Source organism: Triticum aestivum, chromosome 2B (assembly GCF_018294505.1).
Source record: "Triticum aestivum cultivar Chinese Spring chromosome 2B, IWGSC CS RefSeq v2.1, whole genome shotgun sequence".
Classification (NCBI taxonomy): Eukaryota; Viridiplantae; Streptophyta; class Magnoliopsida; order Poales; family Poaceae; genus Triticum; species Triticum aestivum.
Window position 1 is genome coordinate 309,766 of NC_057798.1, and position 68,064 is coordinate 377,829.

Here is a 68,064-nt window from a genome sequence, read left to right on the forward strand (position 1 = left end):
TATTTTATGTATTTTTTGGGAAAATGTCAATCACGCATTCTGAAAATGTTAAATGCATATAGGTTGATCATGTATACAAAAAATATCAAATGTGTGTGAAAATTGATCATGTATTTAGAAAAATGTTAATAAAGCTTTTAAAAAATGTTGACCATGTATTAGAGAAACTGTTAAAATTGTATTTGAAAAATGATAAATGTTGAACTAGTATTTTAAAAATGTTAAATATGTATAGAAAAAGTGTAGAACTTGTATTTGAAAAATATTAAATTTGTATATACTTTTTTTGAAATTGTATTCGAAAAATTTTAAACTTGTATTTGAAAAATGTTAAACTTGTATTTGGAAACTGTTAAATATGTATAGAAAAATGTTGACAGTGTATTAAGAAAATGGTTAAACTTGTATTTGAAAAATATATTAAAATGTATATGGAAAAAATGTTGAGCATGTATTAAAGAAATGTTAAACTTGTATTTGAAAAATGTTTAATATGAATAGTAAAAATGTTGACCATGTATTAATAAAATGTTAAACTTGTATTTGAAAAATGCTAATCAAGCATTTGGAAAAAAGCGAAACATGTATAGAAAAAGTGTTGACCATGTATTCAGAACATGTTCATTTGGTATTTGGAAAAAGTCTTAATAAAGCATTTATAAAATATTAAACATGTATTAGAAAATTATATTAGATATATACCATAAATTGTATAGGAATAAGGGAAACCCGAGAGAAAACAAAGGAAACCGATGATAAACAAGAAAATAACAAACAAACCCGAACAAAAAAGAAGAAAAGGAAACAAAAATCCAGTGAAAACGAGAAAGAAATAAAAAAACTAAAGAAAGAGAAAGAAAATAACAAATCTGTGAAAACTAAGGAAAGAAATGAAGAAAAACCGGTGAAAAATAAAACCAAAAAAACATGGAAAAACCTATGGAATGTTGGATTGTTTGTTGTCAAGTAGGTCGCACCATCAAATTTATCACCAACCGCACGCCAACTGAGAGTAATGTACATAGTAAAAGGAGAATTTTATCGCTACTTCTATCTAGCTTCATCTGGATTCTGCTTCTTTACGAGTGTACCATAATTCGTCGTATTGTAGCAGGCCCATGTGCATGAATCTCCAACATGTCGAACAATGGATCCATGCACGTTATTTATAACATGCATGATAGAAAATGTTTTGCATCATCTATGATAATGTAAAAAAGAGAAAAAAAATACACTCGAGGTCCTAATTCTCTTTTATTTGTGACAAGTTAGTCCTAAATCTTTCAAAACGATTATCTGGGTCCTAAAAGAAAGCAAATTGTCTCATCGTTGGTCCTAAACTCACTCGCGCCCCTCGGACCAGCATGTGTGGCACGTTGACCACCTCCTTGTCGAGCAAATGTACTTTTGTTGAAAAAGACCTGCTCTCGTGATCATTTCCATTTCCGCCCCTTTCTTTCCCTTTTCCCTCTCGAAATCTTCCCGAAGGTGGCTGCTAGGTGACGATGGCGACGGTTTCTTGGGGTTGTCTGAACGACGACGGAAATGGCAAGCGATGTGACTGGAAGCGAGCCTGTCCGCCCGATTAAGCCAGGAACAAGGTGAGCCCCCGACCATCTCCAACACTGGTGGAGAAGGTGGTGATCCAATCATGCAAATGTCATCTAGGTCTAGATCACTACAAAGATCAGAATGGTTCACATACAGTGTCAAGTTTTTAAAATCTGGCACCACTAAAGCCATAGCTAATGTGTCGACATTTCTGTCGATAATGCTCAACCCAGTATTTAGACTTTTGCCAGAAAGCAACCAATAAGCTTGAGCAGCAACTTATGACCAAGTTCTTTAATAGAGTCCTTAATCCAAAGGGGTGTCAAGAATCTACTTCATAGTAATCGAAATAGTCAATTAGGCCATCCACATATGTCTTGTACGAGCCATGGTCACAAACAAAACCATGATGATGAATCTCTACTGCAAAACGATCCTCAAGTGGTCCTGGTGAGAGAAAAAAGGGAAATTTCCGAGAAACCCTAGTTCCTAGATCCGACATAAGTGGTACATAAATGTGGTTAATGTCAATGCTTCATGTAATCTATGTCCTAAGAAACTCGAACATACAAATAATCATCCCAATGAAACCGAAAGAATGGGCAAATCGTTGGGAGGAAAAGCTAGGGTTCTTACCGCAACGTGGAGGGGGGGGGGGGGTGGTCCGGGGCTCGTCGTGTTCATGTCTTAATCGGATCGACGGGCTCGCTTCCAGCCACGGTAGTGACATTGTTTGCCATTCCCGCCGCCGTTTAGATGGCCCCAAGAAACCGCCCGCTGCCCAAAGCATTCGAGAGGGGAAAAGGGAAAGAAAGGTGCGGGAACGGAAATAATCACAACAACCGGATCTTTTTCACCAAATGTCAAGTGATCTGCTCGATGTGGAGATGGTCAACATGCCACGGGTGCTAGTCAGACGAACGCGGGCGAGTTTAGGATGAGTGATGACACAACTTGCTTTCTTTTAGTACCCAAAATAGTCGTTTTGTAAGATATAGGACTAACTTGACACAAATAAAAAAGAATTAGGACCTCCTATGTATTTTACTCTTTTTTATACTGGCATATATGATGCGAAGCGTTTTCTATCATGCATGCTATAAATAACGTGCCTGGATCCACTGTTTGACGTGTTGGAGATTCGTGCACGCGGGGCTCGCTGCAGTACGATGAATTATTACGATACACTTTTGAAGAAGTAGATTACAATACACTCTTGAAGAAGTAGAATTGAGGTGAAGCTAGATGGAAGTTTAGCGATACATTCTTCTTTTACCCCGTACATTACTTTGAAACACGAAGAAAATCCACCAAAACGTTATGTAAGACTCAGAAACAAGACAAAACTTCGACAAAAACGAAAAAAAAACACGTGGAACGAATCTCCAGGTGACCATAGACGATGGATCCATGTATGTTGGCATGGTAAAAGGATAATCTCCGTAAATTATGAGCTTTCTAGAAGCGAGGAGATTCATTCTGACTTGTTTTGGCTTGTTTCTTCACTCTCTTCATAGTGGATGCCTACTTCTCTCACCTAGTTGCTCACGACTGAAACAAACAGGTTGGTTGCGGCTCGTCGAAGCCACATCTCATACTAGATTGAGAGCATGCCAGACTTCTCGACCAAGGGAGGAGTATGGAAGTGGGGTGATGCAGGTGAGGGACTAGCGAAACAAGGTGGGCGCCATGGCCGATGTAGTGAGATTAGGGGCATTGCGATTTCTTTTTCACTTATTGACAGGGAAGTTAGGGATTCACGGGTTCACATGATGCTAGGGGCAGCGGCTGCCTTGCAGGATGGGCGGGGGCGTCCATCTCGTGCATATTGGTGGCTCCACGCAATGAAGGGAGGCGGTGCCAGAGAGAATAGTCGGGCAGCGCCATCTAGGTCAAAACATTCGCGCGAGGGGTGGCGGACCGTCGAGCGATGTCATAGCGAGGCGATCCCACTGGTGGGGGAAGACGCTGATTTAGCCATCACGACGACCGCAAACACCCCGCTTAATAGTGAGGATAACCCGCTTACATCATCTTGTTATGCTTGCTTTTGCTCTTCATGGACGATGGGCTCTTTCTGGAGGCATCTAGAAGTAAGGAGAATACTTCCGAAATCTGTTCGACTTGTTAGGACTATAGTATAAATTACCCCAACCACCAGGACAGATGGCAATTTGATCTCACAACTACCCAAATTTGCCTAAAGTAATTGCTCCAAATACTTGCCAAATTTTGAAAAATATTTAAACACATACTCTCAACTTTGTTTCCCCATCCACCCAAACCCTAGAGAGAAAAAAAAGGAAGGAAAAAAATCAACAAAAAAAGAGAGAGAAAATGCGCCGCCGTTGCTCGCCGTCGTGACCCCGCCGCCGGCGAGGCCTCCCCCGCGTCCATGGATCTTTCCGCCGCAAGCGCCCTCGCCGTCCTCAGCAAGCTGCAGCTCCTCGGCTTCTGCGTCGGCCTCCAGATCCCCGACGACGCCGCCGACCCCTCCGAGGTGTTCGACACCATCGTCGCCGCGTTCCTGCGCGAGGTCTACCCCGGCGAACGCGATGCGCGTCCGCTCCCGGCCGCCCTCGGCGACGGGCGCCGCGTGGACCTCCTCCGCCTCTTCACCGCCGTCCGCGCCGCTGGCGGCTACGCCGTGTCCTCGTCGCCCTCTGTCGGCGCCGGCGTCTGGGCCGCAGCCGCCGGATCTGCCGCCCTCGCCGCGCCCGTCAAGCTGATCTATGCCAAGTACCTCGGCGCGGTGGAGCGCTGGATCCAGAGGCTCCCGGAGGCGCAACCACCGCCGTCTGACGAGATGCGGCAGGAGATGCTCTGCGTCCGCGGTGCCAATGGAGTTGAGATGGAGAACTGCAATGGGAGGGATCAGCAGCACGGGGTGCTGAAGAGGAAGAGGGAAGACATTGCTGGGATGCTGGATTGGGTGAGGGGGCTCGCCGAGAGTGTCTCGGAGGAGGGCGCCATCGCCGCCGGCTTGGTGGATGGATACTTCCCGGTGGCATTGGCGGCGCGGGAGGCGGTGTCCAGGAAGAGGGCACGCCGCGCAAGCGTGACCAACGGCGCGCTCTTGCAGGTGATTCCGACACCTTTGATAAACTTGTTGCTGAAGATAATGTTTGACATATTGGTATTGCATCACTGCACTGCACATATATAGACAGACATACATACAGAATTGGCATTGGATTACTTCAGCAATACATACAGCAATAAACTTGTTAGTTGGCAACATCTGTATCCCTTTGATCTTCTACGTTTAGGCCCTGTTTCGATTGTCGTTTTCCTTTTAAATACCCTGGAAAAAAAATACACGTCTCTACCGAAAGATAAGATTGTCGTTTTGTTTCCAGCTGAAAATTGCTCGTGGTCGGTAATTTAAATACCTCCGTATCAAATTACACCGACGCCAAGCGCGGCCTTAGTGCCACTGGACTGTAATAGTGCAGATCCACCTATTAGATAATTTGTTCTATTTCCCCTAAACATATAAGTAAATAAATAAAATTCATGCTTCAGGTCTTACCAGTCTTTTCATTAGTGCTTTAATGCCTAAATACCCTTTGTAAATTTATTTTTTGGCTAGCTACCCTACAAATGGAGCATTGTCGTTCCTTTTCTTTCTAATTTCGATTGTGCAGATTGGATGCTGGTAAAGGAGCATTTAGTATTTTCTTTTTTTTAATGAAATTAACTGCATCAATCTTCATTTTGGTGACATGTTATATGGATCGGGCAAAATGTGTGAACTTCCCATTTGCGGATCCTATACCAGAGGGCAAAATCTGGCCTAGCCCTGCTTAAGCATTACACTGTGTACAATTGAAGCTACAGTATCTTTACTCCCTGATGTTCAGGGCATGTATCATTGGGATGACGAATACTATAAATAGAGCTATGAAATCTCCCTTATGCTTTGGCCCCGGATATTACCTGTCGTGTACTGTGGGTGGTTGAAAATATTTTGTTTGCTTTATTGCCTTGAAGATGATAGTCCCCTATAAATAGAGCTATGAAATCCTACCTTTTTGGGTAAGCCGATTACTCAGCAACTGGATACATTTCGTATTCATAGTCACTGAACCTTTTTCTTCTGATGGCGCAGGAAATTGGTTGCAGGTGCTGCAGGAGTACCACCTGTGCCAGAATTGGTGTTCAATGCAGCAAAATTGTTCAACAACCTGGTCCGGATACTAATAATCTAACAAGAGTTGTTGATGTGAATGGATCCTCAATGGTCATAGAACAGGCGAGCAGTGTGAACGGACAATTGAAGCATTCTAAAAGTCAGCAGAGGAACAAACTACTAGTGGGCCCCAATTATCAAGCAGTGGTGCCACAGTGGACCGGCGTTCCGCCTGAAAATTACGGCGATCCAGAAACCCTCAAATGGCTGGGCACAAAAATCTGGCCTCCAGAAAATGAGAAGAAAATAACCCCAACCTACCATGACCGTATTGGCAAAGGCAGAGAATTCGTTTGCAGCTGCAACATCCCGCGATCAGTAGAATGTGTCAGGTTTCACATTGCAGAAAGGCGGCTTCAGCTGAGACGTGAACTCGGCTCTGCTTTCTACCAGTGGGGATTTGACCGTATGGGCGAGGAGGTTGCCCTTTCTTGGACGGATGAAGAGGAGGCAAGTTTCAAGGCTGTAATGCAGACCTATGCGCCATCTCCAGGAAGGGATTTATGGAACCATCTCCAGTCATCCTTCCGCTGGAAGCGGAGGAAAGAACTTGTGAGCTATTATTTTAATTGTTTTCTGCTTAGGCGGAGGTGTTACCAGAATAGGACCGCACCAGAGAAGATAGATAGTGATGATGAGGAAGAGACAGAGTTTAGGTTTTTTGGAAACCGTATGGGACAAAGTGCAACCAAGTATGACAGCACCAAGCACACCGTTTGCGTTCAGAGTACTCACTGCATGGATCTGGATGATGAGTAGTTGCTGATTGATTACATTCTAGGAGGCTGGTTGAAGACTGTTAAGTAGTTTGAATTTATAAATGGTCCCCATTCATTGATTTGGTTATGCCCATGACATTGCACATCAGTTTTTGTGAGCAAAGAGTTAGACCATTTTGCTTACTGTTTTCAGAGCCGTGCCAGCAATCGAAGTTTTGATATGGACCTGTATCCCAGAAGTAAAAAAATGCACTGGTATTTGTTTTTGAAACAGAGAACTGCAGGGGAGGCCCCAACAGTAAACTTTGTTTGTACAAGTGAGAGATGAGGAGGATATATAGAGGCAGAGTTGCAATCTTTCGAGCTGAGAGGATTAACATGTTGTATACATTGTGGAATAGTAGTATGTTGTTATCAGAGAGAACCTGACTGAGTGTTATCATCATGTATACCTGTACCCTCTGTGGATTGACATGTACATTGACCAGTAGGTATAAGCATACCTGACATTAGCCCGTTCTGGTTGTATGTTGAGGTTAGTCTTGTGAAACTAGTGTTGGAGTTGTTCTTTGTTGCATGTCTGTTTTATTTATTTGGGTTTCGGCATCTCAATAAGAACATGTCTGTTTTAGTCTATGAGTTGTTTTTTCTTTTCTTTCTTGTGAGCTATAAATAAATGTCAAATATTATCAACCTAAGCACAACACTTGTTTACTCCTCTGTCACACATTAACCGACAGATAAATGGGAATCGGCAGTAGCATAGTCTGATCTGATGTACTAGAATCTAGTTCCAAATAAACTCTTTGAATTTTGGGCATTAGCTTTGGTGGTGCTGTACTGTGCTGTGCTGTGCTGTGTAGGTTTGGTGGTGCAAGATGACGGCGGCGTCTTGCTGCTGCTTTGCGACTGGCCATGTTTATGTTTGTAGTGTAATAACCAAATCTGAGAGCTGCAACTGTAAACTAGCTTGTGGCTTGTGGCTTTGAAATCTGCAGTCTTGTCAGTGTGGTTTCATTTTGTTGCTGCATTGTACGCATTATGCTGTTGCGGCATTGTACGCATCCCGTGGTTATTGACATTGCTGATGGCTCCTCTTTTGTTTGTCCAAAGGAGGAAAAGGGGGAAATAAATACAATATATATATGCTGCCTTTTGCCCCTTTCATTCAATTATTAAGCCTGAACTGAACATGTAAAGGGACTCAACTCTGAAGCCAGCCAGCTTCAGAGTTTGTGCACACACCACTTGAGATTATGACACTATCATCTCTTGCCTCGAGTTATTAATAATTAATAGAGAACAATTTTTTTTACATGTTCCTCTGCTTTTGTCGTTGATGCATGGTTCTTGGTTGCTAGAAGTGGAAGGAGTCAGGGTCGACGCCTGGCACCACGCTCCCGATTTCCAGAAGTAGAGAGAGCCGAGGGCAGCCTCTAGAAGGGGGAACCAACGGAGAAGAGGAAGAATCAGAGAGAGAGAGAGAGAGAGGACACGGTGGAGGAGAATGGGGGCAAACTATGGATAGATCGGGGTCGAGCAAATGAACCCTAGAAGCAAATGGAGTAAGTCCAATGGAACACCCGGATTGGAAAAGATAATTATACTTATAGGCATGGATGATAAAAAGCTTGGAAACAACAGATTGAGTCCCTTTACATGTTCAGGCTTAATAAGCCTGAACATTCAATTATAAGCTAGGATGATAAAGGCGCAACAGTGCATAGGGGCGCTTGCATGAGCCTAGACCTAGTAAAAGCGCTCACTCAGCATCACCGTTGTTTCTCGCTAGGTCGCTATTCTTGATTGTTGTTGTGGCTGCTACATGCGATTGTAGGCCCTGTCCTGTTTTTTCCTCGTATTTTGTTTGCTGGTCTGTTGTTTAAAAAAAACATCGGCTTTCTTTGGTTAATGTTTTTAAACTAGTATACTAAAAGATGTTCATGACTTTGAAAAGCCTCGAAAATTTGGAAAAAAAACTTATGAATTTTAAATAGGTTAGTAAATTCAAAAAATATTCATGGATTCTAAAAACTTCATTTTTTCAAAAAAGATCACAAATGTTGGAAAATAATCTTCAATTTAATTTTTCTTGGATTTGCAATTTTTTTTGTGAATTTGAATTTTTACGAATTCAAAGAAGTTCACAAAAAAATGTTTGTGGATTTAAAAAGAGTTCAAAAAAACAGAGAACCATTAAAAACTTCAGAAAACTATTCTCGAATTTAAAAGTGTTTGTTGATTTGATTTTTTTACAAGTTCAAAAAGTTTGTGAATTTGAAAAATATTTACTAGTTTGGAAAAAATTGAAGAAATTGAAAATAGTACATGGTTTTTAAAAAGTTTATGAACTTGAAGAAAAGTCTGATTTTTCAGATTTTGTGAATTTGAGTAAAGTTCATGAATTTGAAAAAAGATTTTGGATTTTAAAAATGTCACCAGTTAAAAAATGTAAAAAAGGAGAGAAAGCGAAAAACCAAAAATAAAATGAAATAATAACTAAAAGGAAAAACAAAAAATAAAAAGAAAAATAATCAAAAGAAGAGAGAAAGAAAAAATAAAAGCGAAAAAAGGAAAAAACTTAATAGAAAACATGGCTAGAAAATAAAGAAAGACTGCCAAAAAAAACCCTAGAGAATCTTGTTAAAGAATATTCTACAATGTTCCAAAAACCGTAAATAAACCACACTGTTACATGGATCGGGCCGTTGGCAGTAGCACTAATCCCACTTGAGCACTCGCTAAGAATAAGTCACCCTATGTACTTGTGCACGGGATTGTTGGTATCGACTATAAGTCCAAATGTATTATGTGTATCACAACAGATTTGTCTCTCGTTGCTTTCTTGTTTTTAGGCGGGATCCCAAAGATCGCCAAGAGGAGGTAAAGTTCAGGGATGAGTGGAAAGCTATGTCGAAAGCCGGTGATAGTAAAGATGAGTATGGTAACTGAAAGCAATTCCCCGGGAAACCTGGTGTACTCATTAAACACCCAATATGTTTTTATGGTTTTCAGAAAGTTGTTGATTTTTTTATTATTTTGGAAAATGACCATTTTTTTCCAAAAGGTGATTATTTTCCGAAAATGTAAGAATTTTTTAAAATTTTTGTAAAATTTCCGTAACATTTTTAAAAATCTAAAGATGTTTTAAATTCATGAATGCTTTATAAAACATGTGAACATTTTTTAAATATAGATTTTTTAAAATTCCGATATTTGCTGAAACTTCTTAACACTTTTTATATTATGAATGATTTTTGAAATGTGAACATTTTTAATATTTTATGAACATTTCGTAAAACGTATGAATATTTTTTGAACAACTAAAACAGAAAAATGACCAAAAAGCCAACAGAAAAAATAAAAATAAAACTAAAAAATGGGACTAGAACCTTCGAGAAGGTGGGCCGGCCCACTCGTGTACCACTCTGTGCGCTTGAACCGCTTCCCCGCCTGGGGCGCAACCACCGCTGTGTGAGAAGTGCTCTCTGGTGTGGCGCCAATGGAGAAGAGAGCCTTTCAAGAGGAAGAGGGAGGAGTATCCCACTGCCCGGACCGGAGTGGCGTTAGCGGCACCGGAGGAAGATGGCTCACTGTGCAACGCAAGCTTTGGTGAATGCAGGTGATGCCCATACATATTTTTTGTCGAAAATGTATGTTTGGCATCTTCACATTCAGTCAAGTCATTGCAGATGTAAACATAACAACAACTGGATTATTGGTTATCATGTAGGAGTAGGAGTAGTGTATAACTAGCGGGTAGTGCGCGGCGGCACGCTGCGCCACACGGATTGATAAGCTATTTGTTATTTTTGTAATTTTTGGTAATTCGTCGCAAAACTTGATCTGTTGCAAAGTAGTCTGCATGCCTCATCCATCCTCAAGAAAAATCTGCGTGGCCTACTTGGTGGATTTTTTTGGGTGCTTTTCATGTTAACACTGATCTGCAATACTACATAGATGAACAGTCAATTAGCCAGTCCAAAAGTAGCGAAAGAAACTATATATGGTTGGTTTGCCGCATAGTAAACATTGACCAGTTGCTTGGTATAAATAGTTTCATTAATTTGTATAAGTCCAACATTTTTGCACTGAAGTACACACAACACTATTTTACAACTCCATTTATTATTTATCTTCGAAAAGGCAGACCTATGTGAATCTGAAAAACAAACTGGGTATTGTTTACATTCTCGCTGCCAATTGCAATTGTCTTCTGGTACACAGCAAAAAAGAAGCCTCTTTCACTTCCAACTTATGGTATTGATGTCCTGCAGATTTTTTTATCTCTCACCAATCCACAAATGGTCACACACATCCACTACTGCCCATAGCTGCTGGGAAAACCAAACCTGGGAAATGTAATTTCCTGATGAAGAGACCAGAGTCAAGAGCACCTGAATGCATTACTTATGTAGTCAGGGTTTGGTTGATACAAATTATGAATACATTGGTTAGTACAGAAGTACAAATAATGGTTGAGTAATGTGGGGATAGGGCAAAAGACAATACCATCGCAATAATTTGGTTGATTAGTCTCCCATGAGCACATAAAGAAAATACCAAATCAATGATTTCGGTGGGCTGATCCTCTCCTTAGCACACCAACAGTAGTAGAAGAAGCAGATGACAAATGTTATGATACATTATTCAACTTAAAAAAGGCATACCAAGACCATTTATTCTTTCGTCCAATCTACCACAATCATCAGATTTTAGAGGACATCACACTTAATCTTCAGTTTGTTATTCCATTGTTAGTTCTCCTCTACGATTCTAGAGTATTTTCTGATCAATCAACAGTAATCCCCAATGTGCCATATCAAAGAATTCATGGTGATAAAATCCTCCATTTTCTTCACTTCTAACTTGAGTCGGTTCTGTGTTTTGACACAGAGAATAAGGAAACAAGAAGAAGAACATGTAAGCCTATAATGCAGATGCAAATTTCTAGGAAACAGTTGAAACACATAAGAGTTGTAGTAGATAACTACTACTAAGATGGCATTTGTAGGATTAGCAGGTAGAGTTGTAGATAACAAACAATTTTTAGCAACAAACTAAGATGACACTATTTTGGTATTTCATGAAGAAACAGATACAACACAACTGCCTTGAGCTACTCATCAAAAGATTTTTAAAGCAACGAAAAGGCAATAACTAATACATATGCAATCATGATAGGCAAAATAGCATTCCTGATTAATCGGCAATGTTGCACACATCAATGAAGTAACAGGATATGGAGTGCAACTAGTTCGTAACTCCTTACAAAGTTAGGATAGATTGTACTGACTTATATTCCTAGAGAACTAAGTCTAGAAATCAGGGATACATTGTTGAAACAGGAGAAGTACCTGATGGTAAAATATTCAGAAACCATGAATTATTGGTTCACACTTCACAGAAAGCCTTTGATCTCTCCATGCTAAATGTAAACTTCTCCCAAGAAGAAATGATTTGAGAGCACATCAAAAGATATACATATACGTTGTGCAGAACCAAATTTTGTTTCTAGAAAACTAAAACCATGAGTGACAAATTGGAAAACTCACTGTACCTAAGAAAATGACCAGGAACTTGATTTCCCCTTATAGGCATTAACACAAACACCTACCGCGCATGAAAAAAGATGGAAGTACAAACACAAACCAAAGAAGCACATCAGAAAAGGAGGGGAATCAGAGAGAAGAGGTAGACTTGCATCTCACGGGATGACGAGAAGAAGGCGGACTGCTGGAGCTTTGCCCGCTCAAACTGCATGACGTGCGCGCAGGCGCGGCAGCTCCAGGTTAACATAACCTCATAGTGGAGGCGCAGGGCGTGTCGATCCCATGGCCGGCGGCGACTACAGGGTAGCAGCTGGCCGCAGCACTCTGCGGCGTTGTCGTCCCTCCAATCGCGCCGTCCTGGTCTCGTCCTCATGGCCGAGCGTGCATCCTCGTCAGGTGTCGTGTTGTCGCTGCCCGCCGTGCCCATCGTAGAACACAAAGGAAATCACGAAGATTTATCAATTGGATAACACCATCCAGTATAAGATTATCACCTAGTTAGTACACACATCTAGCCCAGACACCACAGGCAACAACACATAAGACGTGCAAGAACGCGATGAAGAACAACCCGAGCAAGCAGGATGCAAGGGGTGCTGGAATTTTGTCCATTTTGGGCCTAGCCCAATAACTATTTCAGAAATTCCTAATAAATCCTAGAGGCCCACTTAGTCCATTTGTGCAAGGCAAGGGATGCTACTAAAGTTTAGTCCCACATTGCTAGTTGAGTGGGAGTTGGACCTCCTTATAAGGGAGGTTCTTTCCCCACTTGTATGAGCATGAGAACAAGAGGGACATCCACGCGCGCTCCTCCTCCGCCGCCTGCCTCGCCACACCACACCACACCACGCCTCGTCACGACGCGGCACGGCACGGCGCGCTGTCTTCCTCATCCCGGCTTGCGGCGTGCACCACGAGTCGGGACAGTAGGCCTCCGAAACCGCACTCTTTGAGTCCTGTACGGGAGAAGGGTGATAAGGTTTTTGGGGAGCGCTCTGCGCGACTACTGGCTGCTTCATCACGGACGATCCGGTCGCCGACGACTTCTTCCCCGACGTCCACGATCTCCTTCACGACATGGCAGGCGAGGACACCGACCCCAAGTCCAGCGCTTCTGCTGCTGCTGTGCCGTACGTGTTCTTCTCCTTCCTGTTAGAAGTCATGCTATAGTTCTTGGCTCTAGTTTCTGTCCTACGTATGTTAGGTTCTATGTCGTATAAGCAACTTCATCTAGTGTCTGTTCTAGATGTGTTTAGCTCAAACTCATATATGCAGACGATGTTTACCTTTTCTCTTATGCATCTTGATCTACTGTCTGCTCTAGAGACGGTCGGTTCAAGATTATATATGCTGATGTTATTTACCTTCTCTTTGTCAAATCGCATGACTTGTTTTATCACTGCTATACTAGTCATGCTTTATCTAGTATTTCTGGTAATAAAATCATTCGATAAATTGCTCATATTTCCAACAATCCAAAAACCTTATTATAGGTAATTTACCTCGAATGGTTTTGCTGCTTCCATGAGACCTCCTATGTTTGAGGGTATCCACTATAAGAGGTGGCGCGTGAGAGCAGTCTTATGGTTTCAAACCATGAGTTGCTATGACGCCACTCTTGGCAAACCTGAAGGAGAGCAAGATGCCCAACAGGCACAAGCTTTTCAGAAAATGGATACCTTGTTTAAGGCTGCTCTCTTGAGTGTTCTTGGTGAGAACATAGTTGATGCTTATGCGTCAATTGACAATGGAAAAGATATGTGGGACGCACTCGAGGCCAAGTTTGGGGTCTCGGATGCCGGCACTGAGCTGTACATCATGGAGCAATTCTATGATTACAGGATGACTGAAGAGCGCTCCGTGGTTGAGCAGGCTCACGAGATACAGTCATTTACTAGAGAACTTGAGCACTTCAATTGTATCCTACCGGACAAGTTTGTTGCCGGGGGTATCATCACTAAGCTTCCTCCTTCGTGGAGGAACTTTGCTACCTTACTGAAGCATAAGAGACAGGAGTTTTCCGTTCCGGATCTCATTGGCACTCTTGATGTGGAAGAAAAGGCGAGAGCAAAGGACACACGTGCTCGAGGTATTAAGGGAGGATCTAGTGCCAATCTGGTACAGAAGAAAAACTTCCAGTCCCACAAGTTCAAGAACAAGGGCAAGTTTGATGGTAAAGGAAAGTTTGATGGGAAGAATAAGGCTGTGCAGCACACGAACTTCAAGAAGAAGAATGACAAGAAGAAAGGTGCTTGTCATGTGTGTGGAGATCCTGATCATTGGGCTCCTAGTTGCCCCAATCGCTATGACAAGCGTCATCCTGGGAAAGGCGGCAAGACCGCTAATGTTGTCATCGGAGACATTGACATGAAGGATGCTGGGTATGGTATATTTCCCACTATTCTTTCAGTATGTCATTCTCCTGATTGGTTAATTGACACGGGTGCTAATGTGCATGTATGCGGTGATATTTCCATGTTTTTGTCTTATCAGACTGCAGGGACTTCAACCGTGCTGATGGGCAACGGTTCAAGTGCTTCTGTTCGTGGTGTTGGCACGGTCTATCTGAAGTTTACTTCGGGGAAGATCGTGCGGCTGAAGAATGTGCATTATGTCCCCTCCGTCAATAAAAATCTTGTTAGCGGATCTCTTCTGTGTAGAGATGGCTATAAGCTTGTCTTTGAGTCGAATAAATTTGTAATATCCAAGTAATGAAACCTTTGTTGGTAAAGGCTATGAGTCAGGAGGCCTGTTTCGTTTATCCTTATCAGACGTTTGCAATAAAGTTCTTAATCATATTTGCAACAATAGCGAATCAAATGTGTGGCATTCACGACTTTGTCATGTTAACTTTGGTTGCATGTCGCGACTAGCGAAGTTGAACTTAATCCCTACTTTCACCACCGTTAAGGGATCTAAGTGTCAAGTGTGTGTGCAAGCTAAGAAACCTCGTAAATCTCATGTGACTGCAGAGACGAGAAATCTTGCACCACTAGAACTTATACATTCAGATCTATGTGAAATGAATGGTGTTTTGACAAAAGGTGGAAAGAAATATTTCATGACGTTAATTGACGACTCCACTAGATACTGCTGTGTGTATCTTCTGAAATCTAAGGATGAGGCTTTGAACTTTTTCAAGATCTATAAAGCTGAAGTGGAAAACCAACTTGATCAAAAAATCAAGAGGCTTAGGTCCGACCGTGGTGGAGAGTATTTTTCCAATGAATTTGATGCTTTTTGTGCGGAACATGGTATAATCCATGAGAGGACGCCTCCCTACTCACCTCAGTCAAATGGGGTGGCCGAAAGAAAGAACCGTACTCTAACTGATTTGGTTAACACCATGTTAGACACATCGGGTCTCTCCAAGGCATGGTGGGGGGAGGCGATATTGACAGCATGTCATGTCCTAAATCGAGTCCCCACAAAGAACAAAGAGATAACTCCATTCGAGGAATGGGAGAAGAAAAGGTTAAAACTCTCTTATCTGCGAACATGGGGTTGTTTGGCGAAAGTCAATGTTCCAATTCCAAAGAAGCGGAAGCTTGGACCAAAGACTATGGATTGTGTTTTCCTGGGATATGCTTTTCATAGCATTGGCTATAGATTCTTGGTTGTAAAATCTGAGGTACCGGACATGCACGTTGGTACGATCATGGAGTCGAATGATGCGACTTTCTTTGAAGATATCTTTCCCACGAAGGATATGGCTACCTCATCTAATCAGGAGATGCCTAGTTCATCGAATCAGGAACCAGTTACAATTACTGAACCTGCCATTTCGATGGAACACCTTGAAAGTCCTGTGGAGGAGAACAATGAAGTTCCTACTAGGAGCAAGAGACAGAGGACTGCAAAGTCCTTTGGTGATGATTTTCTTGTGTATCTCATAGATGACACTCCCAGTTCTATTTCAGAGGCCTATGCATCTGAAGATGCTGACTACTGGAAGGAAGCAGTTCGTAGCGAGATGGATTCCATCTTGGCGAATGAAACTTGGGAGATAACTGATCGTCCTTATGGGTGCAAACCTATAGGATGCAAATGGGTATTCAAGAAGAAGCTTATGCCTGATGGTACTATTGAAAAGTACAAGGCTCAGCTTGTGGCTAAGGGTTATACCCAAAAGGAAGGTGAAGATTTCTTTGATACTTACTCACCTGTGGCTCGACTGAACACTATTCGAGTTCTACTTTCACTAGTGCCTCACATGGTCTTCTCGTTCATCAAATGGATGTTAAGACTGCTTTCCTGAATGGAGAGTTGGATGAGGAAATTTATATGGAACAACCAGATGGGTTTGTAATAGATGGTCAGGAAGGGAAAGTGTGCAAGTTGCTGAAGTCTTTGTACGGACTGAAGCAAGCACCCAAACAGTGGCATGAGAAGTTCGAAAGGACTTTAACAGCCGCAGGCTTTGTTGTAAACGAAGCTGACAAATGTGTGTACTATCGCCATGGTGGGGGCGAGGGAATTATGCTTTGCTTGTATATTGATGACATACTGATTTTCGGAACAAATCTGAATGTTATTAAGGAGGTAATGATTTCCTATCTCGTTGTTTTGAGATGAAGGATTTAGGAGTGGCTGATGTCATTCTGAACATCAAGTTGTTGAGAGACAATGATGGTGGGATTACATTGCTTCAATCTCACCATGTGGAAAAGATCTTGAGTCGCTTTGGCTACAGTGACTGCAAGCCCTCTCCAACACCATATGATGCTAGCGTGCTGCTTCGAAAGAATCGAAGAATTGCTAGAGATCAATTGAAGTATTCTCAAATTATTGGCTCACTTATGTACTTAGCCAGTGCTACAAGACCCGACATCTCTTTTGCTGTTAGCAAGCTGAGCCGGTTTGTCTCAAAACCGGGAGATGTGCATTGGAAAGCTCTAGAGAGAGTTTTGCGTTATTTGAAAGGCACTGTAAATTATGGAATTCACTACACTGGGCACCCAAAGGTGCTTGAAGGGTATAGTGACTCAAACTGGATCTCAGATGCTGATGAGATAAAGGCCACGAGCGGATATGTGTTCACTCATGGAGGTGGCGCTGTTTCTTGGCAGTCTTGCAAGCAGACCATCTTAACGAGGCCAACTATGGAAGCAGAACTCATAGCACTAGATACAGCTACGGTCGAAGCAGATTGGCTTCGCCGGCTCTTGAATGACTTACCGGTTGTTGAGAAACCTGTACCGGGTATCCTTATGAACTATGACAATCAAACCGTGATCACGAAAGTGAACAGCTCTAAGGATAACATGAAGTCATCAAGACACGTTCAGAGAAGGTTAAAGTCTGTCAGAAAAATGAGAAACTCCAGAGTTATTGCATTGGATTATATCCAAACGTCTAAAAATCTGGCAGATCCTTTCACTAAGGGTCTATCACGTAATGTGATAGATAATGCATCGAGGGAGATGGGTATGAGACCCACAATATGAGTTGTTCACAGTGGTAACCTATTCTTTGTGATCGGAGATCCCGTGAATTAGATGTGGAAGACAAGCTGTTGGTCAACTGGGAGGAGAGTATCCTTACTATTAAAAATACCACTTCATGAAGATGCAATACTCTCCTAAGCTGTATGGCAGGTTGATGTATATCTTAATGTGTTCTAAGTGGCTCTTTGAAGCAGAGATGTTGTCCTGCAGAACATCTTTTGAAGAACACACCTATATGAGTCTGATTGTCAAACGTCGCAATCTATGAGAGTAGGGTTCTCTCTAGTAAACTCATGAAAGGTCACGGAGTATGACGCATAAGCTCCACCCGCGAGGAAGACCCACGGTAGCCACGTATCGGTCAAGGCTTTATGTGAAGCTAGATTCGCAGAAAACTTGCAGTTCAAGGCCCAGTCCACTGTTCAAGTTGCTTACTAGTGTATCATAGAGTTCTAGGTGGAAGTTCAACTTAACAGTCTCCACTGCAGTACCGGTATATAAAACAGTGTTTTGGAACCAAAGGCAAATTTTTGTGTGCCTCTGGGATCTGGTGGGGGATTGCTGGAATTTTGTCCATTTTGGGCCTAGCCCAATAACTATTTCAGAAATTCCTAATAAATCCTAGAGGCCCACTTAGCCCATTTGTGCAAGGCAAGGGATGCTACTAAAGTTTAGTCCCACATTGCTAGTTGAGTGGGAGTTGCACCTCCTTATAAGGGAGGTTCTTTCCCCACTTGTATGAGCATGAGAACAAGAGGGACATCCACGCGCGCTCCTCCTCCGCCGCCCGCGGGAATGAGCCGAGCCGATGTCTAAATTTTTGCCACGCACGACGGGTATACGAACGGTCACACGGGAGCTGAAACGTTTTGCTGTAGTGGAGCATGAATACGAACGAACGGCGCGCACCTCTTCGCGTGCTGCCTGTTCGTTTCGTCTCCCTCCATTTGCTTCACCTCCCGCCGCAGCCTGTTCGCCTCCTTCTCTTGCGCCTATAAAAGGGAGGTCGCTCCTCTCAGAGAGACGCACCAGAACTTCTCCTTCCTCTCGCCACCGGTTCCATTTCCTGAGCTACCGCTGTCTTCCTCATCCAGGCTTGCGGCGTGCACCACGAGTCGGGACAGTAGGCCTCCGAAACCACACTCTTTGAGTCCTGTACGGGAGAAGGGTGATAAGGTTTTTGGGGAGTGCTCTGCACGACTACTGGCTGCTTCATCACGGACGATCCGGTCGCCGACGACTACTTCCCCGACGACGACTTCTTCCCCGACGTCCACGATCTCCTTCACGACATGGCAGGCGAGGACACCGATCCCAAGTCCAGCGCTTCTGTTGCTGTTGTGCCGTACGTGTTCTTCTCCTTCCTGTTAGAAATCATGCTACAGTTCTTGGCTCTAGTTTCTGTCCTACGTATGTTAGGTTCTATGTCGTATAAGCAACTTCATCTAGTGTCTGTTCTAGATGTGTTTAGCTCAAACTCATATATGCAGACGATGTTTACCTTTTCTCTTATGCATCTTGATCTACTGTCTGCTCTAGAGACGGTTGGTTCAAGATTATATATGCTGATGTTATTTACCTTCTCTTTGTCAAATCGCATGACTTGTTTTATCACTGCTATACTAGTCATGCTTTATCTAGTATTTCTGGTAATAAAATCATTCGATAAATTGCTCATATTTCCATCAAGGGGCAGGAGGACTCACGGCCAAAAAAGTGAGGAGAAGACACATCCGTGTTCGCTCACCGTCATGCAGTTCACGTTGATGAAAATCGACAGAAAGATTCGGCGACTCCTTGCGAGGGCTTCAGGCCTTCAGCGCTGATCGACCCAAGGTGACGGGACGTGGACGACGCGGCGGCTGCAACCTCGAGGCAAGGACGGGGCGGCATGCCGCTGCGGCCCGAGTTCCACATCCCACATAGGCACGCGACGGAAGGAGACAGCGGGGTGGAGCGTTGTTTGTTCCACAAAAAGGGATAGCATGGACTATATATAGGAAGAGGCAGTCAGATCTTTTTCCTTAGAGAGACAACCTGATCGATCTAGAAGATCCGGCATAAGCGGCAACCGCCTAACAAGAACTATCGTGGCTAGCATAAAAGGAACAGGAAGCGAACAAATGTAACCAGAAAGCCCGGTCAAAGCGGCAAGATGTCCAGAACGTGCAAAAACTATTCACCAGTAAAGAAGAGCCCACGTACAAGAATAGCCCCTCAGTCCACGCGTCAAATTGACAAGGGCGGTAAAAAAATTCCAAAAAAAACAGAAAAAAGGAACCCTTACGGGCCTAGTATTCTTAGTATGTAAGGAATTGGTTAAACAACATGGTAATTAATGCTTCTTTCTATGTGATAGTGTGAATGGTACACTTATAATGATGTACTTACTGTTAAACATGTCATGTAATGTGCCAATGTGCACCGCACCGCACCTCTTCTGTTGAGTTGTTTTGATATAGATTAGATTGGTAGTTGGGTAGTAGGATTCTCTCTTATCTCTACCTAGTTGTAACCAATTCTATCTCTTGTCTTCCAAGTCTCAATCTTTGTAACAACTCAATGTATGCGCTGTATCAGGGAGGTGCGTCCCTGCTTATTTAACACGAACCCGTCGCCTCCAACGAGGCAAGACGTTTCCGCCATCGCACATGATAATCAGAGCCCTTCCTCTCTCAATCTAGCTAGCTATCCCGATTGCATCTAGTGCATAGCCATGTCTTCATCCGGCGCCTCCCAACCTAGCCTCAACGGCCAGGTCACCGAGAAGCTCAACCGCACGAATTATGTGCTCTGGCGCACGCAGGTCACACCCCACCTGTGGGGCGCCGGTGTCTTCGGCTACGTCGACGGCACCTCGCCGGAACCGGCCAGACTCCACATCACCAAGGACAAAGACGGCAAGGAGACTTCTGCGCCTAACCCTCTCCACCCTCTTTGGGTCAGGGAGGACCAACAAGTGCCCAGCTACCTACTGAGTACTCTCTCCAAGGAGGTCCTGGTCGCGGTCACCGCGATCACCACGTCGCGTGAACTGTGGGTGGCATTGGCGGGCATGTTCTCGTCCCACTCCCTCAGCCGCGTCAACAACATCCGCACTGCGCTCATCAACGCGCAGAAGGGCAACCAGTCGGTCGCCGCCTACTTCGCCTCCCTGCGTGGCCTTGCTGATGAACTCGCCGCCGCCGGAAAACCCATCCAGGATGACGAGTTGATCTCGTACATCCTCCATGGGCTCGACATCGAGTACCAGCCGCTCGTCTCCGCCCTCGACACCCGCGTCACGCCCGTCACACTTGATGAGCTCTATGCCATGCTGAGTAACTTCGATAAGCGCATGGCCCAATTTCATGGCTCCGCCGGCGGCTTCAAGTCCTCGGCCAATGCTGCATCTCGCGGTTGTGGCGGTGGCCCTCGCTCTCGTGGATCTCCTCGCACCAAAGGGCGGCCCGGAGGCACCGGCAACGGTGGTGGCTCCTCCAACTCCTGCGGCAGTCGCTCCACCAACTCCAAACCTCGTCCCGGCGGCAGCTCCACCAGGTCTCGTCCGGATGCCCCTCGCTGTCAGATCTGTGGCAAGCTTGGGCACACGGCCAAAGACTGCTGGTACTGCTACGATGAAGACGACGATGACTCCCAAGATGAGGACAAAGTTGTTGCAGCTGTGGACGGCTCCTACGGCGTTGACACAAACTGGTATGTCGACAGTGATGCTACCAATCACATCACAAACGAGCTCGAGAAGGTCACTATGAAGGAGAAGTACCATGGAAAAGATCAAATCTACACTGCCAACGGTGAAGGTATGAGGATCAGTCATGTTGGTCACTCGTTTTTTAGTACCCCTCGCCGTAAAGTTCATCTAAAGAAAATTTGCATGTTCCTAGTGCCGATAAGAATCTACTTTCTGTCCATAGAATTGCCATTGACAATCATGTCTTCCTTGAATTTCATCCTTTCTTTTTCTTGATCAAGGACCAGGCCACGAAGAAAACACTCTATGGAGGTAGATGCGTTCGAGGCCTCTATCCATTGCTTCCGGAGCATCCAAGATTCAATAACCGAGCCTATGGTGTTGCCAAAATTTCGTCAACACGGTGGCACGATCGACTAGGACATGCTGCTTTCTCTTTAGTTGAAAAAATACTTAGGAAAAATAAGCTCTCGTATGTTGGTGAGCGTGATCTTGAAACCATTTGTGATTCTTGTCAACGAGCAAAAAGTCATCAGTTACCTTACCCTATATCTACTAGTGTTTCTACCAATCCTTTGCAATTAATCTTCTCTGATGTTTGGGGTCCTGCCCCTAGTTCTGTTGGTAGACACACTTATTATGTAAGCTTCATAGATGACTACAGCAAATTTTCATGGATCTATCTCCTCAAGAGAAGATCCGACGTCTTTCAAGTTTTCAAAAACTTCCAAGCTCTAGTTGAAAGAAAATTTGATCGTAAGATTATTGCAGTCCAATCGGACTTGGGGGGGGGGGGGGGGGGGGAGTACGAAAAACTAAACTCCTTCTTCCAAACCCTTGGCATATCACATCACGTGTCATGCCCGCATGCCCATCAACATAATGGCTCAGCTGAACGCAAGCACAGACATATAGGTGAGGTTGGCTTAGCCCTCCTCGCTGGTGCATCCATGCCCCTCAAGTTTTGGGATGAGGCTTTTCTCACTGTCGTTCATATCATCAACATGCTTCCTAGTCGTGTTATCAACAATGAAACTCCACTAGAACGTCTTCTTCACACAAAACCTGACTACAAATCTCTTCGTGTTTTGGATGTGCCTGTTGGCCCAATCTTCGCCCATACAACAAATGCAAGTTTATGTTTCGCTCAAAGCAATGCGTTTTCTTAGGATATAGCGCTCAACACAAAGGTGTCAAATGCCTAGATGTCTCCACCGGTCGCGTCTATATCTCCAGGGATGTCGTTTTTGATGAAACGAAGTTTCCTTTCGCTGACCTCCATCCAAATGCCGGCGCCCTTCTTCGTGAGGAAATTCTACTCCCCCCTCCTAACCTCTCCGGCATTGATCAAGGGGGACTAACTTATGATGATCAACTACTGACACATCCTCTTACTAATGGCACACTTGAGTCTTGTGATGAAACAGGAGAAACCAGGGAGAACAATGAAGAAAACAGTGAAGAAAACGGCGAAGAAATCGCCTCATCCGAACGACATCTCATGTGTCGCGAGACGGGAGGCAGATCCGTCTCGGGATCCGTTCGGCAGGTGCAGCAGATCGGATCCTCCTCGGGATCCGCGGGCGTAGACGCGCCAGTCGCGCCAGGACTCCGTTCCGTGCCGACCGCCTCTGGGCGCGCCACGCGGTCGCCTCCAATCGGTCGAGGCGCGCCTCCAACGCCGCTCCAATCCACGCCTGACACGCGACCCCCTGTGACGGGTCTGGGCGACGCGCGATTCGGCGCCCACCCGCGGTGCTACGCGCGCCGCGCCCTGGTTTGCCCGACCGGGGTGGGGCCAGGAGCAGATGCGGCCATGGCGCCCCACGCCGGTGCTGAATCCAGCGGATGAGACCGGCCGACACGCGCGCGCTCTGAGGCCGATACGCCATCATGCAGCAATGATGAGCTGCCTCCTTCACCGGGATCTTCTGCGGCTCCTGCTGAGAATTCAACGTCGTTTTCTGCCACAGAAGATCCAAGCCCTACAGATTCGGCTGCAGCGGTCAGTGAATCTCTCTCGGGATCGGCAACGGCAACTCCTGTTCAGCCCACAGGATCTTCTGCGGCTAATCTACAAACCACCTCATCACCACGTCACACACGGCTTCAAAAAGGGGTAATACAATCTGTTGATTACAAGCATATAACTAAATATGGCATGATCTGTTCCACAGGCGAACCAGGTGAACCAAACACACTTGAACAAGCTCTTGGTGATGAACGGTGGCAGAAGGCAATGAATGAAGAATTTATTGCACTAAAGAAAAATAATACATGGCATTTGGTTCCTCCACAGCAAGGTAAAAACTTGATTGATTGCAAGTGGGTATTTCGAATCAAAATAAAGTCTGATGGAACTATTGATCGGTACAAAGCTAGATTAGTTGCAAAAGGCTTCAAGCAACGGTATGGTATAGACTACGAAGATACGTTTAGTCCAGTTGTAAAAGCTGCAACTATTCGTCTTGTCCTGTCTATTGCTGTTTCCAGGGGCTGGAGTCTCAGACAACTTGACGTACAGAACACGTTCCTCCATGGTGTTCTGGAAGAGGAAGTGTACATGAAGCAACCTCCTGGGTTAGAAAGTAAAAGGAACCCCTCTCATGTGTGCAAACTTGATAAGGCACTATATGGTCTAAAGCAAGCTCCACGGGCTTGGTATTCTCGTCTTTGTCACAAAATGCAAACTCTTGGCTTTGTTCCTTCAAAGTCTGACACCTCACTGTTTATTTACAACAAATCCAACACATGCATATTTGTCCTCGTATATGTTGATGATATTATTGTGACAAGTTCATCTGATGAAGTAATCACAGGACTGTTGAAAGACTTGGGGGCAGACTTTGCTCTAAGGGATCTTGGAGACTTGCATTATTTCCTTGGAATTGAGGTGAAGAAACACAAGGATGGACTTCATCTCTCTTAGGAAAAGTATGCCACTGACCTAGTAAAGAAGGCTGGTATGCAAGGTTGTAAACCTACACCCACTCCATTATCCAGCTCAAAAAAACTATCTCTTACAGAAGGTACACCCTTGAGTCAAGAAGACAGCATAAAATACAGAAGCTTGGTAGGAGCACTTCAATATCTCACTCTAACCAGACCTGATATTTCTTTTGCTGTCAATAAAGTCTGTCAGTTCCTTCATGCACCCACTACTGTTCATTTGACTGCTGCAAAACGTATAGTAAGATATGTCAAGAATACTTTGAGTGTTGGTCTCAGTTTCAGCAGATCATCTTCTACCCTTGTCAGTGCCACAACAGTTTCTAGGTCAAGTACAGAGGCAGAATACAAGGCGCTAGCAAATGCCACAACTGAAATTATTTGGGTGCAGTCCATGCTTAAGGAACTTGGTGCGAAAAGTAAGCAAGCTCCCTGTTTATGGTGTGACAATCTTGGTGCTACCTATCTGTCTGCCAATCCTGTGTTTCATGCAAGAACAAAACATATTGAGATAGATTTTCATTTTGTCCGAGAAAGGGTTGCTCAAAAACAGCTTGATATTTGGTTTATACACTCCAGAGATCAGATTGCAGATGGATTCACAAAGCCATTGCCAACAAGGAGCTTTGAAGCTTTCAAATATAATCTCAATTTGATGAAGTTGTGATTAAGGGAGGGTGTTAAACATGTCATGTAATGTGCCAATGTGCACCGCACCGCACCTCTTCTGTTGAGTTGTTTTGATATAGATTAGATTGGTAGTTGGGTAGTGGGATTCTCTCTTATCTCTACCTAGTTGTAACCAATTCTATCTCTTGTCTTCCAAGTCTCAATCTTTGTAACAACTCAATGTATGCGCGGTATCAGGGAGGTGCGTCCCTGCTTATTTAACACGAACCCGTCGCCTCCAACGAGGCAAGACGTTTCCGCCATCGCACACTTACGTACTAGTCTATTCATTCAGTCATCATGACTTGAAGAATATAAACAGCCTTGTAAACTTGTTTGTTTGGCCAGAAACAGAAACCCTGCAAATGGACCGACAGTTGCTATTCTTTTCTTTCTAATCTATTTTATTTACAAATGTGTTTTTTAAATGAAATTAACTACTTCAATCTTCAGTTTGGTGACCTACTAGTATATACGTACGTACTAGTATATAGGTGGAGCGAAAATGCGTCAACTTGTCCCATTGCCATCTCAACGTGTTAAAACATCTTTGTTTTAGTCCATGAGTTCTTCCACGTGGCAACTTTTTCTTTTCTTGTGAGCTATAAATAGATGTCAAATATTATCAACCTGAGTTAAGCAACTTATTTACTCCTCTGTCACAAAATAACTGACAGACAAATGGGAACCATACTGTACAGATTTCAGTTTTAACCTATTGATTGATGTTATCATTGGCCTAAGTAAATTAGTTCTGTTTCATCAATCAATCGACTGACAGGGAATATTCATAGTACTGGTGCATTATATCAACATTTTATATATCCTGGTTTTTTTTGTGGCACTCCAATTGAGTAGGGTAGTCTGCCGTGCAGTTTCGCTGTTTCCAACCAATTGATGGTATTTCAAGTGAATTCCAGTCACACCTTTGTATTTGTGGCAGTAAGTATTATTTTTATATATGTTTTTCATGAAAAAGAGAAAAGGAAATCTGTAAGCCCCTCCGGCACACCTTTCGATACTGCTTGGAATCCAGTCCATGGTCTAGGCCCCACCCTGCTTTTCTTTATTCAAAGAAAAAGAAAAAAAAGGAAAGGAGGAAGAAGCAGACAACTCAATCTTTATTCTTTTAAGTAGCTCGAAGCCTCAAGCAAAGCACCATCATAGCTTTGTCCAAAACTAAAGCCAAAGAAAGAACCAACACAGGCAAGACCTGCTCGATCAAATCTTCAGTATCCCCATCCACTAATTCATCCATCATAGCTTCATCTGACATGCATAAGCAATAGATATATGAGCACACAGGATTGTGCCAACCAGCCAACTGATTAAGGTACTATCATCAAAACTATTAAGATTGTTGCTTGCAGTTTCTTTTCTTTCCAAAACCTCATCATTTTTATATTTTAGGGAATCATGCATCGACTAAAAATTACTCTCTTCTGGTAACTAGCAGGTCAGGTGGGAGCTGCAAATTGATTCATCTGGAGGGGAGGTGTGGATCCATCGATGGGTTAGATTTGTGGATCTTCTTGTCTCTGCAAGGCTTTCATTCATTCAAACACTACTAGTCATCATGCCTCGACAGGTATTAATTTGTCTGCGTACAGAACTACAAATGCATGCAATTCTTGCTAGTATTATTACTTTCTTCTACGTTATATATGCAGAGATGGTTGTCTTAATTAGTTGGCTCTTGAATAAAATTGTGATACATTCAAGATTTAGTTACAAGTTCATTAGCTCCAAGGATCAAGCAACGGTAGCTTAATATTAACACACACACACACACACACACACACACAAATAGAGGATGCAACTGTTGCTGAAATTATTTAATCCTGTAAATCTTCAGACTGAATGATGAGCAAAAAAACAAAACTTCAGGGTGAATAATATTACCTCCTAGGAGCCTAGTTAGAAGGGGACGGACCCTCCTCCATCCGCCGTCAGCTTAATTAATTAATTAATTAATTTCTCTTCTCTAGCTCCGTCTCAGAAACAGAAGAAATAGAAACCTACACAAGTCGTGGTCGTGATTTGGCCCCCAACCAAAACACACCATAACAGATTGGTTATGACAATAATAAAAGAAAGTTAGGTGCACCTTATGTATACATGTTGCTAGATGAAAACTGCTAATCGCACCAAAAAGAAAAAAAGAAAACTGCTAATGACAGCGACCTCGACTAATTGCCATCAACTAATGCAGTATATTTATCCGGACACCATCGAAGAAGCGGTGCAGAGAATAATCCCTTATCTAGAGGATACAAGCAGTACTGCACACAAGGCCATCTATTTTAATGGATGGCAAGGGCTGGGTGCTTCCGCGGTGCTTAGAGCCATAGCCAAAGACCCTCCGCCATCTCTGCTGAACAAATTCGACAAGATCGTCCACGTCGATTGCTCGAGGTGGAAAAGCCGACGAGCACTCCAGAGGACAATCGCACAAGAACTCAAGCTTCCTCAGCGGGTAATGGATATGTTTGATAGGCAAGATGAAGAAGATGATTTTAAAGGGGCAGATGAAAGTTCAAGAGCTGAGATACAAGATGTTGGGGCAGAGATCTATCAGGTTGTACAACAACAGAAAAAATTACTGGTCTTCCATAATGGGAGCGGCAACACAAATGACCTGAATGATTTTGGCATTCCTCTGTCAGTGTGGGGTACTCGAGTATTGTGGACATTTCGAGGAGGGCTTCGGCTAAACCCAGGAATTAATGAGAAGGTGGATGAGTCACATCTTTTTCTTTATCGTGAGAGGAGCCCTTTAGGGTGGAATTATTTGTTGCAAAAAGAGGCTAGAGAAATTGCAGGTTACACATATAAGCTTGATGAAGTAGCCGAAGAGTGTTGCTTGTATATGTTGTCACTAAATTCTCAAGGAGGCAATATCATGGACTACGACTGGGCTACCCATGCTTCGAGCTATTGGGTTTGTGATGGGATAATACAGGGAGGTCAGGGTGATGAAGCATGGGAGGTTGCTGCTGCTCTACATAATCAAATATGTATAGAGGATTATTCATCTAATGCACTACCCTCATTTGGTCAGGAACTAGTGACTCCTCGGAAACAGTGGATATTGGCCAGGGACGACTTTGTTGTGCATCCAGAGTCAACGTCCTTTTTCCTTACTGCAGTCGCAAGCCAGTCTGATCATTCATTAAGACACTTACCTTATGACATGTTTCATCAATCGGACAAACTTTGTGTGCTCAAGTTATGCCGCTGCACCTTCAAATTTTCCTCTCCTCCTTTTCATTGTTGCCACAAGTTAAGATTCCTTGGATTAGATAGTTGCCAGGATCTACAACCAGAAGAAGAAAAGAAGCAAGATGGACAAACAACGGATTTTTTTAAGAGCCTATGGGTGATAGACATATGCAATACGGACTGGGATATGCCTGCATCACCAGATATAATAGAAAAGATGGCCGCGAACATTAGGGAGGTACATATAAAGAAAGGAAGGATTTGGTGCCACAATTTTGCATGGCGACAACTGCAGAGCCTTCACAAGCTTCGAGTGATTGATCCTACTTCCCCTTGGCAGACGTGCAAAATGGATGAATTCACAGACATGATGAAGTTGGAGTTCCTCGACCTTTCTGGGAATAGTACAATACAAGTTTTGCCCAGTATGTCAGGTGCAACTAGCCTCAAGACCCTGGTTCTAGATGGTTGTGTTGGTTTGGAGCATGTTGAAGGACTCCCTCCATCACTTGTATCATTCAGCTTTGATGCAGGACCAAGAAAGGATGATTACAAGGAAGCCAAAATAAGCCACATCTCCATGGCTGGTTGTGCAAGATTGTCTGACTTCACATTGTGTGGATCACTTCCAAACCTTGCGGAGCTGGACCTATCTGGCACAAGAGTCAAGACACTTGATCTCACAACTCAGGTGGTGCAGGTCCCACGTCTCCAACACATTATTCTATTGGGATGTATGCAACTTCATGCCATTTTATGGCCAAAAGAGGGTCTGCCAACACTGACAGTGCTGCAGATTGGTTCCTCGGTCTATCCTGTTCAAACAAAACTATATGAAGTGTATGTTACTATAATGGACATAAGGTTTATTCAGTCCTTGGTATTACGAAGCAATGCCCGATTCTGTTGGAAGAGCAATAGGTTCCATCTAAATCTTTGTGTCCCTTGTACCACCAATGTTAAGGGAGAAAGCTATATGAAGGAGAAGATGGGCCCTGGTAATAGTGGGAAAATAATGGGTCCACCTCAACCAAAGTCATTAAACCCCAATACTTGCAGCACCTACATTGATGTCCCTATTGGCAACATAATTATTGATCACGACTACAACAATGGAATGCAGTTTCAGCCATCGGGTTGTCATGTGGAGATTGGTATGGGAGTTAGCAACGCTAGCGTGGAGAGTGTAGAAGCAATCAAGGCTATCATCTTTGCAATGAACCAATCCGAGTCGTTACATGTTCATGACAATTCTTCCATCACCACCACTGCCATCACTGAACACATGGTGTCTAGTTTTGGGAGGAATCTTGACTGGAGACATCTAAAACACTGTCATGTGGTGAGATGCCCCAAGATGCGCACAACCTTCACGACTAACTATGGTGTCTTCCCTTTTACAGAAATAGAGACCTTCTGGGCCGCTGATCTACCGATGGCACACTGCGTTTGGAGCAAAGGAACGACCTGGAGTGGCACAAACACTGTTTGCTTTGCCAAACTGCGGAGCATACACCTATACTCTTGCCCAAGGCTCGAATTTGTGCTTCCGTTATTGTGGGGTATTCAAGGATCATACTTGCACAATTTAGAAAGTCTCCACATTGTCAACTGTGGTGATCTAAAGACGGTGTTCCCTGTTCATCCTGTGCTCAAAGAAAATGTACTTGAGTTCCCAAGGCTGAAGCACATCCATCTGTATGAGCTCTATAAGCTGCAGCATATATGTGAGGTGAAGATGCATGCGCCCAAGCTTGAGAGGGTATGGCTGAGGGGCTGCTGGGGCCTCAGGCGCCTCCCCGCCGTCAACCAAGGTAGCCGTCGCCCCGTCGTGGACTGCGAGCAGGACTGGTGGGAGAAGCTGGAGTGGGACGGGCTGGAGGCTGGGCACGACCCTTGCCTCTTCGAGCGACGCCATTCGTCGCATTACAAGAAGCCTCTGCCCAGAGTTTCAGTGCTTCGGTGAACTGACCGTACTATCCAGGTACATGCACTCTTCATTGTGTTTGCATCTTGCTTCATGCAGGTGTGATAATAGATGGTGATATGTTGTGTAGGTTTGAGGCGTATGGTGTCAAGACCTATGACAGTGGCGGTGGACACTTTGCTGCTTTCCGCTGCCATGACGGTTCAAGCCAATAAATAAACTATGTCATCAACCCAAGAAAGCGAGTAAGAGTGGAACATGGGTGATGCAACCAAGCAAGCAATCATAGCAATCAAGTCAAGCAAGCTAGTAGTGCTAAGATGCAACATACTAGGAAGAATCATGGCAAGCATGTCATTGGTGCAAATAGTGGGCATGAATAATTCACATGTCAACCAAAGTCATTAAACCCCAATACTTGCAGCACCTACATTGATGTCTCTGTTGGCAACATAATTATTGATCACGACTACAACGATGGAATGCAGTTTCAGCCATCGGGCTGCCATGTGGAGATTGGTACGGGAGTTAGCAACGCTAGCGTGGAGAGTGTACAAGCAATCAAGGCTATCATGTTTGCAATGAATGAATCCGAGTCGCTGCATGTTCATGACAATTTTTTCATCGCCACTGTCATCCCTGAACACATGATCTCTGGATTTGGGACAAATCTTGATTGGAAACATCTAAAACATTGTCATGTGGTGAGGTGCTCCAAGGTGCACACAGTCTTCATGACTAACTATGATGGCTGGCCCTTCACAGAAATAGAGACCTTTTGGGCGGCTGATCTACCAATGTCACACTGCATTTGGAGCAAAGGAAGGACCTACGGTGGCAGCGCAACTAGGTGCTTTGCCAAACTGTGGAGCATACGCCTATACTCTTGCCCAAGGCTCGAATTTGTGCTTCCGTTATTGTGGGGTATTCAAGGATCATACTTGCACAATTTAGAAAGTCTCCACATTGTCAACTGTGGTGATCTAAAGACGGTGTTCCCTGTTCATCCTGGCCTCAAAAAACATGTACTCGAGTTCCCAAGGCTGAAGCACATCCATCTGTATGAGCTCTATAAGCTGCAGCATATATGTGAGGTGAAGATGCATGCGCCCAAGCTTGAGAGGGTATGGCTGAGGGGCTGCTGGGGCCTCAGGCGCCTCCCCGCCGTCAACCAAGGTAGCCGTCGCCCCGTCGTGGACTGCGAGCAGGACTGGTGGGAGAAGCTGGAGTGGGACGGGCTGGAGGCTGGGCACGACCCTTGCCTCTTCGAGCGACGCCACTCGTCGCATTACAAGAGGCCCTTGCGTAGAGTTTCTGTGCTTCGGTGAAGTGACCGTACTATACTATCCAGGTACGTGCGCTAGTTCTTCATAGTTTTGCATCTTGCTTCATGCATGCAGGTGTGATGATAATAGATGGATGATATATATGTTGTGTAGGTTTGAGGCATGGTGGCAAGACCAATGAGGCTATGACAGTGGCGGTGGACGCCTTGCTGCTTTCCGCTGCCATGATTGCTTGCCAAGATGCATGGTGGACGTGTGTTTCGTTTCCTTGCTGAAGAGAGAAGAATAAAGTGGTGCTTGCTTGATGCCGCACCTGCATGTATGCATGCATGCTTAATCATCTCCACACTCCAGGGATGGGAGATGCACTCTTTGTGTGTGTCTCCACTCTCCTGGGATGGGAGATGTGTATCATTGTTTGTTGGCGTGGTTTGTTTGCTGAGTGTGCCAAAGACCAGAGATCGATGCGTGCGTGTGTGTGTTTCCCTTCATTCAGATTCAGTACAGCTAGCAGCAGCATGTGTACGTACGTATGCTGGACTGAAAATGCATGGCTTGTCTTGGTGTGATATAACAACTGATGAGTACGTATTTATTTGGTTCCATTACCTTGTCAGCCGTGGCGTATTTATTTGGTTCCATTATGATTTACTACGTATATGTACTAACTGTAACTGGGGATAGCATTTCGATCCAGTAACTTTAGCGTTCTAGTCTGTAACTGGGGATAACCACCAACTAGTCCAACTATATGTATATGTGGGGCATCCACCTGCTACTGCTATGCTTCCCTTCCTTGGCAGCATACATGCACGCACCAACAATAGTATACTAATGTTAGAGTCTCCCTCTCCAATTGTAGGCAGAAAACAAAATCGACATAAGATAGCATGCGTGTGTGTGTGCAGTCTGAACTCTTGTTGGACCTTGTGGCTCTGGCTTTGGTGGTTTGCTTTACGTATAAAACGGGGCGAAAGCCTTTTTGGGCAAGCATGAGCAAAAACGAATGAACTGTGCCATCATCCGAACCGGTGATTATTCGGAGTGGTTCCTGCATTTTCACACACAAGTACGAAGCCATGATCACACACTGAATATAACGCAAGCGCACTGCACAAGCACATATGCAAAGTTAAAGCTACAGCTTCAAGCATGTTCAGTATAGTGGTATGCTTTTTTCAGAACCATAACCCAGTGGTGTGCCTTTCATCAGAACCAGAACTCAGTGGTATACTTTTTCCATAAGGACATTGGCCATGAACTGTAAGCAGGACTGCAACGACATTAGTTTGCTCAAGGACAAGGTATCACAGGTTACCTTCCTTCATTGGAGTTGGGTCCCTTTTGGGGATATACCATTTGATTCAACCCCTCTTTCTGTGTAGGTGCCATGCATATATATGTGCTGCTTTTACCTTACCTAGTTCTACATTTCGCTTCAGAACGGCCGCCCTTTGTTCTGTAGCATAAGTGGAACGTGCAGCAAGGCTGGCATTAATAATCAAGCTTTGTCAGAACTCAGAACCCAAAAATCTAACAAGGACATAATGAGTAAAACAGTGAAGATACAATGTATATGCACAGTCATATTTGTAGTACAACTGAAAATATAATCTTCTTGAACTAAGTGACAAAGTGTGTTCTTACTGATGGAGATCTGGCACTGCGAGATTCACGTAAAGTAAATCTTGTGGTTAGAACCGAAATAACAGCGAGAAAACAATCATAAAAAGAAAATGAGTTTTCTCTATGGGCACACCACATATCTTTGTATCCCTATCAGAGCAGGGTACTTCTAGCTAGCTAGGAATAACTTTGACGCTTGCATTCTTCGAACCATTTTAGTACAAAATGGCAGATCTGGGCTTATGTATGCAAAATGCTGGAAATATATACTTCCTCCACATCTCTTTGTGGGAGCTAAGTGTTATTTTTTATGTTTTTCATGTAAAGATAGAAGCAAAGAAAATCTGCGAGTGAGTCCCTCATGCACACCTTTTGATACCGCGAGCTTGGAATCCAATCCAAGGTCCATCCCCTGCTTTATTCAAAGAAAAAGAAGCAGACAGTTCACTCTTTATTCTTTAAGTAGCTCTAACCCCAAGCAAAGAACCAGCTTAATTTGGCCAAAACAAAACCCAAAGACCAAACACAAGCAAGCCCTGCGCTGCATGCATACCAGCAAGTCTCCATTCATTCATCCATTGTTCCTGCTTCACCTGGCATAAACATATATTGTCTCTTCTGCAACCTCATCATAGATCAGAACTATCCATTGTTCCTCCTTCACCTGGCTTTGTTAGCCAGCCTACTTACTGAGTAAGGTATTATCAAAACTATTACTCCCTCCGTCCGGAAATACTTGTTGGAGGAATGGATGTTTCTAGACGTATTTTAGTTCTAGATACATCCATTTTTATGCATCTTTGCGACAAGTATTTTCGGATGGAGGGAGTACTACATAAGCATATACATTTCTTCTGCAACCTCATCATAGACCATGCACACAAGCTGAGTAATAGTACAATTCTTCTGCTACATACATTTCCCATCTTAATTAATTTCTTGCAGTTTCTAAAAGAAGCAGTATTTAAGTTATGCATCCATTAACATTATTTGTTCAGGCATGAACATGTATAACTAACACCGGCGTTCTTCTTCTGGTATAACTAGAGGTGCCAACTGCAAATTGATTCATCTGGAGGTGCATATCGATCGACTGATGGGTTCGATTTCGAGAGCTTCCTGCCTTTTGCCAGGCCTAGCCCTTCTTGTCTTACTGCAACCACATCATATATAGATCAGCGCACAAGGTACTTTTTTTTTTAATTTTCAACACGGGGGGGGGGGGGGGGGGGGGGGGCTCCCCCACCTGAATATGCATTTCGAACGGCAAGCTGTAACAAAGTACAACCACCAGATCGAGAACCCCCCCACCTGAATATGCATTTCGAACCGGCAAGCCGTAACAAAGTACAACCACCAGATCGGCAGCAGAGAGGAGAACGGAGGGGAGTGTTTACAGCCTGGGAGCGGTTGCAAGCACTAGACACCATGTCTAACCTATTTTGATCATTTACAAACGCAGGGCCTGAAGCCAGGCATCAACATGCCCGCGTTTCTCAGAGCGGAAGCGGCCACGCCAGAGGACGGCATCGTCGCGGCAGGCCTTTAGTGTAGCAGCCAGAGAGCGAGTTTCCTGTCTGAATACCACCGCATTCCTCCTCTTCCAGAGATGCCAGCAGCACAGCTGCACGAAGGCGTGCAGAGACGCAGAGCCGACCGCATCAGCGGCGTTGAAACGGTGCAGCGCCCGTACCTCGGCCCCAGAGGTGGCGAGGCCTAGGGCGCCCCAGAACACCCGGGCGAAGGGGCAACCGAAAATCAGGTGGTCAGGCGTCTCCAGAGGCGCGGGGCAAGCGGGGCACCCGGCCCCCTGGATGTCGACAATGTGTTTCTTCAGCAGGTTGTCTCGGGTGTGGATGCATCCAAGGGCAAGCAGCCAGACGAAGAACTTCACCCGAGACGGCGCCGGCGAGCTCCAGAGGAAGGACTTCACCCGAGACAGCTGGTTGTCTCTACAAGGTACTATATATCAAAATTGTTGATATGATTCTTCCGCTACATATATTTCTCATCTTATTAATTGCCTGCAGTTTCTTTTCTTTCCAAAAGAACAAGTATTTAACTACATATGCATCGACTAACGATGTTTGTTCAGGCAAGAACATAACGAATACCTGGAGTAAAGATCCATGGATGGGTTAGATTTCTGGAGCTTCGTGTCTCTGCAAGGCCTTCACTCAAACAATTAGTCATCATGCCTCGAGTGGTAAATTTTAACAATGTAAGTAGACTAGAATTACTCTTCTCTGGCTGTTTGCTATATAATACTCCTATGTCATAGATGATTGTCTTAATTGGTTCTTCAATACTTACATTCAAGATTTAGACACAAACGCACACAAGCAGCCACCCGATCTCTATTCCGGCCACAACCAGCTCGACTCGACCTAAACTAGACCTAGACACAAACGCGACCACGGGCACACACCCGTCACCGCTTATTCCTAACATTCTCCTCCTAAGCCTTGACCTGCCTTGCCGTCGTCCGAGTTGTTGCACCTCACCTCGTCGTTGTCGTCATGGCCGCCGCTACGGCCTCTTGCTCTTCCTCGGCGTCACACGCCGAGCTTCTTCTCCGCCAGCGACACACGCCTGACATTCCGGCAACATACGCCGTCAATGCCGTCGTGCTTAGACATGAGCCTTCTCGGACGCCGCTCCATGGCAGTCGCACCGCACGATGCCACCTTCATAGGACGACACACAGTCCAGAGCTTCAGCGCGCACACCACGGCCGGCTCACAACAGATTGCTAGCTCACGCGGCACAAGCACTCCTGGCTGCTGCACGCGAGCGATCCGCTCAGCCTCGCGCCGGACGCGGGTAGCTCAACAGATCGAGCGCACACACACGCTACTACCTTTTTTTTTGGCATGGTAATACGTGTCTCATTCATATCATAATTAACAAAGTACAAGTCATGTAAAGACCGACATGTCAGAACTGAAAAGATAGCAAAACATTTCTAAGCTTGACACCAACGCCCGTCACCTGCCTCCGGCACCACCACAGTAGCCACCGAAGAAAAGAATGACGAATCACCACCTCACCCGAGCTCGACGCGGCTCCATAGCTGATATGCAGCTTTGCGGACCTCCAAGGTGGCTCACAAAAAATGAAACCCTTGCTGTTGAACGAATCAGACCGGGGCAACTCCCCGGACATGCCATCGAACTCCAGATCTGGCGTCCCACCACGAGTAAGATGCCGAAGAAGGAAACCATACCTGCCATTCATGAATCACGAGCCCAACAGATATTCCGTCTTTCAGATGTCGTCGATATAGACCACAATCTGCATCCGCTTCTAGACTACCTCCCAAGCTTCCGCGCCGACGCTGGAGCAAACGCCGTCGCAACGGCGGAGCCTGAGGACACAGGCCCACCACGAGGATGCCGCCGCCGCCACGCCATTCTTACTTGAACAGACTGGTTTCCAAATCTATCCCCAACTAGGACCGATGACCCCGTCAGGAAAGGATCCGAAGAATCTTTATTTAGCGCCGTCATTGTCGCCGCCGAAGCAAAGACGATGAACAGCCTAAAAACCTAAACTACGAGGGAGTAAAATCGATCCGCACGCTACTGCCTAACAACCTAACTATTGCCACAAGCGCGCGCACACACGGGTGCGACGCACATACGCACATATGTACATCAAAAGTACCCTATTTTTTGACACAGGACGATTTTATTAACTTAAAATGTAGCATCCAGTGGATACAAAGCAATATGAGCAACACGCAGCCTCTGCACAATTAGGATGCACACAGTTGAACATCAAAAGTCTGACGACCAGGAAAAGAAAAACTGACAAATCGGCAAGAATAGAGTCCTGTAGATCGACACTATGCCTATGTCAAGAGTAGCATCTCCAACAGCACGATTCGATCCTACCCCATTTGCTTTCCTTGTAGCAGAATCTTCTTCGTTTCATCAACGCCAGTGAATCACAGGGAGGTTTCTCCATGTCCACCACCACCACATCCAACGCCGTCGGTGACCAATTCTACAAGTGTGACGATTGCATACGGAGGATAGAACTCAAAACAAGCAGCGCGACCCGCGCCCCGCGCTAGGGTTCCTCCCCGCCGCCGCCGGCCTCCCTCGCCCCCTCCCGCCGGCGCCGGCCGCCTCGCGCCCCCCCCCCTCTCTGCCCCTCCCCCTCCTCCTCCCCCGGCGCTCCTGCCGCCCCCCGAGGCGGCGGAGCGCCCCCTGCCCTCCCCCCGTCTCGGTCCTCCTCCTCCCTCCTCCCCCTTCGCCGCCGCCGGCTGCGGCCTCCGGCGTGTCCGGGTGGCGCCGGCGGCGGCGGACGTCCCTTCCCCGCGCGCCGGGAGGGAGAGTCGGGGCTCCCTCCTCCCCGACGGCGGTGCTGCTCGGCTGGCGGCGGTGAGGCTCGGCGGCGGCGTCCCGTGGGCCTCGGGTGCCCTCGACACGGCGGCGTGGCCGTTGGCTGCGGGGCGGCGCAGTGGGCGGCTGGCCGGCGGCGCCCGCCCGCTCGGCCCAGATCTGGGCCCTTTCAGGCCCCATCTGGGCTGGGGCGGGCCTGCGGTCCGGTGCGCGGCGGCGTGGCTCCCTGGTGGTGGGACGAGGGGGTCGTGGCTGCGGTGGTGGCGGCTCCGGCAGCCGGTGTGCTGCAGCGCGGCGGCAGGGACTGTCCGGACCCGTTGGGGTCCGGCCGGGCCGGTGGTGGCCCGGCAAGTCCCTGTTGCCATGTCCGGTCGGCTCCGCGCGACGGTGGAGGTTGTTCCCTCCTGTCGGCTGCGGTGCGGTTGCCTCCGAGCCCGGTGTCTTCTCGTCCTACCTCCAGGTCTCGTGTTAGTGGCCTTAGTGAAACGGTGAAGATGGTGCGATATCCGTGGTGGCACAGGCTGGTGGGCGGTATGTTGGGCGGTGCGCTTCCGATTGTCTTGGGTGGCGGTGGTGGTTTCGGGGCGGGAGAAATCTCTGGCGGCTCGTTCGCCACCGGCGCGGCTGCGCCCGTGGGCGTTGCCGGACCCTCCTGAGGGGCGTCGGTGATACCCCCTTCCCCACTGCCACCCGCGTACCGGGGGAAACCCTTGGACTTGTTCGGGCAGCAGCGGCGTCGTCGTCGCATTTCTTCCTGAAGATGTTGCTTGGTGCGCGAGGCTTCGGAGTGCTTGGTGGGCGGTGGTTCTTCTCCGGTGGGTGCAGCGGGTGTCGGTCATCTTTGCTTAGTTGAGCTGCCGGCGTCGGCATTTGTTTCTTTTTTCTTTCTCTCCCCTTTTTCTTTTGGGCTTGTTTGTGCTGCGGCCCTAGGAAGCTGGTTGTATCGGTTGGACGTTGCTTTATAATCTAAAGCGGGGGAAACCCTTTTTCGTCTACCAATTCTACAAGTGCGTCAGGAAAGAGGTTGGATTTTCAGTGCGGCGTGCTCTTTCAATTAGCTTAACTTTTTTTTTTGTCACAGGCTGGTCTTTGTGGGTTCATCAGATCTAAACGTACCATGTGGAGCTGAATCCGTATTTCGCGGCGCAGCAGTACCCAGATCCAGCTGGCAGCTGCTCGTCGCCATGCAGCACAGCTCCATCAGAGGTCTCGGCTGCAGCAAGCAGCAGAGGAGGCCACTGTTGGGACCGGCGGGACTCTCAGTACCCCGTCGCAGCTGCAGATCAGGCAGCATATGCCCATGCCGACATGCATCGGCTAGCTGTTTTACTGGCGGGGACGAACCTACTCGCATCACTCATCGGGTTGGCCGGTTGGGGAAGTTGCTGCTAATCCTGGTCCACCTTGTTGGCTAGAAGGCTGGTTCATCATGCATAGAATAGGAGTTGGTTTATCAGTGATTAGTGTTAGAAATATAATTGGGTTTAAGTTAGAGACTTGTCTTGTACTCCAAGTCTCTACCCCTCTTGTACTCCTATATATACCCTACACAAGGGTCAGATCAATACAACAATAATATTCATCCTACAATTTTCTACAATTAGCCCCCTTGGTGTTATCGTGGTGATCTCATTAGTCAAACTGTACTGTTTGTGTGATAATTTAGTAGTGTGCCTGTAACACATATGGAAGACCTTGTGGCACAGCCGGGTAAGTAACAAAGTTGAAAATTTTCTGAGTGGGTATTATTTTGATGAGATACCTCATATCTTTTTTACATTGTTTGTGTGGTTGCACAGTTACTAATGATTGTGATGAAACGCTTGATCAAATGGAGTCCAATCCCTGCTTTAAGTTTGAAACTGAAATAGACAGTAAGTAGTGCACACATTCATAACCATGCAAAACTATGAGTTGAAATACGTGATGGTGGTATCTAATTACGTTTTGTATTCTCATTGGTCGCCTTACCAGGTGTCCTATATGTGAGTACTACTCTAGATGATCAAGCTGGAGGTACGTTTTGCAACAACGGGGATTCTTCTTGTCCGCAAAGCTAAATTGTATAGTCATTTACTAATTTAAAGATGTTTATGTGATCCAGGTCTTGAAGCAGCACACAACCACATGCAAGCAGTTGAGACATACATAGGTAAGATGAAACACAAGATGTTAGACTACACAAAATAGCAGTAGGGTGGGCACATTAGCAATTGATTTTCATTTATATTTGTAAGACATGGACAGAAAACCATATTGAAACTGAGGGGGGGGGGGGGGGGGGCTGTTAGTGCAGGACCGATGTGCCAGAAGTTTCAGACTGAGATAAATGGTACTCCAAGTGTATGACCATATTGAAACAAAAGTAGATCATTCAGTGCAGCGTGAAATGCTGACAAACTTCGGGTGCTCAAGTTATGTCGTTGCACCTTCAGCTTTTCTTCACCTCCTTTTAGTTGTTGCCACCGCTTAAGATTCCTCGGATTAGATGGTTGCCAGGATAAGGGACTAGAAGATGACAAGAAAAATAGACCAACAATTGAATTGTTTCAGAGCCTATGGGTACTAGACATATGCGACACATATTGGGAGTTGGATTTACCAACATACATAACAGAGCAGATGGCTTCAAACATTAGGGAGGTATGTATAAAAAGAGGAAGGATTTGGTGCCACAATTTTTCATGGCGAAAACTGCAGAACCTTCATAAGCTTCTAGTGATTGAGCCTACAATGCCTTGGCAGACAGGAGAAAAGGATGAATTTACAGATACAGTGAAGATGGTATTCCTCGACCTTTCTGGGAATACTACACTACAAGTTTTGCCAAGCCTATCAAAAGCAACTAGCTTCAAGACCTTGGTTCTAGATGGTTGTGTTGGGTTGGAGCACCTTGGACCAGAAGCACTCCCTCCGTTACTTATTGAATCATTCAGCTTGGATGTAGAACTTCATTCCAAGGAAGCGAATATAAGCTGCATCTCTATGGCTGGATGTGAAAGATTGTCTGACTTCAAGCTGCGTGGATCACTTCCAAAGCTTGAGGAGTTGGACCTCTCAGGCACAAGAGTCAAGACACTTGACCTCACAACTCAGGTGGTGCAGGTCCCATGTCTCCAACGAGTCATGCTGTTGGGATGTGAGCAATTATGTGCTGTCCTTTGGCCTGAAGAGGGTATGCCTCAACTAAGTTTGCTATGCATTGACACTCAGGGAGAAGAGATTAGAAGAATACCACCGAAATTTGACAAGTTAAAGAAAGGGCATTGCCAAGCATATATTGCTATAATGGACATGAAATTCATTCAGTTATTGGTGCTAACAAGTTCCAATATGTTTTGGAACATGAACATTGATACGTTCAATCTAAATCTCTGCATATCTGCAAGTGGACAGTGGCACAATGAGAAGAATATGGACTCTGATAACAGCGGGGGGAAATTGGGGCCAGCCCTAGCAAAGCCATTAATGTCTAATTCTTCTCACAACCCCTACATTGATGCAGGTATTGACAACATAACTATAGATCATGACTACAACCGTGCATCGCAATTTCAGTCATCGACCTACCATGTGGAGATTGGTGATGGAATTAGCAACACTTGTGTCGATAGCATACAAGGCATGCAAGCTATCATCTTTGCGATGAACAAGGCCAAGTCGTTGTTTGTGCACGACAATTCTTCCATCACCACTGTCATCCCAGAATACATGATGTCCATAGAAAATAAGAAACTTTTATGGCTAGAACTGGAATCTTGTCACGTGGTGAGATGCCCCGAGATGCATACAATCTTCAATACTATCCATGGATACATCAGATTTACAGAACTAGTGAACTTTTGGGCGGCTGATCTCCGGATGATCCATTGCATTTGGAGCAAAGAGCAGACACTCAATGTTGAAGATGATCGCTCCTTTGCGAAACTGCAGAGCATATACTTGTTCTCCTGCCCGAGGCTCACATTTGTCCTCGTGATGTCAATGCTATACACCTTCACAAGCTTGGAGACCCTTCACATTGCCCTCTGTGGTGATCTAAGGCAGGTGTTCCTGGTGGAGCCAGAGATTATGACAAGAATAGCTACAAACCATAAAGGTCTACTGGTATTCCCAAACCTGAAGCATATCTAGCTACTTGCATCAGCTCTTCAAGCTGCAACATATATGTGAAGCCAAGATGTTTGCTCCCAAGCTGGAGACCATCAGGGTCAGGGGATGCTGGGGTTTGAGGCGGCTCCCGGCTGTCGGCCGAGACGGTCATCCTGTCGTGGACTGTGAGAAGGACTGGTGGGAGAAGTTAGAGTGGGACGGACTGGAAGCCGGCCACGACCCTTCCCTCTTTGAGCCGCGCCACTCGGCGTATTACAAGAAGCCCCTGCCTAGAGGATCAGTTCTCTGGTGAGCTGAACAAGCTGTTCAGGTACACATCCGCAAGTCTTTCCTTTGTTTCTATATATCTTTTCTAGTTCATGTGCCGTATTTGGTAACAATTGTAGATAGGTGCATTTGTGCTATGTAATGCAATACATGATGGTTAACATAGTTGCATTTGTGCCTTACCTATGTTGACAAGACCTAGCATCGGCTATTGATAGAAATGCAATACATGATGGTTAACATAGTAGCCGGACGCTTGCTGTGCCAACTCTTTCGAATTTTCATGCCTAGATATATGAACAATTTCAAAGCAACCCAAGGTAAATCTTGCATCTAGACATACCAAAAGATAAACTATAAGTGATCCGTCAAAACATTGATAACCCTTGGATATTTGTTGCACTACTAATAACGAATCACCGGAAGCCTCAATATGTATAGCACCTATATCAAGGCAAAGCTCCAATCCGAATGACAATGCATATTCGGCTTTGATGATTGTGCAAAACTATTATAAGCGGCCCGAGGCTTCACAAAATAGCTCCATATGAAGATAAATAAGCAACACCAACACCTTGGCCATTGCCACAAATTTACCGTCGAAAATAATCTCCATAGTACTAGAAAGACAAGGGCAATATCAATGAACATGTACCTTGTTTTGGCCTCTAATTGAACTAAGGACGATGTTAGGATACTACATCAGCCATGCTTTGACATATTCTTAGGGCGATAGATAAATACCGGCCATCAACATAATGCCCATGAAGAATTCATTCACCAAATCATGTATAGCCGAAATAAACAAATGAAATAGCAATCAAATATTTCGGCCCTTTGGATTAGCAAGAAAAAATGTAGCTAATAAAATGTATAGAGATTTGGTAATACCCTCTCATGATGCAGAAAATTATGCCGCTTCCATGGATTAAAATAAATCCAGGGAGGGTAATTTATCATACCTGATGATGAATTCCGTGGCAAAGGCATCAATGGTATGATTGAAGAATATGGATGATGTGCTAACCGAAGATTTTGATGGGGTGATGCAAACCTTCGGCTTAACTGTTTTTGGCTTCCATCCTTATCTTTTTTCACTTTTGTAACACTTGTTGCAATAGAAGGTTGCACATCACTTTCATTTTGACTGCTCCTCTTCGGAACCCATGCCATGTTCTTCTTTTTCAGCTCTTGTGCACTCAGTTTTTGTAATTCCTTCTTTCGCCAATACGATAAACCGAGTGGGCATCTCGGCTGTGATTTTGTTTCAACAAATGGCAACTCTTTTTGGGCCTTGTGCACCCTCAACTTCTTTTCTTCAGATTTGGCACTCTGATTTTTATCAATTGATTGTTTTGTCTCATTGCCTTTAGTAGCTAATGTCAACACTTTAATTGGCTCTTTTTCCTTTGAGATCAAATCTGAAATTGCACTCTTACGACCATCTCTTTTAATGCGGTAAACCTGCTTGACCACCTCTTTCTTCTTCCTTGAGCTCTGGACCGATTCCTTATGATTGAAACGGTCTTTGACGCGTGCTTGTTCAAATGTTCATCTTCTTTAAGCTGCATAGTATTGGTGAGATGGTCTAGAATAAGATGTAGAATGTGCCCTTGTATCATACCTATCCCATGATGTATATGTATCTATATGAGCATAGGGAGGCATCCACGGCATTGGCATTGACGGCCCAAAATAAGGATATGAATATGTTGCATTAAAATCATCACTTTGCCAATACCAATCCTCATATTTGCACCTTGGGGTGATCTTGGTTTCTTTGCATGATTTGGCCGATAAGCATTCTTTTCTTCACTCTTATTTTGATATTTTTCCAATAGTTGTGCAAAAGTGACTTTCGGCTTTTTACCTTTGTGCTTACGTCGGCCTTTGTTTTCTTTGGTTGTGCTTGCACCGATCTTTGGATTTGCTTGCTGCCCCTCAGTACTTGGTATCTCCATTGTAGCTTCGATGGAATTGTCACCCTCAAGATTATGTTCATTACGCTCTTCAACAACTTCTTTACTTGAAAGCTTGATCCCATCACCTGTAGTTTTTACCTTCTCTTTAAATGTATCGGCTTGAAGCAGCCGATGCAAAAACTTTTTGCCATCAGGACCAATCGGAATAGACTGGTCATCTCTTGGTGTTTCAACAAACTTCAATCGTCCTTTTTCAATGGACGATTTAACTATTTGACGGAACATGTTGCAATCCTCAAAATTATGCTTGAACGAATCATGCAACTTACAATACATTCGTCCTTGGATAGATGGCTCAACATGGTGACCAAGAATTCTTATGTAATTATTTTTCAGCAATAAATCAAATATTTTATCACACATGCTTGAATTGAAAGTATACTTCTTGTTTCCTAGCCGATCTTGCTGTTTGAACGGCTTTGGAGATAAGCAAATGAATGGTTCAGATTTGGAATCTCCCCATTCAGCTATGCATTGTGTTTTTCACTCTATCTCTGATGTCTTTGGATACGATATTATATTAGCATCGGTTTTCTCAATAGAATTTGACCTTGGCTTTAAATTTCTGAAACGAAGATATTTAGAACATACATGTCTCAGTTAAGACCAAGTGTAAGCCAAGTAAGAAATAAGCAAAGCTACCCAACTATATATGAACTTTAGAGAAAGCAACAGGAAAAGCTTTGGCTGTAACAATAAGTCATTATCGGTCTTTATAAATGGTGCAATGGGTTGACCGATATGTTCCATAACAATTTTACTACTAACAAGTAAATTACCCTTCCTCATTGGTCTTTCAAAATTACTTATGAGAATATTTCTTATAAATGCATCAATAATGAAGTTCCGACCAAATCTGAAAATAGGTAAATTACTCGCTATGCATACCTCTTCAAATATGTTGGGAGAGCATGATAGTGGTGCCATTTGAAGAACATCTTGCTCCGTCTTTGGATGGCTCCCCAACACCTTGTCATCATCTTTTTCTTGAATCCGTGCATCATTGCTTTGAAGATTTTTGTCGGCCGAACTTTGTTCGGCTACTTGTTCTTGTCCTTGAAGCTTGTCAATTTCTATGGCACGGAACTCATAGGGCAGGAAGTAGGTTCCATTAACTTCAGAAAAATCAAGCACCGTTGTTTTTCTATGCTTGTCATGCCCTTTCTCAATAATGCTTGCCTCGTTGGGTTTGATGGATTCAGAATATATACTACTTGATTCGGCTTTTTCAATGAAAGAACTTTCATGTTCCGAATCATCCTTCTTTTCATTGATAGTACCAATTGGCAATGCTTCTTTTATCTGAGCCAATTCTTTTTCTATTTTTTTCTGACGGCGAGCGGTAAAATTAGCTTTAAGCTTTTTCTCAATTTCAGCCCACTCCGGATATGATTGCCCCCCAATGCTTTTAGATTCTTTCGGCAATGACACACGGGTGTTGCCAAAATTTTGCAATTGTGTAGGGGGTGTATAATATGATGTAGTACTAGGTGAAGGCATATGCAGTGTTGTAAGACCATACTTTTGCTAGCTAATTTTATCAATTGGCAAAGATTCATCTTCTTGCAAAACTCTAGCTTTTATTGCGACATAATCAGGAAATAGCCCCTTTTCATGTTGTTCAAGGCAAAGAGCACTAATTCTCTTATTTTGGGCTAAACTCTTCAATGCAGCCACCACTACCTCATCTTCTACAATGTTGGGCACAACCGCTCCTGTAAAATTTACATTCATTCGGCTATAACCAGGAAGGTGTGAAGCCGAATTATGAGCATCTACAGTTGTGTATGGTGCCGAAGAATTAGTAACATGAGGTATAGCATATGACGGTTGAGAGTAACTGGCCGAATAGCCACTAGTAGCATGGCCAATTCTCTCATTCATCGGCATGGTTGGATTACTATATTGCACATTAGTTGCCGATGAATAAAAGGGTGAAACACTTTCTTGTATGGCATTGGAAATTCTAACTTGGGGTGTTTCAAATTGATTAATCGAACTCATCATGTTGCTCATCGGCATATGAATTTGCTGGGTTGCCGATGCGTGTGAGTTGGGATACATATGGTGCATGTTACTAATATCATAAGAAGTCGAAGTATATAAATTACTTTGAATCGGCCCTTGCACGTAGTTAGTTGCATGATTGAAAAAACTAGGGTTGGCCGATAGAGTATACTCATTGAACGATCTAGTAACACCATATGAATTATTTGCATCTACATAAAAGGATTGGGTATTCATATTACCTTTGTAGACTGCAAACCCTAGATGACGATCTCTTTGTAGCAAGAACGGGCCGGAGACCGTTCGAAGCTTCGTCCCCAGCGGAGTCGCCAAAAAGTGTGTTGACGCTGGAACGCGTCACACGAACACGTCGATGTGTACCCGCGGCGCCGAGGGAGATGCTCCGCAACTCACACCGCGGGGGGCCGACTTCCAGCGCGATACGCAAGACAGCAAGCCGGCGCTTTTGGGACCAGACGCCCCGCTCGCCCGGGAGGGACCCCGTCAGGGCTCGCGGCGACGATTGGCTGCTCGAGGTCGGTCTTACCGCCCCTAGATCCTCGTGGATTCGCAGCCTCCAATCTTGAAGAACGACGAAGAACGAGAAGAAAGATACAAGGGGAGAGATAAAAGTAGATGAACACGGAAAAGTAGTAGATTGATTGATCGATTGTGTGTTGTTCAATCGGCCGTCACCCCTTAGGTATATAAGAGGCGGCTGGACTTCCCGTGCAAGGAAAAGGTTTGGATTCACGTCCAAAACCCTAGTCAAATTCGGATTGGTTTTGTCCGAACTTTCCAAAACTGTTCGGTTTAAACTGGCTGCACCTTGCGGGTCTTTTTTGTGATGGTAAACGATCTCGAATGGAAACGAGCCCAAAAGCAATCTTGACCGTTTCGACGAGACGAACAATTTTTATGTTGAACGTTTTTTGATCAGAGGTCATCTTGAGGGTCAGATCGGTCGCGCAAAACAGGCTATCCCTCGCGCTACCCATCAGACAGGGTGTCTGGTGGGGCGCGCCAGTTTTTGCCTCCTAACAGGGCTGTATTCCGATGGCTCTAACTTTTGCATACGAACTCGGATTGGAACGATTTTTATACCAAAATCGATCGTTTCGACGAGACGAAGACAATCCGTGTAGATAATTTTTCCATTTGAGATCGTCTTGGGGGCTTAATCAGCCAAACTGTACTCTGAATATAAGATCTTAGTACTTTGAGCATAGTTTCGGCCTTCGAGATGAAATCGGACTGCGATGACCCAAACTTCAAAGATGTTCATATCGACAATACGGAACTCTTTCATGAAAATCACTTCTCCATTTGAGGCCATCTTAAATAAGTTATTGACCGTGCCAAAATCTGGTGTCAACACATTCCTTGCAGTTTGATTAGTGTTCTACTATTCCTAACAACAACAAAACTCAAGGTACACACACACAGAGAGAGAGAGAGAGAGAGAGAGAGAGCATAATAAAAGCTTAACACAAGGAGTTAAGCTATATATAGTTGATCATGGTGGGGTGGACACATCATCTCACAAGCGGTTTGTACAGTTTTTTTTTTTTAAAAATCTTTGTTGACCTGCCGTCTGCCATAGGAGGGTCAAGCATAGAGAGGGGACAGCGGGCGGCAGTAGATGGCCATGGCCATGGAGGAGGCGGTCCAGGTTGCGGTGGAAGAGCTTGGGCAAAGAGCTTAAGAGGAGCAAAGCCAGCGAGTGTGTTTGTTTCATTTAGTTGGCTAACACGCTGCGCCCAGCGTGCATCTTTTTTCCCTTTCCCTATGGTCCACGCTTCATCCCTAATGCACCGCCCGCTCTCTCATCTTCTCTAGCTCCCATGGACACAAAACACACTAATTAATATTGTGTGGTAATGGCTTGCCGTGAGCGTGTATGAGTGTTCTCAGCCGTGCATGCACTTTAATTAATTAGTCTCTTGATCCTCATACTAATAACAAGAGTATATAGTAGTAGGAGTATGTCACAAGAGGAAAACTAGTAAAGTGAGCCACCTCAACTAATTGTCATCAACTAATTATGCAGATGATTACTGCCCCGGACACCATTGATGAAGCGGTGCAAACTATAACCCCTTATCTGGACGGCACAAGAAATGCTGCACACAAGCCCATCTATTTTGATGGATGGCGAGGGTTGGCTGCTTCAGCGGTGCTTAGAGCTATAGCTAAAGACCCTCCACCGTCTCTACTGAATAAATTCAACAAGATCATCCACGTTGATTGCTCGAGGTGGAAAAGCCGAAGAGTGCTCCAGAGGACAATCGCACAAGAACTAAAGCTTCCTCAGCGGGTAATGGATATTTTTGATAGACAAGATGAAGAAGATGATTTCATGGGGGTAGATGAAAGCTCAAGAGCTGAGATACAAGATGCTGCATTAGAGATCTATCACACAATACAAGGCCACAGATGTTTAGTGGTCTTCCATAATGGGAGCCACAACACAGTTGACTTGAATGATTTTGGCATTCCTCTATTTTCATGGTCTGGTAATCTAGTATTGTGGACCTTCAGGGGGAGGCTTCGACTCAACTCGGAAATTAGTGAGAAGGTGGATAATTCACATCTTTTCATTTATAATGATTATGATTATAGATATGGAAAGTATAATTATTGGTTGGAGGAAGAGGCAAGAGAAATAGATGGGGATAATCTTGGTAAACCAATTCAAGAATGTTGCATGTATCTGCTGTCATTAAATTATCAGGGAGGCAACATCATGGACTACAACTGGGGCACCCATGCTTCGAGCTATTGGGTCTGTGATGGGATTATACAAGGAGGTGAGGGTGACAAAGCATGGGAGGTTGCAGCTGCACTGCGTCAACACATAAATATCGAGGATTATTCATCTAATACCTTGCCCTCTTTTGGTCATAAACTTCAGACTCCTCTGAAACGGTGGATATTGTCCAAGGACATCTCTGTTGTGCATCCAGAATCAACATCATTTTTCCTTGCAAGCGAGTCTGATCCATTGTTAAGACCCTTACCTAATGACATGTTTCATCAATCGGACAAACTTCGTGTGCTCAAGTTATGCCACTGCACCTTCAGTTTTTCCTCTCCTCCTTTTCGTTGTTGCCACAAGTTGAGATTCCTTGGATTAGATAGCTGCCAGGATCTACGACCAGAAGAAGATGAGAAGCAAGATATGGATTTTTTGAAGAGCCTATGGGTGATAGACATACACAATACAGACTGGAATCTGCCTTCATCACCAGAGATAATAAAGCAGATGGCTGCAAACATTAGGGAAGTACATATAAAGAATGGAAGGTTTTGGCACATCATTTTTGCATTGGGACAACCAGAAAATCTTCACAAGCTTCGAGTTATTGACCCTACATGCTGCTCTTTGGAGACAGGCTTGCCCAGCTTGTCAAGTTCAACTAGCCTCAAGACTCTGGTTCTAGATGGTTGTGTTGGTTTGGAGCATGTGGAAGGACTCCCTCCATCACTTGAATCATTCAGCTTAGATGCAAGACCAAGAAAAGATGATTTCAAGGAAGCCAAAATAAGCCGCATCTCCTTGGCCGGTTGTGCAAGATTGTCTGAATTCACACTGAGGGGATCACTTCCAAACCTTGAGGAGCTGGACCTCTCAGGCACAAGAGTCAAGACACTTGATCTCACAACTCAGGTGGTGCAGGTCCCATGTCTCTATCAAATTATTCTATTGGGATGTATGCAGCTCCATGCCATTTTATGGCCAGAAGAAGGCCTGCCAACACTGAGAGTGCTGCATATTGTTGCCTCGGTTTGTCCTGCTCAAGCTAAATTGCATGAAGTGTATGTTACTATATTGGACATAAGGTTTTTTCGGTCCTTGGTATTACAAAGCAATGTTCAATTCTGTTGGAAGAACAATAGGTTCCATCTAAATCTTTGTGTCCCTTGTACCACCAATGTTAAGCGACAAAGCTATATGAAGGAGAAGATGGGCCCTGGTGCTAGTGGGAAAATAATGGGTCCTCCTCAACCAAAGTCATTAAACCCCAATACTTGCAGCACCTACATTGATGTCTCTGTTGGCAACATAATTATTGATCACGACTACAACGATGGAATGCAGTTTCAGCCATCGGGCTGCCATGTGGAGATTGGTACGGGAGTTAGCAACGCTAGCGTGGAGAGTGTACAAGCAATCAAGGCTATCATGTTTGCAATGAATGAATCCGAGTCGCTGCATGTTCATGACAATTTTTTCATCGCCACTGTCATCCCTGAACACATGATCTCTGGATTTGGGACAAATCTTGATTGGAAACATCTAAAACATTGTCATGTGGTGAGGTGCTCCAAGGTGCACACAGTCTTCATGACTAACTATGATGGCTGGCCCTTCACAGAAATAGAGACCTTTTGGGCGGCTGATCTACCAATGTCACACTGCATTTGGAGCAAAGGAAGGACCTACGGTGGCAGCGCAACTAGGTGCTTTGCCAAACTGTGGAGCATACGCCTATACTCTTGCCCAAGGCTCGAATTTGTGCTTCCGTTATTGTGGGGTATTCAAGGATCATACTTGCACAATTTAGAAAGTCTCCACATTGTCAACTGTGGTGATCTAAAGACGGTGTTCCCTGTTCATCCTGGCCTCAAAAAACATGTACTCGAGTTCCCAAGGCTGAAGCACATCCATCTGTATGAGCTCTATAAGCTGCAGCATATATGTGAGGTGAAGATGCATGCGCCCAAGCTTGAGAGGGTATGGCTGAGGGGCTGCTGGGGCCTCAGGCGCCTCCCCGCCGTCAACCAAGGTAGCCGTCGCCCCGTCGTGGACTGCGAGCAGGACTGGTGGGAGAAGCTGGAGTGGGACGGGCTGGAGGCTGGGCACGACCCTTGCCTCTTCGAGCCATGCCACTCGTCGCATTACAAGAAGCCCTTGCCCAGAGTTTCAGTGCTTCGGTGAACTGACCGTGCTATCCAGGTACGTGCGCTAGTTCTTCATAGTTTTGCATGTTGCTTCATGCAGGTGTGATAATAGATGGATGATAGTTGGTAAATATGTTGTGTAGGCTTGAGGCATGGTGGCAAGAGCTATGCGAACGGCGGTGGACGTCTTGCTGCTTTCCACTGCCACGGCAAGATGGTGGATGTGTGTTTCCTCCCTGAAGAATAAGTGGTGATTGATGCCTGCCACAGCTAGCTGCATGCTTAATCATCTATTTGTGTGTGTCTACGCTCTCGATCGACTTATGTATCATTGTTGGTGTGTTTTGTGTTCTGCTTACGTGTGTGCTGATCGAGTTTGCAATATGTGTTATCATTCAGTTCAATGCAGTAGTATGCTTATGCTGACAGAAGATGCATTGCTTGGCGTGGGTGTGATGTAAGTACGTCCATACGTACATGCACTATTTATCAACAGTGTTTGTTTGATGGTTAAATTGTGCAGATGGCAGTAGGTGGTACTTCTTCTGTTGTGGGATTCGGGTTCAACAAACAAGTGTGCCGCATGAGAATCGGCTCACGCAGCCACTAATTTTTTTCTTAAATTTTTGGCTCACGCAGAGCTTGCTCACCCAGCTCTAAATTTTTTCTTAAAAAAACCACCATTTTAGGTTCCGACCAAATATAAAGCAAACGTTTCAACTTCCAAAAGGAAACCAAAATCGTTCAGTCATTCACTCAGCCTTCCGCAAGTATTCTGGAAAATTCTGATCACATTTTTTGTAGCGATTTGAACAGTTTTGTGTGATGATGAAGCAATTTCACTTCCATAAAATAAAATCAAACAGGATGTCTGTGTGAGCTCCGCCAGCGGCAAGTATTGCCTTCCTAGGCCCCATCATGCACGTCGTTCATCTAGCAACAGCGACGACGCCGGGCGGAGTGCTCTGTTCCTAGCCAGAGTAATTGAATAGGCTATAACGACAGGGCCGACATCGCAGGACCCCTTTGGCTGTTTGAACCCCCTTTCCCCTTCCCTCCCCTCCCGCGCGCGCCGCGGCACGGTGGGGGGGACCCTAGGCGCCTCCGCCTTCGACCACGCCTCCCTCCCCTTCTCCCCGCCGCCGCCGGCCAGCGCTGCCGGGCAAAGCCCGGTAGGCGCGGCGGCGGCGGGGCCCACCTCCCCCCCTGCTCGTGGGACGCCGGCGCGGGGCGGCCTCTTCGAGCGGCGGTGCTAGGCCGCTACAGCGCTCCCGTCTCGGGAGGTGGCGCGCGGATGGCCTCCTGCTGGATCTGGCCGGATCTGGCGAGGGGGGTCGGCGGGCGGCGGTGGTGCGTGCCCGGCGGCTCCAGCGGTTGGAGCTCGCCGGGCCACGCAGGTAGGGCAGCGGTCGGGCGTGGCCGTTGCTCCGGCCGTGGGCGGCGGTGTGGGGAGGTCCGATGTGGTGGTGGCCTCCCGATGTCGTGGCGGCTTCATGGTGGCTTGGCGGATCTGTTTGCAGCGGCGGTCGGCTTCACCGACGTCGGCTTGTCTGCAATCAGACCGTGTCGTCCTTCGCCTCATGTCCTCGTTGTCCGATCGCTACTCTCATCAAATGGCTAGCCCTTTCCCAGCTACGGCCCATCGTTTGTCTCGTGCACGTTGCAGCAGGACTGACCTCTTCCCACTCACTGTGCTGCAGGACCAAGCTCGTCTCGCGCTTCGTGTTGTAGGACGGGTCGATGGATGCCAGTGCTGGCCGGCCTATTGGGTCTTGACGCTGGGAGTTGCCCAGGGGTGCGAAAGGTGGGACCTTTCTGCTCGTCTCTTTGGTTGGGGTAGCGGCGGGTCTCGGGGGCCGTGGTGTCAAGGTCTTGGATGCCGGGGCGGCGGCCCTGGTGGCAGTAGCATGGTGCTCTTGGGCAGAGCCCGTGGCTTGGTACTGCCTGGTGGCCATGGCCGTGTGGGCGGCGTGGCAGCCGGAGTTTGGTGTTCAGTGGCGGTGAGTGTTGGCCGGGATGAAAGCCTGCTCTATCTTCGGACGGACCAGCGATAACGAAGCTCGTTCCCTTCTTGAAGGCGTCGTCGCGGCTCTCACTGCCCATCGTGCGGCTCTGGGCGAAACTCTGATCCTGGGATCGGGCGGTGGCGGCGCTCCGGTGTCATATCCTTCCTGAAGGCGCCGCCTTGAAGTCCACGGTTTGCTGTATGCGGCTTCATCTCTTCGTAGTGGTAGTACTAAGGGTGGTGTTGCTGTGCTCAGCGCCTATGTATCCTGCTTTGGGTGTGTGTGGTGGTGGCGTGTGTTTGTACTGGATGTTGTTGATCTTTGCTTTATATATAAAGCGGGGCAAAAGCCTTTTTTGATAATAGGCTATAACATTGTGTCTGAACCTTGTACTCAAACTCACTCAATCTTGTACTCGAACTCCCTTTGCTTTTTAATAGTCCAATAGGAACGATCTCTTGGCTCCCTTTGCTTTATTCAAAAAAGGAAAAAGGAAATTGAAGAAGAAGAAGAAGCAGAGAAGCAAACAATAATTCTAGCTTTGTTCTATACTTAGCGCAAACAGCAAGCAAGCAAACTATAAGTTCCATACTGCCACTAGTAGAAAACAGGGCTATCGTTCGGGCCTGGCCAGCCCATTAGTCCCGGTTCTTCAAGAACCGGGACCCATGGGGGTATTAGACCCGGTTCGTGAGATCAGGGGGCCGGCCGGGGCCTCGTGGGCACTGGCCCGGTTCGTATGGAACCATTTGTCCCGGTTCCAGGCACGAACCGGGACCAATGGTCCTCGCTCCTGGCCCACAACCATTGGTCCCAGTTCGTGGCTTGAACCGGGACAGAAGGGGGCTTTAGTCCCGGTTCATGCCACGAACCAGAACAAATAACTTGCCTATATATACCCACCGTCGCGGCAGAGCACTCCACAGTGCTCTGTTTTTTCAGTTCGGCAAGGAGAGGGCATTTAGGTGCTCTAGTTCACCTTCTATGCACATGAGGTGTTCGACGAAATGCCCGAGCCACACTAGTTAGCTTTCTCCTCTCAAAGCTCGACCTCGGAGCTCCATTTTTCCCGAGATTTATCTAGATTTAGCGGTCCGTCACGCCCCGTCCCCGTTTTCATCGCCGTTGATCGCCTGCGCCGATCTCGTTGCCGGTACCACCATGGTGAGCCTCTTGTTCTTATCTTCTTTCTGATACTTGTCTGATTTTCTTACTTTAGATAGATATTTGTCTGAGTTTCTTATTTTTGACACACATAATTATATATAATGCACGCAGATGAACCGACAATGGATGTATGGTGACAGACACACCTCCGAGTACATTAAGGGCGTGCATAATTTTCTCGAAGTGGCTGAGGCAAACAAGCAGAATGGTTTTATGTGTTGTCCATGCACAAAATGTGGGAATACGAAGTCTTACTCTGACCAGAAAATCCTTCACACCCACCTGCTTTACAAGGGTTTCATGCCACACTATAATGTTTGGACGAGGCATGGAGAAATAGGGGTTATGATGGAAGACGACGAAGAAGAAGAGGACGATGACGACTATGTGCCCCTGAATACGGTGATGCTGCAACAGGGGGAGCTGCTGAAGATCAAGAGGAACCAGACGATGTGCCCGATGATGCTGCAACGGGGGAAGCTGCTAAAGATCAAGAGGAACCAGACGATGTGCCCGATGATGATCTCCGCCGGGTCATTGTCGATGCAAGGACGCAATGCGAAAGTCAAAAGGAGAAGTTGAAGTTCGATCGCATGTTAGAGGATCACAAAAAAGGGTTGTACTCCAATTGCGAAGATGGCAACACAAAGTTGGGTACCGTACTGGAATTGCTGCAGTGGAAGGCAGAGAATGCTGTTCCTGACAAAGGATTTGAGAAGCTACTGAAAATATTGAAGAAGAAGCTTCCAAAGGATAATGAATTGCCCAACAGTACGTACGCAGCAAAGAAGGTCGTATGCCCTCTAGGATTGGAGGTGCAGAAGATACATGCATGCCCTAATTACTGCATCCTCTACCGCGGTGCGTACGAGGATTTGAACGCATGCCCGGTATGCGGTGCATTGCGGTATAAGACCAGACGAGATGACCCTGGTGATGTTGACGGCGAGCCCCGCAGGAAGAGAGTTCCTGCAAAGGTGATGTGGTATGCTCCTATAATACCATGGTTGAAACGACTGTTCAGAAACAAAGAGCATGCCAAGTTGATGCGATGGCACAGTGAGGACCATAAGAAAGACGGGAAGTTGAGAGCACCCGCTGACGGGTCGCAGTGGAGAAAAATCGAGAGAGTACTGGGCTGAGTTTGCACGTGACCCAAGGAACGTATGGTTTGGTTTAAGCGCGGATGGCATTAATCCTTTCGGGGAACAGAGCAGCAATCACAGCACCTGGCCCGTGACTCTATGTATGTATAACCTTCCTCCTTGGATGTGCATGAAGCGGAAGTTCATTATGATGCCAGTTCTCATCCAAGGCCCTAAGAAACCCGTCAATGACATTGATGTGTACCTAAGGCCATTAGTTGAAGAACTTTTACAGCTGTGGAATGGAAACGGTGTACGTGTGTGGGATGAGCACAGACATGAGGAATTTAACCTGCACGCGTTGCTGTTTGTAACCATCAACGATTGGCCCACTCTCAGTAACCTTTCAGGACAGACAAACAAGGGATACCACGCATGCACGCACTGTTTAGCTGACACCGAAAGTATATACCTGGGAAGCTGCAGGAAGAATGTGTACCTGGGCCATCATCGATTTCTTCCGACCAACCATCAATGTCGAAAGAAAGGCAAGCAATCCAAAGGTGAGGCAGATCACCGGAAGAAGCCCGCCATGCGTACCGGTGATCACGTACTTGCTATGGTCAATGATTTACACGTAATCTTTGGAAAGGGTCTTGGCGGACTAGCTGTTCCGAGTGACGCTGAGGGACACGCACCCATGTGGAAGAAGAAATCTATATTTTGGGACCTACCCTACTGGAAAGACCTAGAGGTCCGCTCTTCGATCAACGTGATGCACGTGACAAAGAACCTTTTGCGTGAACCTTCTAGGCTTCTTGGGCGTGTATGGGAAGACAAAAGATACAACTGAGGCACGGAAGGACCTGCAACGTTTGCACGAAAAAGACGGCATGCCTCCAAAGCAGTATGAAGGTCTTGCCAGCTATGCTCTTACCAAAGAAGAGAAGGAAATCTTTTTTGAATGCCTGCTTAGTATGAAGGTCCCGACTGGCTTCTCGCCGAATATAAAGGGAATAATAAATATGGCAGAGAAAAAGTTTCAGAACCTAAAGTCTAATGACTGCCACGTGATTATGACGCAACTGCTTCCGGTTGCATTGAGGGGGCTTCTACCGGAAAACGTCCGATTAGCCATTGTGAAGCTATGTGCATTCCTCAATGCAATCTCTCAGAAGGTGATTGATCCAGAAATCATACCAAGGCTAAGGAGTGATGTGGTGCAATGTCTTGTCAGTTTCGAGCTGGTGTTCCCACCATCCTTCTTCAATATCATGACGCACATCCTAGTTCATCTAGTTGACGAGATTGTCATTCCGGGCCCCGTATTTCTACACAATATGTACCCCTTTGAGAGGTTCATGGGAGTCCTAAAGAAATATGTCTGTAATCGTGCTAGGCCAGAAGGAAGCATCTCCATGGGCCATCAAACAGAGGATGTCATTGGGTTTTGTTTTGACTTCATTCCTGGCCTTAAGAAGATAGGTCTCCCTAAATCACGGTATGAGGGGAGACTGATTGGAAAAAGGAACGCTTGGAGGGGAGACAATAATATGCAGGTATGGATATTCTTGGTCTCAAGCACAGTACACAGTTCTACAGAACTCTACCTTGGTGACCCCTTATGTCGATGAACACAAGAACAGTCTGCGCTCCAAACACCCGGAGCAGTGCGACGACTGGATTACATGTGAACACAACATGACTTTTAGCAGTTGGTTGGAAACACGTCTCAGAGGTGAAAACACTGTTTGTGAGGACTTGTACTCGTTGTCCAGGGGACCATCTTCGACTGTAATGATTTGGAAAGGAAACGAGATAAATGGGAATACATTTTACACGATCGCCCAAGATCAAAAGAGCACCAACCAAAATAGCGGTGTCCGGTTTGATGCAGCCACCGAGAGGGGAAAGGACACATATTATAGTTACATAGTGGACATATTGGAACTTGACTACGGAGTAGATTTTAAGGTTCCTTTGTGTAAATGCAACTGGGTCAATCTGTCAGGAGGCGGGGTACAGGTAGACCCACAGTATGGAATGACAACAGTGGATCTGAACCATCTTGGGTACACTGACGAACCGTTCGTCCAAGCCAATGATGTGGCACAGGTTATCTATGTGAAGGACATGTCTACCAAACCAAGAAAAAGAAAAAATAAGGAAGCGAATACATCATACGATGAGCCAAAGCGCCACATAGTTCTTTCAGGAAAAAGTGACATCGTGGAAGTGGAGGGCAAGACAGACATGTCCGAAGATTATGAAAAGTTTCATGAAATTCCTCCCTTCAAAGTCAAGGCTGACCCAAGCATCCTGATAAATGATGAAGATTATCCATGGTTACGGCGCAATAAGGAAAGGACACAAGCAAAGAAAAAGTGAAGACTTTGTCCACAACTATTATGATGATACCATGCCAACTTTCAACCTTTTCGTAGTTCATTTGAAATGCCTATTGTAACAGACAAGTTTCCATATGAAATCCTGATACTACGAAAGAGATTGTCCGTTTTGTACATGAAGTGCATCCAGTTTTTGCCGTAACCCACTCAACTTTCTTGCACATGCTATGTGGATGAAATGATGATACCATGCCAACTTCCAACCTTTTCAGAGTTCATTTGAAATGCTTTTCAATTTCAGGGTTTTATAGCTCAAATAATCAGTAAATGCATGAAAAATAACAAATGAAGTCAGAAAGGGTTGAAAATTGATGATGCGGCTTTGAATGGTGCATTTTGAACACACAAAAAGTCAGGAGTTCAAATAAGTTTAAAAAATGAAATCCCTGTGTAACAAATGAGTTTCCGTATGAAACCCTGATACTCCGAAAGTGATTGTCCATTTTGTACACGAAGTGTATCCAGTTTTTTCCATAACCCTCTCAACTTTTTAGCACATGCTATGTGGGTGAAATGATGATACCATGCCAACTTTCAACCTTTTCAGAGTTCATTTGAAATGCTTTTCAATTTCAAGGTCTTATAGCTAAAAAACCCAGTAAATGCTTTTATAAAACTCTAATAGCAAAAGGAATCAACTGAAAAGCTTTTATAAACCTCTAGTATTTTTTAAACTAAAATTACATAAACTTTATGCAACTAAAATTATCAAAGTATTTTCTGTTCAAAACATGAAAAGCAGAAATAATTTTCATAAAGAATTTTTTTGATAGAAACTAAAATAACAAAATCTGTTTTTGAATATAATGATAAAACATAGTAATATTAAATAGCAGGAAAAAGAATCACTCAAAATATATTTTTATAGTGAAGTTATTCACAAACTACTGATTCACACAAATTTCAAAGAATTAAAATTTAAACTATTCAAATTTGGAAACTAATGGAGTAACAGAAAGATTATAATTATTCTGAGCTAAAAGAAAAAAGAATAAAAAAATAAAGCAAAAATCAAAAGAAAATAAATAATTCAAAAAACAAAAAAAATACTGAAAAAAATGCCGCCTAATGGGCCACACGGCCTGCATACGACTACAAACCCATCTGTACATGGGCCAGGATGCAGGCCCAATAGGCCCAACACGGCAGTGACAAGGGTAGGCAAGTAATGTCTGCATATTAGAGAGGAGCTCGGCACCTGAGCTGCAACGCAGCTTATAAACAGGTGCTGAGCTCTCTCAGCTAGCGAGGTGGGACTAAACTTTCCACCGCACCGCGTTGTGCAAGGCCTTTGGTCCCAGTTGATGGCACCAACCGGGACTAAAGGGCGGCTTTGGTCCCGGTTGGTGGCACAAACCGGTACCAATGCCCCCCTTTAGTCCCGGTTGGTGCCACCAAGTGGGACCAAAGGCCTCTGCTTCCCGCCCTTTGGTCTGCTGAAAAGGGGCCTTTGGTCCCGGTTGGTGCCACCAACCGGGACAAAAGGTCACATTCGTCCCGGTTTGCCTCACGAACCGGGACCAATGCATCGGCTATATAACTGGCACTCGTCAAAATTTCGTCCAGTTCGTTCTTCCCCGTCCCGACGCCGCCAGTCTGCCCGTCTCTGCCTCGTCGTCGCCGCTGTTGACCCACGCCGTCCCGCACCGCCCCGATGCTGTCGCCGCCCCGCGCCTCGTGCCCCGCGACGCCGCCGGCCCTGCCTCGCTCGTCGCCGCGCCGCCCTTCACCGTCGCCGTCGCCGCGCCCCTCACGCCGTCGCCATCCTGTGAGCTTATGAATTTTGCTAATTTAATTAGATGTGTAGTTAATTTAGATGTGTAGTAATTTAGATGTGTAGTTAATTGCGTTAGATTTTGTTCATAGATTTTTTTTGTTAGATTTTTTTTCATATTGTGTACTTTGTTCATATTGTGTTAGATTTGTTTTCTGTTAATAGATTTTTTGGTGATATTATTGTTGAATATGCATGTTTGTATGTTCATATATATGCAAAGATTGAATATGTCAATTTTTTATGATTTTTTTCTGTTCATAGAATTTTTATGATTTTTTTCTGTTGTAATTTTGTTCATAGAATTTTAATGATTTTTTTGTTCATAGAATTTTAATTTATATGTTTAGATTGTGTATGTATAGGAAAATTGTGTATGATCAAAGTCATTTATGAATATGTTCATATTTAGAAGAAAAAGCAGGAGAGGAAAAAGGAAAATAAGAAGAGAAAGTGTTTAATATAATTAGTTAGAAAAATAATAGAACTAGTTAAACTAGTTTATTTTTAGTAAGTACTACTTTATTTTATTTGTAGTAAGTGCTTAATATATAGTTGTACTATTTGATTTAATAAACTACTTTATTTTACTATAGAAGTAGTTTATTTTTAGTAAGTACTACTTTATTTATTTATAGTAAATGCTTAGTAGTTGAACTAGTTGATTTAATAAAACTACTTTATTTTACTATATATAGAAGTAGTTCCCGCATCAACGTCGATGATGCCTATCCCGCATCCTCGTCGTCGACTCGGCGGTGGAGGCCTGTTTGATCAGGGCCATGTCCGGGACTGGGCTTCACCGGGCTGGTATTGGGAGGTGCTACCTTCCGGGGGGCGTAGGTTGGTGAGGAGCCAGCCTGTTGTTGACCCGATCCTTGTTTGGTGGCAGTCGCGTGGGCCAGTGACGGTGTCGAGGATTGCGGACACCGCGGAGGTGGTACGTCACCGTGTCAGCGAGGAGGACGAGCACGTCCGTCGCTACATGGTTGCGTTGGAGGGCAGGTTCGACAATACCTGGCAGGTTCTTCAGGGATCTCACTGGAGCTATGATCCTGTGATGGTTCCTTATCTTTGGGTGTCCACCACTCGCGATGATACCCGTCGGGCGCTACGGTTCTAGCTGTATTAGCGATGCTATATGTATGATAGTATTTGAGGAGTATTAGTGATAATATTCGATGATGTACGGACACAAGAGATGATGTACTTTTGCTTATAATTGAATGCATGCTAATTTAAGTACTACTTTATTTTACGATTTGGTTTTTGCTTATTGAATGTTCATATTGGAAAAGTACTCCTACTTTGAATGCTAAAATTGGAGAGTACTATGCAGAAATCTAGGAGCCCCCTCCATCATCCACGCCATCGTGGGGGTAGATTCTCCTTCATTCTCGTGTGCTAGACAATTTGGTGTAATAATGCACTGAACACATCGCCACTGTCATCCCTGAACACATGATCTCTATATTTGGGACAAATCTTGATTGGAAACATCTAAAACATTGTCATGTGGTGAGATGCCCCAAGATGCACACGGTCTTCATGACTAACTATGATTGGTACCCCTTTGAAGAAATAGAGACCTTTTGGGCGGCTGATCTGCTGATGGCGCACTGCATTTGGAGCAAAGGAAGGAGCTATAGTGGCACGAACACTTGTTCATTTGCCAAGCTGCGGAGCATACACCTATACTCTTGCCCAAGGCTTGCATTTGTGCTCCCATTATTGTGGGGTAATCAAAGATCATACTTGCACAATTTAGAAAGTCTCCACATCGTCAACTGTGGTGATCTAAAGACAATATTCCCTGTTCATCCTGTGCTCAAAGAAAATGTACTTGAGTTCCCAAACCTAAAGCGCATCCATCTGTATGAGCTCTATAAGCTGCAGCACATATGTGAGGTGAAGATGCATGCTCCCAAGCTCGAGAGGGTATGGCTCAGGGGCTGCTGGCGTCTCAGGCGCCTCCCAGCCGTTGGCAGAGATAGCCGTCGCCCCATCGTGGACTGCGAGAAGGACTGGTGGGAAAAGCTGGAGTGGGACGGGCTGGAGGCTGGGCACGACCCTTGCCTCTTCGAGCGACGCCATTCGTCGCATTACAAGAAGCCTCTGCCCAGAGTTTCAGTGCTTCGGTGAACTGACCGTACTATCCAGGTACATGCACTCTTCATTGTGTTTGCATCTTGCTTCATGCAGGTGTGATAATAGATGGTGATATGTTGTGTAGGTTTGAGGCGTATGGTGTCAAGACCTATGACAGTGGCGGTGGACACTTTGCTGCTTTCCGCTGCCATGACGGTTCAAGCCAATAAATAAACTATGTCATCAACCCAAGAAAGCGAGTAAGAGTGGAACATGGGTGATGCAACCAAGCAAGCAATCATAGCAATCAAGTCAAGCAAGCTAGTAGTGCTAAGATGCAACATACTAGGAAGAATCATGGCAAGCATGTCATTGGTGCAAATAGTGGGCATGAATAATTCACATGTCATAGCACAAGCATGAAAGCAAGATATGAGGAAAGTAGGTTCATCTGGTGTTTGCTTGCCAAGATTGTGGATGTGTGTTTCCTTTCCTTACTGAAGAAAGAATAAAGTGGTGCTTGATGCGGCACCTTCATGCATGCTCAATCATCTCTTGATGTCTCCACTCTCCAGGGAGAGTGAGACGACTTGTGTATCATTGTTTGTTGGTGTGGTTTGTTTTGTGCTTATGGATGTGCTGAGTGTGCCGAAGAGCAGAGATGCGTGTGTGTTTGCCTTTGTGATTCCCTTCATTCAGACTCAGTACAGCAGCATGTGTTGTATGGTGGAGACTGAAAATGCATGGCTTGGTGTGATGTACATGGATTACTTTTGGGATAAGTATATTTTTCGTTCTTTAACTCTCGTGATAGTTTAGAAGTCGTCCCTCAACTTCAAAACCACTAAAACTCAGTCCCTCAACTACTTAAACCGGATAATTTTATAAACGGAGGAAAAAAAATGTTTGGTAGCAAAGAATCTACTCTCCTATTTTGCTCGGGAACAGCAAATTAAGCCAAAGCACAAGTCTTACAAAGTGCTCTTTTGGGCCATTCTCCTCACTTCTGTTGTTTCACATCAATAATAATAATAATAATAATAATAATAATAATAATAATAATAATAATAATAAAGAAACAGAGCAAGCTCCAAGAATAGGTGCTGCAAATTACTCCTACATATAAGATCTGATCCAAGCTCCCCCCACACGGTATGAGCTACGATAGCTCGTCCTTTGCTTCCAGATCTTCCAGCCTGCTGCGATTTGAATGGACACGAGTGCAAGGAGCAGCTAAACTCTTCTGCCTTAGCGGACGAATGAAATACTAGTGGGCGCAAATTGAGATGATCCGAAAACCTTTAAATGGTTGGGCGCAAAACTCCGGCCTACAGAATACAAGAACAACAAATCACCATTTTCACGTTGACCCAATTGGTGAAGGCAGCAAAGATGTTCCAGGATATATCAGTCGAATGTGTTAGGTTTCATTCATATTGCAGAAAGGCGACTTGAGCTGAGACGTGAACTCGATCGGTTCTGCATAATTTCTACCGGTGGGGATTTGATCGTGTGGGTGAAGAGATCGTATTTCATGGCAGATGAAGTTTCAAGGCTGTGATGCAGAACAGCACGCCATTTTCATGGCCGATGAAGAAGAGGAACCATCTCCACTCATCATTCTGCTGGAAGCCAAGAAAAGAACTCGTGAACAGTCAGTCCCTTCATGCTGTAGTTCTCTAGCCTAGAGTGATGTACATGAAGCTATAGGTAACTTAGTTCTGTTTCGTCAGTCAGTCAATCGACTGACAAGGGAGGACTATTACCATGACCAGTATTCATAGCACTGGTGCTTTATATCAACATTTATATCTTGGCTTTTTGTGGCATTTGAGTAGCGTAGTCTGCTGTGCAGATTCGGTGTTTCCAACCAATTGATGGTATGTATTTCAAGGGAATTTCAGTTACACCTTTTTATATTGTACTAACAACGGTACTTCGCACTGCATCAGTCTACAATTGGGTGTTGGCGCAGACGGACCTAGCACTCGCTGGCGATCACCGGAGACACTACCGGAGAAGAAGAAGATGAACACAAAAGATATGGTGGCGCACAAACACCTCGCCGCACCGACGGTACACAGGAGGGGGAGGGGTCTTATACCCGCGCGCACTGACACGCCAGCCCGCGCTCCGACACGCCCTCTCACCCACTAGCCACGTCCGACGCGCTCCGGCTCGTGCGCGCACACGATCGCCGCGGCCGAATCCCACTCCTCATGCGGTCACTGCTCCTGGTCCTTGGCCAACTAACTCACGCACGCACGTACACACCCTCGGATACGCACACACACAACCGAGCCGGAAAAAGTCCATTTTAAACCCTGAATTCGTACGGGTTCGGCGAAACGAACCCCCAATTCGAAATCCCGGTCGATTGCACCCTGAACTATACAATCCCGGTCTAAATCAAACCTTCGGGTCGTTTGGATGGGCGGGATTGGGACATTTTGCAGAGGGCGCACAACAGCTCCCTGCTGGGCCGGCCCGCTTTAGGTTTTCTCCGTTAAGGAACAAAGATTCGCAAAGGGCGCTACACCCTGCTCCCTGCTGGGCCAGCCCGCCTAATATTTTCGTTAAAAAAAAGTGTACAAATAAGAACCACGTGAACCAGGTTTGAAAAGAATATAAATTTGTTCATGAACCAGATTATAAAATTGTTCAGAATGTTTTTGTTCCATATTTTCAATAACTTTTTAAAGAAATGTTTGCGATTTCAAAAATTGGTTCCATTTCAAAAATATCGCACTATTGTTGAATATTTATCCAGAAATTGTCAACGTATATTACAAAAATGTTCATCTATTCATATTTTTATTCAATAATGATATCACATATTTTCCGCGAGTTTGAATTAACTTCCACGCCCTTTTTTCATTTTTCTTGCATTCTTGAAGTGGCATATTTTCAAAAAATAAGCGTACAAATAAGAACCACGTGAACCAGATTTTGAAAAAGAATATAAAGTTGTTCAAGAACCAGTTTATAAAATTGTTCAGAATTTTTTTGTTCCATATTTTCGACAACTTTTTAAATAAATGTTTGCAATTTCAAAATTTTGTTTCTGTTTCAAAAATTCCTCACAAAATTTAAAAATGTTTATGTGTTCTTATTTTGTTCCGGAGTTTCAAAAAATATTCCTATATTTCATAAAATTATAAAAATGCCTGTGTTTTCAATAAAAAAATAAGGAGTTCAAAAAATGTTTCAGTTTCAAAATTGTTTGTGAATTTTAAAAACTTTCATGTTTTCATTTTTTTCAGGAGTTTTAAAAATGTGCATGTTCCAAAAGTTTGGTTGAATTTTCCAAACTTAGTTTCCTAAATATGTTCACAAATTTTAAAGGTGATCGCTTTTCATAAACAGAAAAAAAAATAGCGGTCGAAATTTTAAAAATATTCGAATCTGGTGTTAATTCTTATTGCTTTGTGTCAACTCTGTCAACAGAGTTGATCGTTAGCCGAACTGGTTGTACCTGCGCGTTAATTGTTGCAGATCCTGGGTTCGAAACCTGCCAAGTGCGTATTTTTTTTTAGCATTTTCCGCCTGTGCGTGCCAGAGAAAAATAAAGACACTCTTTTTAGCAAATAAAAAAAACCAATGCGCTGGCCCAGCGCGGAGGACGGGTGCACACGCCGTGGTCAACATGCCGCTCCTTGGCCCACCAGCTAGACAAATCCTGATTGATTTTTGCCAGGGTTTGTTTTAGACCGGAATTGCAGAGTTCAGGGTGCAATCGACCGGAATTTCGACTTGGGGGCTCATTCCGCCCGACCTCTACGAGTTCAAGGTTTAAAATGGAATTTTTTCCAACCGAGCCTGCCACGGGCCGGACCCAATGCGTCCAGCCTGCGCGCACACGTACATTGGGATTATGTATACTTCCTCTAGGGCTGTTTGTGAGCCCCTCCCGCACACCTTTCGATGCTGCTTGTGGTTGGAATCCAGTCCAAGGTCTAGGCCCCACCCTGCTTTCCTTTATTCAAAGAAAGAAAAAGAAAGAAAAGGAGGAAGAACTCAGTCTTTCTTCTTTTAGTTGGTTCAAGCTTCAAGCAAAGAACCATCTTCAGATGCTTGCTTTGGCCACAACCAGAAGAAGTAAAGCCAAAGACCAACCACACAACACAAGCAACCCCAAGCAAGTCTCAATTCATCCATTGTATTGTTCCTCCTTGTTCTGGCCAGCCAGCCTACTTTCCGATTAAGGTATTAATACGGTTCTTGTGCTACATATATAATTTCTCTTCTTTTTTTTTTTGATAAAGGGCACTTTTATTAACTCCAAATGTAGCATCGAGAGATACAGAGCATTAAGATATATAATTTCTCTTCTAAATCTTTTCTTTCCAAAACCTCATCATTTTTATATTTTAGGGAATCATGCATCGACTAAAAATTACTCTCTTCTGGTAACTAGCAGGTCAGGTGGGAGCTGCAAATTGATTCATCTGGAGGGGAGGTGTGGATCCATCGATGGGTTAGATTTGTGGATCTTCTTGTCTCTGCAAGGCTTTCATTCATTCAAACACTACTAGTCATCATGCCTCGACAGGTATTAATTTGTCACAATGTAGTCTAGTATTATTACTTGATTCTACGTTATACATGTCAGAGATGGTTGTCTTAATTAGTTGGTTCTTGAACAAAATTGTGATACATTCAGGATTCTCAGTGTTCTCCAAGGATCAAGCAACGGTGGCTTAATGTTAGCACACACACAAATAGAGGATGCAATTCTTTCTGAAATTAATTAACCCTGTAATTCTTTAGGCTTAATATTTATTACAAGAGTGGACAAGTCTTGGTCGTGACTTTGGCCTGACCCCTCCACCAAAACACACCATAATTAACACAGTGGTGATGACCTGCCGCCGCCTGCAGTGGCCGACGCTACCATGCATTGAACAAGTTTAACACACAGACACTCAAACTATGGTCTGCTTACTGTTAATTAGCTACAAACTTGCGCACTGTATTGGTCTGTTAAACGCCAACAAATTAAATAGTGCCTATGTATATATATATAGTTAATTCGATCCATATTTTTAATTACCAAGATAGATATGCCAGCCTACCTGCAGTAGTGAACAAGGCCACTCCAAATTGAGGATCTGATTCTCTTCTTGAAAACATTTCGAGAGTTAGCTGCTCTGTACTATTAAGTCACTTGAAGCAATTTTCACTTCTATAAAGCAAATTAAGTGAGCACGTACATAGTACTAGAGCTCTCAGCAACTTCCACACTTAAATCAAAACACACTTGAACTGCTGCTGAACCGTCCAATTTGTGCGATAGCGGAAAACGTCTTACCTCTCTCGAGGGACGTGGTTCACGTTATATGGAGAGGGGGACGCGACCCCAACGATCGGTACAGGAGGGCGATCAGAAGATCGTTACAGAGAGGGAATCTCGGATGAGATTACTTGGAGAAGAGGAGAAGGAGATAGAGATGGTTACAATTGTAATATGTTTAAACTAACAACCAAGATCTATCTCTATCCCTAGTACCAGCCGAACACCTCCTCCTGGATCGTGGTGTAACGTTGTCTAACACCCTCCCTTAATCACAACTTCATCAAGTTGAGATTATGCTTGAAATCTTCAAAGCTTCTTGTAGGCAAGGGCTTTGTGAATCCATCTGCAAGTTGATCTCTGGAATGCACAAAGCGAATGTCAAGTTGTTTCTGAGCAACTCTTTCTCTGACAAAGTGAAAATCAATCTCTATGTGCTTTGTCCTGGCATGAAACACCGGATTTGCAGAGAGATATGTAGCACCAAGATTGTCACACCATAAGCAGGGAGCTTGCTTACTTTGTACACCAAGTTCCTTTAACATAGACTGAACCCATATTATTTCAGCTGTAGCATTAGCCAATGCCTTGTACTCTGCCTCTGTACTAGACCTGGACATGGTGGCCTGTTTACGTGCACACCATGATATCAAATTTGGTCCAAAGAACACTGCAAAGCCACCAGTGGAGCGTCTGTCATCAAGACAGCCTGCCCAATCTGAGTCAGAGAATGCACTGACAAGAGTAAAAGGTGATTTGCTAAAGTTCAGTCCCAAGTTCAAAGTATGCTTCACATACCGAACTATACGTTTTGCAGCTGTCAAATGAACATTGGTAGGTGCATGAAGAAACTGGCAGACTTTGTTAACAGCAAAAGACAGATCCGCTCTGGTAAGTGTAAGGTACTGAAGAGCTCCTACCAAACTCCTGTATTTAGTGCTATCCTCTTGACTCAAAAGCTCACCTTCTGCAAGAGATAGTTTTTCTGAACTAGACAATGGAATGAGGCAAGGCTTGCATCCCTGTAACCCAGCCTTCTTAACCAAATCAGTGGCATATTTTTCTTGAGAGAGCAGAAGTCCATCTTTGTGCTTCTTCACCTCAATCCCAAGAAAATAGTGCAAGTCACCAAGGTCCTTTAGAGCAAATTCTGCACTTAGATCCTTAAGAAGTCCTCTGATAGCTTCATCAGATGAGCTGGTTACAATAATATCATCAACATATATGAGAACAAATATGCATGTGTTGGACTTGTTGTAGATGAACAATGATGTGTCAGATTTAGAGGGAACAAAACCAAGTGCTTGCATTTTGTGACAGAGACGAGCATACCATGCCCTTGGAGCCTGTTTCAACCCATATAGTGCCTTATCAAGCTTGCATACATATGAAGGAGCATTCTTACTCTCAAACCCAGGAGGTTGTTTCATGTACACTTCCTCTTCCAGAACACCATGGAGAAACGCGTTCTGAACATCAAGCTGTCTGAGACTCCATCCTCTGGAAACAGCAATAGATAGGACAAGACGAATGGTGGCAGCCTTTACCACCGGACTAAATGTGTCCTCATAGTCTATACCATATATCTGTTTAAAACCTTTTGCTACTAGCCTAGCCTTATAACGATCAATAGTTCCATCAGCTTTTCTTTTAATCCTGAAAACCCACTTGCAATCAATTAAACTTTTACCTTGCTGTGGGGGAACCAAATGCCATGTTTTGTTTTTCTTCAATGCCATATACTCTTCATTCATGGCTTTCTTCCACCTATCATCACACAATGCTG

At 44.9% G+C, this 68,064-nt stretch overlaps 4 protein-coding genes and 2 pseudogenes across 4 annotated transcripts; all 6 read left to right on the forward strand.

The window, feature by feature from the left end:
• Positions 1-3,741: 3,741 nt before the first annotated feature.
• Positions 3,742-7,096, forward strand: LOC123043017 (AT-rich interactive domain-containing protein 2-like). Its single transcript, XM_044465348.1, has 2 exons — positions 3,742-4,633; positions 5,663-7,096. Exons 1-2 carry the CDS (start codon positions 3,947-3,949, stop codon positions 6,500-6,502), a joined length of 1,527 nt encoding a protein of 508 aa, XP_044321283.1. The 5' UTR covers positions 3,742-3,946; the 3' UTR covers positions 6,503-7,096.
• Positions 7,097-20,654: 13,558 nt separating this feature from the next.
• LOC123047846 (uncharacterized) lies at positions 20,655-20,793 on the forward strand (annotated as a pseudogene).
• A 6,186-nt stretch (positions 20,794-26,979) lies between these two features.
• Positions 26,980-30,274, forward strand: LOC123043466 (uncharacterized). The gene is made up of 2 exons (XM_044465924.1): positions 26,980-29,979; positions 30,053-30,274. The coding sequence occupies exon 1, from the start codon at positions 26,980-26,982 to the stop codon at positions 29,959-29,961; it is 2,982 nt and encodes a 993-aa protein (XP_044321859.1). The 3' UTR covers positions 29,962-29,979; positions 30,053-30,274.
• A 113-nt stretch (positions 30,275-30,387) lies between these two features.
• On the forward strand, positions 30,388-31,269 carry LOC123039793 (disease resistance protein RPS2-like). Its single transcript, XM_044462800.1, has one exon. The coding sequence runs from the start codon at positions 30,405-30,407 to the stop codon at positions 31,248-31,250; it is 846 nt and encodes a 281-aa protein (XP_044318735.1). The 5' UTR covers positions 30,388-30,404; the 3' UTR covers positions 31,251-31,269.
• A 7,599-nt stretch (positions 31,270-38,868) lies between these two features.
• On the forward strand, positions 38,869-41,685 carry LOC123043789 (uncharacterized; annotated as a pseudogene).
• A 5,911-nt stretch (positions 41,686-47,596) lies between these two features.
• On the forward strand, positions 47,597-50,494 carry LOC123043972 (uncharacterized). The gene has a single exon (XM_044466587.1). It carries the CDS (start codon positions 47,597-47,599, stop codon positions 50,492-50,494), a length of 2,898 nt encoding a protein of 965 aa, XP_044322522.1.
• Positions 50,495-68,064: the final 17,570 nt, after the last annotated feature.

Excerpts from the sequence above, each read along its gene's own strand:
- LOC123043017 (XM_044465348.1), top strand. The coding sequence starts at position 3,947 with ATGGATCTTTCCGCCGCAAGCGCCCTCGCCGTCCTCAGCAAGCTGCAG. Across the intron at positions 4,634-5,662 it reads CCAACGGCGCGCTCTTGCAG|GAAATTGGTTGCAGGTGCTG; the intron begins GTGATTCCGACA and ends CTGATGGCGCAG.
- LOC123043466 (XM_044465924.1), top strand. The coding sequence starts at position 26,980 with ATGCAGTATATTTATCCGGACACCATCGAAGAAGCGGTGCAGAGAATA.
- LOC123039793 (XM_044462800.1), top strand. The coding sequence starts at position 30,405 with ATGCAGTTTCAGCCATCGGGCTGCCATGTGGAGATTGGTACGGGAGTT.
- LOC123043972 (XM_044466587.1), top strand. The coding sequence starts at position 47,597 with ATGCAGATGATTACTGCCCCGGACACCATTGATGAAGCGGTGCAAACT.